General features: G+C 41.0%; 8 protein-coding genes and 1 long non-coding RNA gene across 12 annotated transcripts; 6 read left to right on the top strand and 3 right to left on the bottom strand.

Moving 5' to 3' along the window:
* The first annotated feature begins 5787 nt into the window (after positions 1 to 5787).
* LOC104440726 (flavonoid 3'-monooxygenase CYP75B137) lies at positions 5788 to 9109 on the top strand. Its single transcript, XM_010053676.3, is given in 3 exon segments — positions 5788 to 6950; positions 8203 to 8320; positions 8323 to 9109. Coding segments are annotated over 3 exon segments (1623 nt in total). The 5' UTR covers positions 5788 to 5957; the 3' UTR covers positions 8835 to 9109.
* An 18136-nt stretch (positions 9110 to 27245) lies between these two features.
* On the top strand, positions 27246 to 28285 carry LOC120292452 (flavonoid 3'-monooxygenase-like). Its single transcript, XM_039310636.1, has 3 exons — positions 27246 to 27470; positions 27570 to 28217; positions 28273 to 28285. Exons 1-3 carry the CDS (start codon positions 27289 to 27291, stop codon positions 28283 to 28285), a joined length of 843 nt encoding a protein of 280 aa, XP_039166570.1. The 5' UTR covers positions 27246 to 27288.
* LOC104440727 (flavonoid 3'-monooxygenase CYP75B137) lies at positions 28218 to 30589 on the top strand. The gene is made up of 2 exons (XM_039311706.1): positions 28218 to 28427; positions 29670 to 30589. Exons 1-2 carry the CDS (start codon positions 28359 to 28361, stop codon positions 30174 to 30176), a joined length of 576 nt encoding a protein of 191 aa, XP_039167640.1. The 5' UTR covers positions 28218 to 28358; the 3' UTR covers positions 30177 to 30589.
* A 4973-nt stretch (positions 30590 to 35562) lies between these two features.
* Positions 35563 to 38021, bottom strand: LOC120292747 (flavonoid 3'-monooxygenase CYP75B137-like). The gene is made up of 2 exons (XM_039311132.1): positions 37002 to 38021; positions 35563 to 36469 (listed from the first exon to the last, which is right to left on the bottom strand). Exons 1-2 carry the CDS (start codon positions 37965 to 37967, stop codon positions 35825 to 35827), a joined length of 1611 nt encoding a protein of 536 aa, XP_039167066.1. The 5' UTR covers positions 37968 to 38021; the 3' UTR covers positions 35563 to 35824.
* A 3809-nt stretch (positions 38022 to 41830) lies between these two features.
* Positions 41831 to 44043, top strand: LOC104422773 (transmembrane emp24 domain-containing protein p24beta2). 4 transcript variants are annotated; one of them, XM_039311257.1, is made up of 5 exons: positions 41831 to 41952; positions 42105 to 42152; positions 42562 to 42748; positions 42851 to 42958; positions 43524 to 44043. In XM_039311257.1, exons 3-5 carry the CDS (start codon positions 42562 to 42564, stop codon positions 43655 to 43657), a joined length of 429 nt encoding a protein of 142 aa, XP_039167191.1. In that variant the 5' UTR covers positions 41831 to 41952; positions 42105 to 42152; the 3' UTR covers positions 43658 to 44043. The 4 variants fall into 4 exon arrangements, with proteins under 4 accessions (XP_039167191.1, XP_039167190.1, XP_039167189.1 ...); XM_039311256.1 differs by having other exon boundaries at positions 42105 to 42203; XM_039311255.1 differs by having other exon boundaries at positions 41831 to 41983.
* A 624-nt stretch (positions 44044 to 44667) lies between these two features.
* On the bottom strand, positions 44668 to 46847 carry LOC104422774. Its single transcript, XR_005550444.1, has 3 exons — positions 46680 to 46847; positions 45547 to 45729; positions 44668 to 45074 (listed from the first exon to the last, which is right to left on the bottom strand). It is a non-coding gene; the product is annotated as an uncharacterized LOC104422774 (long non-coding RNA).
* A 4011-nt stretch (positions 46848 to 50858) lies between these two features.
* LOC104440728 (flavonoid 3'-monooxygenase CYP75B137) lies at positions 50859 to 53322 on the top strand. Its single transcript, XM_039311143.1, has 2 exons — positions 50859 to 51881; positions 52416 to 53322. The coding sequence occupies exons 1-2, from the start codon at positions 51756 to 51758 to the stop codon at positions 53058 to 53060; spliced, it is 771 nt and encodes a 256-aa protein (XP_039167077.1). The 5' UTR covers positions 50859 to 51755; the 3' UTR covers positions 53061 to 53322.
* On the top strand, positions 50915 to 51692 carry LOC120292451 (flavonoid 3'-monooxygenase CYP75B137-like). Its single transcript, XM_039310635.1, has 2 exons — positions 50915 to 51592; positions 51651 to 51692. The coding sequence occupies exons 1-2, from the start codon at positions 50915 to 50917 to the stop codon at positions 51690 to 51692; spliced, it is 720 nt and encodes a 239-aa protein (XP_039166569.1).
* A 5481-nt stretch (positions 53323 to 58803) lies between the features above and the next one.
* Positions 58804 to 62076, bottom strand: LOC120292834 (flavonoid 3'-monooxygenase CYP75B137-like). The gene is made up of 2 exons (XM_039311279.1): positions 60948 to 62076; positions 58804 to 59673 (listed from the first exon to the last, which is right to left on the bottom strand). Exons 1-2 carry the CDS (start codon positions 61938 to 61940, stop codon positions 59041 to 59043), a joined length of 1626 nt encoding a protein of 541 aa, XP_039167213.1. The 5' UTR covers positions 61941 to 62076; the 3' UTR covers positions 58804 to 59040.
* Positions 62077 to 62358: the final 282 nt, after the last annotated feature.

Here is a 62358-nt window from a genome sequence, read left to right as displayed (position 1 = left end):
AAAGTGATCACATGGATGCTCAAACATTCAATAAATAAATTGCATCACACAAAGCAAACAATTTTTGGGTTTTCTTGAAATTAGAATTTTTCATAAAAACATGCATTTTAACTACATGACCTAAACTATATGACATGAAGAAATGCAATAATTAAATGCAATCTAAATGACATAATTCTAATGACATACAATGCAATGCAATGACATACAAAATTATTTCAACTAAAATGACATGTAACATGCAATTTAATATGCAAGCTATATGTCACGTGACATTTATTAAATGACCTAGTCTAATGATGAGCAATTCCTAATATAATGAACTTAACAACAATCACTAAATGCGTGCATATGATTTGTTATCCTAAAAATGCAATCTATTCTAAATAATGAAGTGAATTTAAAATGAAACTTGCAATTTTAACCTAGCCATGACATACAAAGAATGCCCTAATTCTACATGATATATGCATGATGATTCTTTTCTGTTTTTATTTTTATAAAATTCGAAATTCACAATTGCCAAATAATTAAACGTGCAATTTAAATTAAAAACTAGCAACCTAAATGAATGCATTTTTCTTGTTTTTATATTTTCCTAAATTCGAACTAAAATCCTATTCTAGATATGCAAGATAACAAGAAATATTCCAAAACAAATTGAATCATAATTCAAGTATTTTTTGGATTTTTTAGTGGTTCTCCAAAACAAGCAATTATCAAATAAACGTTGTATTTAAACTAATCAAGGCATTCAATCAAATAAATAATTAAAATAATCGAAAAAATAACCTGTTATCTCACAAGTTAAATTAACGATTATTATAATCATGAACGTCACGACAAGAAATTCAAAATAATTAAAAATCTGATCCGAAGTCTTACGGATCAAATTCATAATTACATTGATTCAACAATTAAGATACTATCAACAAACCCCCAAGAATTAATACAATTAAAAAAATGACCCGATATCTTACGGGTCAAATTAATAATTACAATAATCTTAAGGATAACTCCTACCGATAATGCCTACAATATCCATAACCTAAAAGTCACTTCACAATATTCAAACTTAAACAATAATAGCAAAACTAACTAAAAATAAAGCAAAATAATAAGAAAAATAAAAATAAAAGAAAAATGAGCAACCTAAGGAAAATGGGTGACAGCAAGTTCGTCGGCGCCGGGCGGACGGTGGAGATCGGCGGCGGGTATGGGCGCAACAACGGTTGCTGATCGGCGCCAAAACTTCGGTAGGGACAACGACGAAGCACGAGTGAAGCGACCAATGCTCGAGACACGAGGCAAAAGGGCGCGAGATCTGAAAATCACGGTGATTGCGAAGGCGGGTCTAGGCTGCGAATGGCGAGAGACTCCGGGCGTGCGTCGCGGGCGAAGGGCTCAGATCCGGTTCGGGTGGTCACTCGGAGGGCGGCGAGGTGATCGATCGGCGGATGTCGGACCGGCGAGTAGAACCCGGACGGCTGCGGGAGTGTGTACACATTGGTATGGACAGCGGAGGTGTCGAGTGAGCTCACGATCAACCGGGCGAGGGCTCGGACTTTGGAGGCTGGGCGACGGGCGACGCACGGGTCTTCGGCTCCGAACAGCAGGTGGATCGCGAGTCTTTGGCTCCGAGCAACAGTGTCGTGATTCGGGCGAGGCCGGGGGCAGCGTTCGGTTGCTGGTGCGGGACCGACTCGGGCGGCGGGGCGTCGGGCTTGGCTGTAGCGGGCTTTGGGTCGCGGCGGCGGCGAAGACGGTCTCCGGCGGCAACGAACAGCAGGATCTTGGGCCGGCGCGGCACGAACGGGAGAGCTCGGGCAGACACCGGCGGGGCTTCGAGCGAGGTGGCCGCGGCTGGCCTCGGCTTCCAGGCGGCGTCGGTGTGGCAAGACTGGAGCGTTCGGCAGGCAACGTCGGTGGCCGATCGGGATGCTGGCGGAGCGGCGGTGGGCGCGGGGTCTTCGCGGATGGAAGTTCTTTGGGGGTGCGAGCAAAGGGGGTCGGTGGTTCACCGAAGAAGAAGCACAGTGTTTTCTCTCTCCTCAAGTCTCCTTCACGCCCCCTCACCTTTCTCTTTCCCTGCGAACTCTCGGGGGGTTGTTTTGGACTGAATTTTCGAAATATTCACGAAAGGGAATGGAGTTTTGTGAGAGAGAAGTCAATAAAGTTTTTTTTTTTTTTTTTCTGAAAAGCGAAGACGAAAGACGAGAAGGGGCGAGAGAGTTCGCGGGGAAAGAGAAGGTGAGGGGGCGTGAAGGAGACTTGAGGAGAGAGAAAACACAGTGCTTCTTCTTCGGTGAACCACCGACCCCCTTTGCTCGCACCCCCGCAACTTCCATCCGCGAAGACCCTGCGCCCACCGCTGCTCCGCCAGCATCCCGATCGGCCACCGACGTTGCCTGCCGAACGCTGCAGTCTTGCTACACCAATGCCGCCTGGAAGCTGAGGCCAATCGCGGCCACCTCGCTCGAAGCCTTGCCGGTGTCTGCCCGAGCTCTCCCGTTCGTGCCGCGTCGACCCACGATTTCGGTGACCCGTTGCCGCCAACGCCTCCCCGTGCCACACCGACCCAAGATCCTGTTGTTCGTTGCCGCCGGAGACCGTCTTCGCGCCGCAACCCAAAGCCCGCTACAGCCAAGCCCAACGCCCCCGCTCGCCTGAGTCGGTCCCATACCAGCAACCGAACGCTGCTCCCCCGCCTCGCCTGAATGGCGACACCAGCTGCTCGGAGCCAAAGACCCGCGATCCACCTGTTGTTCGGAGTCGAAGACCCGTGCGTCGCCCGTCGCCCAGCCTCCAAAGTCCGAGCCCTCGCCTCGCCCCGGTTGATCCCGAGCTCACTCGACACCTCTGCTGTCCATACCGATGTGTACACACTCCTACAGCCGTCTCAGGGTTCTACTCGCCGGTCCGACATCTGCGATCGATCACCTCGCCGCCCTCCGAGTGACCACCCGAACCGGATCCGGGAGCCCTTCGCCCGCGACGCACGCCCGGAGTTCTCGCCATTCCTGCAGCTAGACCCGCCTTCGCAATCACTGTGATTTTCAGATCTCGCGCCCCTTTTGCCTGTGTCTGAGCATTGGTCGCTTCACTCGTGCTTCGTCGTTGTCCCTACTGAAGTTTTGGCGCCGATCAGCAACTGTTGTTGCGCCCATACCCGCCGCTGATCTCCACCGTCCACCCGGCTCCAACGAACTTGCTGTCACCCATTTTCCTTAGGTTGCTCATTTTTCTTTTATTTTTATTTTTCTTATTATTTTACTTTATTTTTAGTTAGTTTTGCTATTATTGTTTAAGTTTGAATATTGTGAAGTGACTTTTAGGTTATGGATATTGTAGGCATTATCGGTAGGAGTTATCCTTAAGATTATTGTAATTATTAATTTGACCCGTAAGATATCGGGTCATTTTTTAATTGTATTAATTCTTGGGGGTTTGTTGATAGTATCTTAATTGTTGAATCAATGTAATTATGAATTTGATCCGTAAGACTTCGGATCAGATTTTTAATTATTTTGAATTTCTTGTCGTGACGTTCATGATTATAATAATCGTTAATTTAACTTGTGAGATAACAGGTTATTTTTTCGATTATTTTAATTATTTATTTGATTGAATGCCTTGATTAGTTTAAATACAATGTTTATTTGATAATTGCTTGTTTTGGAGAACCACTAAAAAATCCAAAAAATACTTGAATTATGATTCAATTTGTTTTGGAATATTTCTTGTTATCTTGCATATCTAGAATAGGGATTTTAGTTCGAATTTAGGAAAATATAAAAACAAGAAAAGTGCATTCATTTAGGTTGCTAGTTTTTAATTTAAATTGCACGTTTAATTATTTGGCAATTGTGAATTTCGAATTTTATAAAAATAAAAACAGAAAAGAATCATCATGCATATATCATGTAGAATTAGGGCATTCTTTGTATGTCATGGCTAGGTTAAAATTGCAAGTTTCATTTTAAATTCACTTCATTATTTAGAATAGATTGCATTTTTAGGATAACAAATCATATGCACGTCATTTAGTGATTGTTGTTAAGTTCATTATATTAGGAATTGCTCATCATTAGACTAGGTCATTTAATAAATGTCACGTGACATATAGCTTGCATATTAAATTGCATGTTACATGTCATTTTTAGTTGAAATAATTTTGTATGTCATTGCATTGCATTGTATGTCATTAGAATTATGTCATTTAGATTGCATTTAATTATTGCATTTCTTCATGTCATATAGTTTAGGTCATGTAGTTAAAATGCATGTTTTTATGAAAAAATTCTAATTTCAAGAAAACCCAAAAATTGTTTGCTTTGTGTGATGCAATTTATTTATTGAATGTTTGAGCATCCATGTGATCACTTTTCGCGTAATAGTAATTTAGGTTAAAATAAATCGGCTGCCTGCAAAAAAAACATTTTTGAAAATAAAATGAATGGTACCGAAAGGACATTAGAGAAATCTAATGTAACCAAGTCTTCGTACCCTTAGTCTCTGGTTCGTAGAAGTAAAGTAATTCTCTCATTATTTTACTTAGGTGTCTAATCGACCTACCATAAATTGATTAGTGGCGACTCCTAGTTATTAATCATTCGTATGTTAGATAATTGAACCTTAAGTCGCGATTTGGTATGGGCTTGGGAGAGCCCGAACTAAGCTTAAAAACTTAGCAATCCATTAGTCAAACTTTAGGTGGTTCATACCCGAAAATTGATCGCGACACTCATGATTTGTCCAAGGAGGATGGGTTGATTTCAAAAGACTATTCATGTAGTATGTAGTGGTTGGCTATCCCATGACCTTGGTAGTTGTAACTTTTTCTCCGTAATGATTATGAACATACAAAAAATGTGCTTAGAATCTTGGATAATGTGAAATAGTAACTATAACTGGAGTTGTAACTGTCGAAATGTAACTATTGCTGGTAAGTACTCAACAAAAGTATTGTAAAAACTCTATTTTTTTCTTCGTTTATAAGACACTTAAGTGAAAGTTTGTTTTGTTCCTTTCATCTTGTTCCATGCAAATTCACTATTCCTGCACTTTAAATTTCAGAATTTGTTCCACTTTCTTTTAAATTTTAAGCCAAACAACTTCCACTCCAAGATGAATATATAAGCCTTTTAATCACAAAAAAAGAAAGCCAAAAATCAACCTTTTTTGTGAAAGATTATTCACTTTCGAGATGAGACAACAGAACATTACAACAATTTAATCTTTCTGATTACTTTGAACGTGAGGAATAGGACATCGTGGTTGACATAACTATTATGACTTCAAAAATGGTGGTCGAGTGGCCATTGCTTGGACCCGGCTTTGCTATTATTGGTTTCACAAAACTGAACGTTTTTTTTTTATTAAACAGGGCCAGTAGTCACGTATTAATTGCAAAACTTAATAATCACTAACCTCATGCAAATTCCTAGTCTTCCATAGTAAGATTTGCATTACAGAAATTATTAGTTATGTTCAAACTTATCATTGTAAGGAAATCAATATAGAGAAATGGAATGACACATGATTAAATTGACATTCATAGGAATGTCGAACATGCGACTAAGAAACAATAAATCCTTCTAGTTAGACAAAAACCAGTTCACCCGGGTCAGTATTGTTTAATTATTCTGGCAATTTTCCTCATTTGCAATAATTGGTCACGTGTCAGTGTGTGTAACTAACTGGGACCGCTTACTTTTCGAACCAAAATATCCTAAAATCTATCAGAGATCCAACCCTATAGTCGAGGACCTTCTGTAGTTTGTGTGGCTAGGAATTTCCTGTGTGATGCCAACTGGGAACCACTCAGTTTTTGAACCAAAATATCCTAAATCATCTGTTCGTGACCAAACCGTATCTACATATACCTTCTATAGTTTGTGTCTAGGAACTTCCTAATTCTAGCTCAAACAGTCATCTTCCCATCATCACAAGCTGAAATGTCGAGCGCAGATTCCGGAGGTGCCTGGCCGTGGTCGTGGCTTGCTAAAGCAGCGAATGATGCAATTCCTAGAGCTACTGCAACACTGCTTGTCATTGTAATAGCAGCTCTTACTTTTTTCTCTTTGTTGAGGAGGCGAAACCACACAACGGCTCCATTGCCTCCAGGGCCCCGAGGCGTGCCATTCTTTGGGTACCTCCCATTCCTAGGGACTGATCTCCACCGGAAATTCGCTGAATTGGCCGAGACATACGGCCCCATCTACAAACTCCGGCTCGGAAGCAAATTATATATTGTGGTCAATTCTCCGTCGCTGGCCAAAGAAATTGTGCGGACCCAAGACATGACGTTTGCCAATCGGGACCCGAACATTGCCAGTGTCATTGGAACATACGGCGCAAGGGACATTGCCTTCTCAAGCCAGGGCCCTTATTGGAGGAATCTCCGCAAACTGTTTGTACGGCAGTTGATGAGCAACACAAGTCTGGACGCCTGTTACGGTTTGAGAAGGCAGGAGGTCAGGAAAGCTCTGAGTGATCTGTATAGAAAACCCGGGGTGCCGGTAGATATTGGCGAATTGGCCCTTCTGATCTTGCTTAACATGGTGATGGCAATGCTGTGGGGAGGAACGCTTCAGGGAGAAAAGGGTGAAGCCATGGCCTCTGAGTTTCGAAAGGTGGTGGCCAAATATATGGTGCTCTTAGGTAGTGCGAATGTTTCGGACTTTTTCCCGGCACTCGCTTGGCTTGACCTGCAAGGAGTGGAAAGGGAGATGAAAAGCGTGCATCAGTGGTTGGATGGTTTTATTCAGCCGATTATCGATTGGGCCACCAAAGAAACAACAAATGAACTATTCAAGCAGAAGGAAGGAGAACCTAAATGCAATGAACAGAAAAAGGACTTTTTGCATATTTTCCTGGATATGGAGATAAATCTTGAAGATGACCAGTCACCAGTGGACAAGAATGTAGCACTCAAAGCCATTCTTCTGGTAAGTTTATCAATCCAGGTTACTAATTCTTATGTGGACATGCACGGCTATTAAATGAGCTAATGCACTAGAAAGTGCAGTTAATCGTCTTTTGCAACTCTATTTTTGGAAACCTAATCTCTGCATCAGCATCCCTCTCTCCCAACCCCCCTCCCCCCAAAAAAAAAAAAAACCCTCCCTCAAAGAGACTTCATTTGTAGGCTCTCAGCTTCAATTTTTGAAATTGAGAGCCTGTTTGGCTCTACTTTTCTTTTCTAGGCCTTGATTTCCTATTTCTTCTCTCCCGATCTAATCGGAGAGGCTTTTTCTGCCTTGTTTGGGGTTTCTTTTGCTCGTCGCGGTGAATAAATCTGCTTGCAAGTTAATTTTGTGAGGTCATCATCACCATTCCAAATAGTACAATGCCCGGGACGTGGTTCTATGACTTCTTTGAAATTAGGCAGAAGCTCTTCTCTCTCGATTTAAGTGTAGACCTAAAATTGGGAGCTTGTTTCTCTTGACCTAAATCTAGATCTAAGAGTTCCGTCGAGGTATTTGATCTAAAATTTGTTGTTATCCCCGTATGGCGATAGCACGTGCTCAAAGCCACAGTTTTTGGAGGGTAAGATCTCTATATATGCCCATCACTAATAGGTTCGGTAATCGGCTGGTAATTGTTTTTCAATGCCGTGACAGATTTGGTCTTTTGGGATGAGAGAGTGCTTATAACTACAAACTGTACTATTCTGTTTTGTTTTGCAGCTCTTTTGGGATTTGCTTTACTTGGAAGGTTTTTATGTTCTCTCATGTATGATTATGATAAATGAGTGAAATTTTATTTCGACCAAAAAAAAATCTGTTCTTGGTAAATGGATTTCAAATCTTAGCCGCCATAATTATGAGTAAATGTCTAGTGATTATTACTATAGTACGTACTCATTTTGAAATCCATATTAGCTCTTGAATACCATAATTTTCAACAAGGGTCTTATATAATGATGAAATAAATATAGCAAGGTTGATATAATGCAAAAGTAATTTAATTATTGTGTGCCATGTATCATGTCAAGATTGAAATATCTTTCCATACCTCTTGTTTCGTATCTTATTGTCTAACTTAGGTTGCGTGCAACCTTGCCCTCTCCATAACTAAAAGCTCCATATTTTGACTAGAACGTCAATTCTTCTCTATTGTAGTGCTTCATTATGTATTTAGCTTTATCAGACATTATAGTAATTGACTCTCTCATGAAACTTGGAATGTGTGGAATAGGACATTGTAATCGCAGGAACCGATACGACTTCAACAATGGTCGAGTGGGTGATGGCAGAGTTGTTGCAGAACCGAAATGTGATGAATAAAGTAATCCACGAATTGACAGAAGTCGTGGGGAGGATGCAATGGTCGAAGAGCATCACTTGCCCAAATTAAAGTACCTCAACGCGGTCATTAAGGAGGCATTTCGTTTGCACCCGGCGGTGCCCTTATTGTTGCCGCGGACCCCAAATGCTTCCTGTGTCGTCGGGGGTTACCTGATACCAAAGGGCAGCAATATATTCTTAAACATGGGTTATATCCACAGGGACCCCAAGATTTGGGACAAACCATCGGAGTTTAGACCCGAGAGGTTCTTGGAAGATCCCAGCAAATATGATTTCTCGGGCAACAACTTTGCATACATGCCGTTCGGTTCTGGCCGGAGGATGTGTGCAGGGCTTGCGCTGGCAGAGAGGATGCTACCGTATGTTTTAGCCTCTCTTTTGCACTCATTCGAGTGGGAATTACCGCCAGGGTTTGAGCTGGATTTATTGGACAAGTTCGGCATTGTGGTCAAGAAAATGAACCCCCTGGTTGCCATTCCAAGACCGAGATTGTCCGCTCCGGAGCTCTACATGTCGGGATAAATCTTTCATTAGTCTCAAGGCTTTTCATTTCAATTCTACGAAATAAACGTATCCTGCCAGTATCAATCATGGTTTAAGCGTCTACTCAATTGGACCTGGGTTTGAAAAAAATTTATGCTGCTTTTGTTTGTAATAGTAGAAAGAATTTCTATTATCTATTGGTTCCTCAGGTCAGTTAGACCAGAAGATTAGGTCATATGATTTAAGAGCAAAACGTTGCGAATCTTGCATATATATTCGACCACGGAGTTCTGGAGGAGGTGGTCTGCTTGCGCCTGGCGTTGCATGATTTCAATCTATTTCAGTAATGAGTATTCTCCAATGCTTTTTTTTTTTTTTTTTTTTTTTTTTGAGCAAATTCTCAAATGCTTTTATCAAAATCGTATAAATAGATTTTGCAGTTTCTATGGATTGCCTTGACTTTTCCTTGTCAATATAGCCCATTTTAATTTTGCCTAATATCAATGACATTTCTTACCACATGGCAAATGATCAAGCAAAACAATTGTCTGTGGAGATTCGAGTGATTATCTCAACTTAAATAAAACTCTCTTAAGAGAGAGAGAGAGAGAGAGAGAGAGAGAGAGAGAGAGAGAGAGAGGCGGTGTTCTTTATTGTCCAATCCACTAGATTAGATCAGTATTCGATTCCCACTACTTAGCAGTAACAGTTCGTTACTCTCTGTCTGCACCTTAATTTTGGCACGTAAATTTATCATACATCTTATAAGAAATGTAAGGGATTGGGTTCGACCTCTAAACAAAGATATTAATATTGCATGATTTGTTGCTTGCATTCTCTGTTGCATTTTTTGCCCGTGGGTACTAGAGGCGTTTAGATTTAGGAATAATGCATTTGCATCAAGCATGGGTCATATTTAATGAGAAAGGGGCTCGGTTATGGACTACATCGGTCCAATGGGCAATCCGGCATCGGAGGTGAGATAGAATCCTTGTTTCCAAACTTTTTTTAGCTTTAAGACAGTTGATTTGGACAGAAGTCCAAAAAGAAGTGGGAGACATGTCATAATTTCAAGAAAGTGGGAGCTGTGTTTTTCATTTCGAAGATGATGGGAGCTTATCTTCAATTTCGTGGGTGTGAGAATTAGTCTTGACTTTTTTTTTTTTTTGGGTCGAAAAGCATATATAAGCATTATATTACTCAGTCTTAGAATGCAACGACAGCTTACAATCCAAACATAAAATATCCACAAGAGATAGAGGGAGAGAGTACATTTAATTCGTAGGCAATTTCCTTTCTCGATGTTGACGTGCCAGCCAGTCGGCTACACGGTTTGCATCTCGAGGGCAGTATCCGACGGTGATATAATTGCACTGGGATAATTCTTGTTGGCAGCGTTTGATTACTTCACGCAGGTTCCAAGGGTCTCGGCCCGGCCCAGCACAAAGTCTACTACCGATGAGCTGTCGCTCTCACATGTCCACCGAACCATTTGACTTTTCGCTTCCCCCACACGCTTTGAACTTATCTCCTTCAAATAGCGTATCCCGTGGAGAAGTGCTTCGGCTTCCGCTTGAGACGCTAAGGAAACCCTAACTTCGGCCGCAAACCCTTCGACTACAGATCCAGATTCATCCCGTGCGATTCCTGCTACAGATCTAAGGAACTCTCCTAGCATCCATGACGCATCTACATTCATTTTCACATCTTGATTTTTCGGGGGGTTCCAACGCACTGGTAAGATCTGATCTTGACTTTTGTTCTTCTGGTTTTTCATCCCTGCGTCATATTAATACTCTGGTTCTGTGCAAGCTCGATGATTTCTGGAGGCTGTGGGTGTTTTCCCCTAAAGATCCATGAGTTCCTGGCCTTCCAGATCTGCCAAAGAACCAGCCCGATGAAAACTCGTACAGGTACCTCCTTTTTTCTTGAAAAACCTCCACCAGCCATTGATCTATTTGCTTTATGTTTCTCTGGAGATTTATGCCATGCAACCTCTGATCCTCCCAGATTTGTTTTGTCCATCGACATAATAAGAAAATATGTTATGTGGTTTCGACCTGTGTGTGACAAATCTGGCATAAAGGATCTGGGATGACTTTTCTTTTGTATAGATTCTCCCTTGTTGGAATTGCATTTTGATAGATACTCCAGAGGAAGGTTCTGATCTTCGACTGTACTGTGAGACTCCAGATCTGTGTCCATAGGTTGCGTGGAGGCAAGTACGAACAAGAGGCCTGATATTGATTTTTCCTTGTAGCTGATAAATACGCCTTATTATATCCGCTTTTTACAGAGAATGATCTTGCTCTGTTTCCTGTCCACATTATGTGATCAGGTTTAGGTTCGTGCTCAGGGGGATGGCTAAAATTTCATTGGCTATATTTTCCTCAAACAGTTGTTTTGTCATAGGTTGATTCTATTCTCGCGTAGTATCGTTGATCAAATCAGCTACCATGGTAGGTTATTGTTGTTCTGGTTGGCCCTCAATAATCCCCTGTAACCATTTATCCTGTCTGATTTTAATGGATTTCCCATCCCCAACTGCCCATCTTATATCGTCTTTGATTGTGTCTCGACCCTTCAGGAGGCTCCGCCAGCCCCATGACGCTCTCTGGTCATTCTGAGCAGTCCAGAATCGCTAGATGGGAAATAGATGCCCTTGAAGACTTTGGCCCACAAAGTGTTTGGGGAGTGGTGTAAGCGCCATGCCTGTTTACCAAGCATTGCATCATTGTAAATATTTAGGTCTTTAAAACCCAACCCTCCTTCATCCTTCCTTCTTTTTAAAGCATCCCAATTTTTCCAGTGCACCCCTCATTTACTATCTCCTTTCTGCCACCAGAATGACGCTATTCTCCTTTCAATTGCTCTGCAGATGGACACTTGTAGTTTAAAAATCGCCATTGCATAGGATGGGATGCACTACACTCTTGATCAACACTTCCTTTCCTGCTTTAGTAAGTAGTTTTTCCTTCCATCTCTCCAATTTTGAATTTACTCGTGTTAATATCCATGTAAATATATCCTTTTTTGATTGCCCCCATTCTGTAGGAATCCCTAAATATTTACCTGTTTTTTCGATAACAGGTACTCGCAGTTCCTGAGCCAAGTTCCTCCGTAAGGTTACAGGACAATGCTTGCTGAAAGACACTCCTGACTTATTTAAGTTTATAGCTTGCCCTGTTGCATGACAATATTGATTCAGTGTAAGTGTTAGGTTCTGACACTCCATTAGAGTACCTTCTAGGAAGAAGATAGCATCATCTGCGAATAACAGGTGAGATAGTCTGGGACATGTTCTAGTCAGATGTATTCCTTGAAGGCTGCCATCTGTTACTGCTTTTTGCATCATTCATTGATAACACATTTGAAATTAGTATGAACAGATAGGGTGACAGAGGATCACCTTGTCTCAGTCCTCTGGAAGGGGTGAAAAAAGGGGTAGGTACACCATTAAACTTCACACTAAATGTCACTATTGTTATGCATTGCATTATAAGAGCAACCCATTTCCTTGAAAAACCCATTTTTAGCATACAATCTCTAACAAAAATGAGATCTTAAAGGCACTTAAACCCCATAATTCAACTCCATGTATATGCATGGGGGACTTCAATGAGATCTTATATGTATGGGAAAAGGTGGGGAAGAGAGAAGCAGATAATACCAGAATTGCAGCTTTTCAACACATGCTGAATGAGACATCCTTGATAGATATGGATAGCCATGGCTGCACATTCACCTGGACAAATAAAAGAGAAGGGGAGGAGTTAGTAAAAAAAAGGCTTGACAGGATGCTTTGTACATTGGAATGGCACATAACTTTTCCTAAAGCAGAAATCCATGCATTACCAGCAATAGGATCAGACCACAGTCCTCTTGTCCTTCGATTATATCAGGAACCTAGGAGAAGAAAGAGGGATTTTAAGATGGAGGCTTACTGGATTGAAAATGAGGAATATCATGACCTTATTTTTCAAATATGGAATTGGCCCTCTACTACTACGCTTACATTTTCGAAGAAACTCTGGGAGACTGCTGTAGAATTAATTAGGTGGAGTAAAGAGAAGTATGTCCATGCACCCAGAAGGCTAAAAGAACTAAATCAGACTCTTACTGAGATTACAAATCAACCATATCAGCATAGTACTTAGAAGAAAGTTCAAAGCATAATACACCAGATTGATACACTGAGGAAACAAGAAGAACAATACTGGGGATTGAGATCTCGAGTGAAATGGCCACAATGGGGAGATAAAAACACTCGCTTCTTTCATGTGACTACAGTCCAGAGGAGATGCGGAAATAATATAACAATGCTGCAACTGGAAGACAACAGATGGTGTCATGATCCAGAAGTACTCAAAACTCACATTCAAGCTTTCTACAGCAATCTATACAAAACAGAAGGGCACAGACATTACCAGCTAGTCCTGAACCAATGTCATTATCCTATTAATGAAAGAATTAATGCAAAGCTGGAGGCAAACCCCATGATGGAGGAGGTGCAAGCAGCAGTGTTTCAGTTGGGTGCTTTGAAAGCCCTAGGCCCGGACGAGTTCAATGGCCTGTTTTACAAGAATTCATGGGAAGTATTAAAATCAGACCTGCTCCAGCTAGTGCAAAATTTCTTCAACACAGGTATTATGGACCCGCTGCTTATTCGAACTCATATAGCATTGATCCCTAAAGTGAAAAATCCAGAATCCATGAGTCAGTTCAGACCAATCAGTTTATGTAACTTCAGCTATAAAATTATTTTCAAAATACTAGCAAACAGATTGAAGAAGTAGCTGTGGCACCCCGAAACACCTAAGGTCGCCACGAGTACTGTTGCTATACTTTACGAACGCTAGTTACATCTCTTAGTAGAAGCATTGCCCTTCATAGGCTTTTTTTTTTTTAAACGGTCCCAGCGCAACTTATTAGCGAAAGCATAATTGAAATATCATCATCTCTCCCTCCAACTATCATGATACAATGCACACCACTAAGCACCATAGGAAAAAATAAAGTCGAGCCACTTTTATTTACATATTTTCATGATGGATTTTCTCGGGTCGGTATAACAAAAGAAGGGCCAAGACTTTTAGCTACACTCAGCCATAACCCCAAAAAGAGACAACTTGACCCTCTATGTTGATCATGCAAAATCCTCCATCCACTAGTGTCGGCTATTGTCCAAAAAGTTGCAGCTCCTACTCCTCACGCACGGGCTTTCACACCCACCCCAGTGCGTCAGGCGGTGGCGGCGGCAACATCCCCCGCATCACTCCATCTCAATGAATGTGAACAGATATGAACTCCTGAATGACGGGGCCCTCAGCCAGACCCACGTCATACATCACTAATGCGCGAACTCGAATGAACGTCAGACCAGGGATGGTGGGACAGTCGATCTCCACACACTCAACCTCCACATCTGAAGGAAGGCCGTAAAAGACGCCCCGAGTGACACAAGGGAGCGGCATCTTTCTAATCTGAAATGTTGGTCCATGAAAGGGTGAGTACAGCCACTCAATAGGTAAAGGACCCAATAAACCACGCATGCATCACACAATACAATCATAACAATCATAGCATAACACATGTCATTCAAGCATCCATGCATAATTTACCTTGATACCATGCATATGTCATCATGCCGCATGTATATACATCCTCATATAATCATTACCATCATGTCATACACTTACCATCATCATGTCACATATACCATCATGTCAAAGATGCACATACATCCATGCACTTACCATCATCATGTCACATAGACCATCATGCCATAGGTGCACATACATCCATGCACTTACTATCATCATGTCACATAGACCATCATGCCATAGGTGCACATACATCCATGCACTCATCATCATCATGTCACATGTACCATCATGCCATAGGTGCACATACATCCATGCACTTACCATCATCATGTCACATATGCCATCATGCCATAGGTGCACATGCATCCATGCACTCATCATCATCATGTACTCATACATACATGTTACCATATCATGCATAATTCAATTTCAACTTCCCAATTTTATTCTTTCATTTTGGGCCGCCACATTTCTCTTTCCCGGGACCAGTATTTGCATCCCACATTTATCGCTCGCACCCCACCTGGCATCGAGAGGAACCTCCGGCACAAACCTCCGGGCATTCGGCACACACCCGCCGGGCATCTCGTACCCCAATTGGCATCACGAGGTATCCCTCGGCTCAAACCTCCGGGCTTCCGGCTCCCCACGCTCCGGGCATCTCGAAACTCTCGAGGACCCTCCGGCATTCAGCCATTTAAGGCCACCGGGCATCCGGCATTTACACTCCCTGGCCAGGCATCCCGACACTTCCGAGGTATCGTCGGCTCACACCTTCGATGGCCTTCTCATTTTTCATAGTTCACATTCCCAATTATAGTTCAATTATCAACATGGCATGTAATATGACGGCAACAAGATCATTTTCAGCATTTGATTCTTATATGCATTTCCAATCATCATCATATATGCAGCAAGATCCAATCACTTGTGACAACACAATCCATGGGGTCCATACAACTTAGAATAATCCATACATCATGTCTTTACCAAATTCCAGCTTGCACAATTTCAGAAAACATATAAATTAAATATTCATATGATCTTAAAAAATTATAAAATCAGAACATGTGATAGGCAATACATAAAGGTAGCAATTCCATGAAGAACACATGCCCAAAAGAGTTTCACACAAGAAGATATAGCTCACACAATACAGCATGCAAAATTCGGATAAAATGAGATTCCGCAATTCTTGAATATTTCGATTAAAATAATCAAATGACCTCCAACAATTATTAAATTTTACCAGGTGATATTTAAGACCCTAAGGTAGATTTTTCATGAAGAAATCTAGGCCAGATTAGCTCTAGATAATTAACTATGGACGGTCGAAGCTCCTGTTCCTAGAACTGAACAATCCAGTTTAGCTGTCTCCGAAAAATCAAGGTTTCACCAACTTATCTTCCATCATTTCCTCTGAAATTTTGATATGTTTTTCCTCAAGAGGTCCACTACAACTTTCTTTAATGGATGTAGGTAAAATTCTCAATGGATAGTCACCTTATAGTTCACGAAGTCGCTGGAGTCTAGTACAATACTTCCAGATCTACCGTCTTCAAAGGAAAAATCGTTTCACTAGGCTAAAATTGTTCGTTTTGTTTCAAATTTGGGTATGTTAGTATTTAGGACGTTCTATACAACTTTTGTGAAGAATTCGAAGTGAAATTCTCAGTAAAAGTGACATGCAACACGCAAAACCACCAAGAGATCGACAAAACAGTTTCAGATCTAGCGTTTTCGTAGAGGAAGGGTTTCACCCCTTAAACCTCAGCCATTTTGTCTCAAATTTTAGTATGTTATACGTTGAGATGTTTTCTACAACTTTTGTGAAGAAGTCGAAGCCAAAATCCGAATCAAAACCCACATGCAAGCCTCTACAACATTCTGGGTCAGGCGATACACTCGAAAACAGAATACATTTCAAGAACACACACTCAAGCTTCGGTTTCTCACATCCTAAACGTCCGAGATTCACCACCATTCAAACACACAAGCAAGATACAACATGCAAGAGCAAAATATAGATCCCAACTTGCCTTTGTACCGAGCAAACAACAGCACATGGACGGCGACATACGAGCGGACGGACGGGCAACGGACGAGCGGACCTCCTCCTTCGCGCAGCTTCTCCCTTTCTCTCTCGGTTCCTCACTCTCTCAGCAACCCTCTCTCTCTCTCTCTCTCTCTCTCTCTCTCTCTCTCTCATTTGGCTTGGGCGACAACCCCCTAAACTGGCCACTCTTCCTTTTATTTCCCCCTCAATACCATCATTTGCAATGATTAAGAGCCACCCAAAGTGGCCAATGGTGTGACTTTCCTTTTTGCCACTTGGCAAAACCCATGCATAATGGGCTTGAAGGTTTGGGCCGGCCTCTCCCCTCTCTCCTTGGTCGACGGCAGCCTTTCATGGCTTCATGGGCCGGCCTTTTGGCCCATCAAAGGTCCACACTCTTGGGCCTAAGGCCCAAGCCTAATTAAATCAAAATTTAACCCCTTTTTAATACTAATTAAATCCTTATTGAACCAAAGTACTAAGGTGTAAATTTTTTTAAATAACTAAACACTTGATATCACGAATCCATAAATTCTAACCCACAATACATATGGCCAAAGATAGATCATCTTTTTCCAAAATTTATCCATTAAATTCGGCCATAGTCCTTAATACAAGACATTAATTTGAGCACCCCTAATGACTGGCGAGGAATTTCAGGAGGCCACAGTGGCTACCAGAGATAATAGAACCAGAGCAAAGTGCATTTGTACAAGATAGACAGATCCAAGATAATATTATCGGGCAAGAAGTTTTACATCAGATGTGCATCACCAAGTGAAGGAGAAAACATCAAGCAGTTTTAAAGCTAGATATGCAGAAGGCATACGACATGGTAGAATTAGTCTTGACTTGGCTAGGGGGATAATGTTTCCAAGATTGGTGCCCATTCTTGACCAAGGTTCACCGAGTTTGACCGAGGTTGGCCAAGTTTGACCGAGGTTGGCCGAGGTTGACTGGGATTGACCGAATTTCAAGATGAGATGATCGATGTTGGCGCAATCTTTATTGGTCTTGGAGAAGTCAGTAGACGGGGTGAGCGATTAAGAAACAGAAAAGTCGGTGAACTTGGGAGATTAAAAGGAACCCACTCGAATTCTTCTGAAGACATCCCTCAATTCACATTTCTTATCTTCATCATCATCAATTAGATACATACGTAATATTTAGTGGGATTGCTGCCAATTGCCAATTGTTTTAAGAGGTTAAGTTTTTAGAGTAGTTAATAGTGGTCCTATAAAATCTCATTCATAGATAACCTTTCAAAATTTTTTGCTTAGAAAATATGTACCTAAGGATCCTGGTGTTGGCAATCCATCGCAATCTCGAGGTTCCTTGTTGAGGTATTCTTCTAAGGTGGGATTTTGCCCCTTTTACATAGAGGTCAAATTCTAGCTAGAGTAGTATACATGATTTTTGGCTTGATTTCTGACGTTGTTTGAAAATCCGTGCTCAGATGTGCATTGGTTGTGATTTATGCACAAGGGATTTAGTTTCCATGTTACTAGAAGATTGCATGAATTTGATCTGATGAAGTTTGCATCTTTATTGCTTGAACTTGTCCTCATATGCGTAAAATCACTCCCGGTCACATTAAATCGATGCCCCTTGCTTATTGGATTGGATCCGTGATTTTTCTTGCATGATAATATTGAGTTACATGTGAACTGCGTGGCCGGCTCCCGTAGCAATCCTTAGTTGTCCCCTCTTTGATGGGTTTGCATGCTTTTGATGATATCTCGCATGTTAGATTGGCCTTGCTTTAATTTATATGCATCTAGATTCGGATTTATGTTGTTTGCAAGAATGTTAACCATCTATTTTGCAGACATTCATGTAAAGTAGGTTAAAGGTTTCACCTTTCGATCGTGGCTTGCATTCGTGTCCAAAGGATCGAATCTTTCCGATAAAGATCGATCCTTTACTACTGGTTTATGCATATTAGTCTTAGTGCACGTAGTTTGATGAGAAAACATAAAGACTGCATCTTTAATTGTTTTAGTTAAAGCATGTCATTCTAGAATTAAATTAGGTGACTTTGCACCTCAGATTATGAGGTTTTCGTTTGATTATTTGTTATTTGATGTAATTATTAATTACGCTACTTAGGATGTTTTCGGCCTCTAGGGAGATTTTTAGGACTTTAATTCGGCATCTTAGGACTATAATTACTAATTATCTTAGAATTGCATTTAAATTGCATCTACGAATTTGTTGCATTATAGGATTAATTAACTCATAATTAATTCTATCTCCTATATGTTAGCATTTATTTTATCACTTAAATTATGCAATTCATGTTTATTAGCTGAGTCTAGTGCACAATTAATTTTGATTTAGAGCTCACAGTAACCCTGTCCCGAGGCTTAATAACAAGGCTTTATTTAATTTTCGCCCGATTCAACTCAGGCTCTCTATTTTCCTCGCTGTATATTGAATTCATATGTTTGCTATTTTTTATTGCAGGCATGTTTATTTTTACTGGTTGAGAGTTTTAGAGTAAATAAAATTGATGATTATTGCATATAAATCATTTTTATAAAAGATGAGACTTACCGAATAATTGGTGTTATATTTATCTAGCATAACTAAGTCGCGTGACTAGAATATTTGGTTCACAGGAGTAAGATGGACTTATGCATCCTACTTAGGTTTCTAATTGACGCATTATATGTTAGTGGTGGCTCCAAAGAAAATTTAATTTATTGAATGCAAAAACTAAGCTGCAATTAATGGGGTTTGGGATGACTCATGCTAGGCGTAGGCACCACCTTGCGAGAGGAACCATTCGCGCTTCCTTAGTAATCCATCAAGTTCATTTGGGACATCTCAATTCACCTCTGGAGGGTTGCAACATACTCCAAATCCCTCATGAATTTCCTCGTAAGTGGATTCAACATGGAGACATCGATCCTTATTTTGGAGCAATTCGCCATGCCCTTAGTCTGCATGTTGGAAAAGGGTTCACTGTCATGGCAAGAATGGCTCTTCTTGACACTCGTTTTCTTGATTATCAATGTTTGTGACATATTTCTAAATTACGTGGTTCTTTCAAATCCAAGGCTTGTATGATAGTGATGGTCCAGTTGTAGATTACTAGCACCACTCAAACTCCAAATTTCACCACAGCAACTGTTCATTACCAAATGGCATTAAAAAAAAAAAATCAAAATCGTTCCATCAACCTTACTATGCCTGGAGCTAAAGATGCTCTCCTCATTTCAATCGATAACTATCAGATGCCATTGTGTGTCCTTATGGCCAAACAAATTCTCACGACTGAATTAGTCAAACTCCTTCTTGATCTAAGGTGACAAATTATGAAAAGCTTCATCATAATGTCTGATTGATCCTCTCATTCATTTCTTAAGAAAATTAGGGATCAAATTTGTTGATGGCAACATCCACAAAATTGGACCCCTAAACAGAAACATTGATTTTGTATGGTCTTCCATTCGCATTTCTTACTGCATTTTTCCACATAAAGATATTAGAGACATCTACATTCGCACCGAATGAAAGTTATGCCCGGCTATTAATTTCATTTGAATTGGCTTGATAGACAACCCGACATGTGAAATGAGCCTTAAATTCATTTAAGCTTTTAAGGCCAAGCCCACACGAGCCCGGCCCCCTTTGATGAACTCGGCCACTTCCCTTAGGCCTTAGCCTCCACATGATTAGCATGTGTCATTCCCAATTAGGAAACAAAGCTATAAAAGGCAAGTGACCGAAAGGGGCTTTGGCCGGCCAAACAAGGAAGAAGAGGGGGTTGGCCAAGTTTGGAAAATGTAGAAAAAAAAATATGGGTGAGAAATAAGGGGAAGGACATCCTGGCCAACGAAAGGATCATCAGGTAATTTGTGGTGATTGAAATTGGGAAGCAAAGAGGAAAGCTCATCTCGTTGAAATGACTCTGACTCCAAGCAATAAGCCAAGTCAAAAATCGACTAATTTATATGATCATGTGCGAATTCGCTGCATATTTGATCTATTGCAATTATGTTTCCATTCGTTAATTTGTTGTCTAAATTAAATTCATTGCTGCATTTACGTTGATTGTTGCTAATCGTCATCGATTTCATCAAGTTAGATGTAAGGTCTATTTTCAAGAGGTTCAAGATCGGATTTAGGATAGTGTCCTCAACCACCAAGAGCAGGGTGAATTGTTGATTTTGATAACTGAGCCTGCTTGAAGGTATTTCTTGAATTTGGATCATGTACTTTCCCATCTGCACTATTTACCTGCTACATGGAAGTTTATTTGTGCATCTCAAAGGGCGGACGATAGGACTGTAAAGTACAGTGCTTGGTTTGCTGATAGAACTGGAGAGTACGGTGCATTTCACAAGGACACTTACGGGAATCATTGACTTCACCGAGCGGACAAATTTTGAAAAATAAATAAAAAGAGATGAGCCAAGATGACTATAGCAATATTCTTAAAATGGTCCCTAATTTTAGAGCTCCACGTATTCTTTCGACCTTATATTTTATTTTGTTCCTTGATATAACGGTTAAGGAATGTTGGAATTATTTTGGCTTAGAAAAAAACTGTGGAAAGAGAAATTAATTTAAGAAAATAAAAAGGTGCATAATTCCAGGAAGGTATGTTTTGCATTTCCTTTTTGCTAGCTGATTTTTTTTATTTTTTTGGTAAATGTAAGAATATATTGAGTTTTAACCAACTATACAAAAGATCCGGCGCCAAAAACTTTCACTCATAGTGACAACAAGTCAGAACGAGTGGAAGAGAGCCGAAGTAAAAGAAAGCCATCCACAAACAATGCAGTAGACAAAACAATGAACAACCTAACCCATAGGCACAAAGTACAGCAAAAGAAACGCCACTAAGGCAGGACGGAAGAAGCAAGGAACGGCAGCCTTCAAAGTAAGGAGATCCGCCGTAGCTCTGCACAACAAACGAAAGCCAGCTAGCCACCGAGCGGACAAATCCAAAGAGTGGCATAGACCAGCCCTCCGAATTCACCAACCTCGCAGACAGAAGCTTCCAGCAGCAGAACACTAGGAAGGTAGCAAACCCAATCATCCAACGTAGGTCGAAGCTCGGAAGAAGCACCAGCGAAGCAACACACCAGGAACAGCAATCAAGGCAACAAAGGCATCCAAACTAATTAGGAAGGACTAGGTCCGTAGAAGAGAACACGCAGGGGTCGATATCCCAACTACGTTGGAGCCTCCTATTTTTTTAAGAAGTATCGACACTCTCTGGAAGCCTTCATGTCGTGTCCAATACTCCGACACGTGTCCGACACGCTCCAACACGCTTCGACACATTCCGACTTGCGATCAACGAGTGTCGGGAAATCCGACACGTGGTCAACTTTTCCCGACACGCTTCGACACACGAGTCCGAAATTCCGACACGCGATTCCAACACGCACGGGTCAATTTTAATAATTTTCAATAATTGAGGAGTCAAAATATCAATATATGAAAAAATAATGAAAATAACAAAAATAAAGAGGAAAGAAGAAAATTCTTACTCTCAAGTTTCTCACTTATAAGTTTTGATATTCTCGTGAGTGATGATGGAATGCCCCCTCTTCTCGCCACCGTCACTCCGACTTGAAGATGTATCACCAAATTCGATTCGACTCCATCAAAATCATGCTAAATATCAAACATAGGAGCACTAGGAATCTCCAACATGCAAACAAGATTTTGAAACATACTTGTTCATAATCCAAAATGAGTAATGAATCGAAGCAAGATATCTTTGACTTTCAAACATTACTCATTCCTTAGAGCAAGGAAATAGGGCCGCATAGACCTACCTTTTAATCAAAGACGACTGATGGAAATCAAGGAAGTTCTCGCTGGAAATTCTATTGGGAATTTAATTCAAATGAGAATAGTATGGGAGTAAATAGAGCTGGCTGGTCTTTTCCTAAAATGGGCGTGAGTGTCTAGAGGGGGGCCTGCTGATTTTTTTCTTTTCTTTTTTTAAAGGGAAATTGAAAGAGTTTTCCTCTAGAGAGGAAAATGGACGTGAGCTTCAAGACTGTGGAGAGGGAATGAGAAGTGGGCCTGTAATTGGAGCTTCTCTACTGAGAAGTGGCCGCCCCAAGCCTTCTTGGAGGGAAAGAGAGAGATGTTTTGGTGCTCTAATTGTCAAGCATTAGTAGCGATAATGATCCAAGGGTTAAGATTGGTGGACCCATGCTTGGTTCCCGATTGGCTAGCCAATAATTGAAAAGCACAAGGATGAATGAGTTGGTGATTTTGATGGTGAAGGTTACTAACTAATGAGTGGCTTGGATTAATTAACTTGATGAGCAAGGGAGTTGACCAAGGAGGGTCAATGGAGCTTCCATGGGCCTCATGGGCACCGGCCTAGGGAGTTAATGGGCCGAACGAATTGGGCCTGAAGCGGAATTGAGCTTATTGGGTTGTGATCTTGATTGGCTGACCGGTCCTAATCTGGTCGGGTCAGACCAAGCCTAGGTCCTTGTGTTTGTTCTCCGTTTTCAATAAATGCCTTGATTGCTTGACATGTCATGAAATTATAAATATTGAACCCGGTTTGACACAAAAATCTTGAGTTTCTTTCTTTTTTGGTGGAAAAAAAGTTTGAGTTGATTTTATTGTAAAAATCAACCAATGGTTTTTTGGATTCTCTATTAAGGTTGACCGGCTCTTGAGGCTCCGTGGATTGAAATTTTTGTAATCAGGCTTGAGGTCTCTAAATCTTATTAACCTTGGATCAAATGTGTAGAGGAAGCCAGATTGGAAAAATAATCACAATTCAATGAAATTGTGATGCTTTCGATGGAAGGTCCAATTTTTCGGTTTAACCAAAAAAGCCAAAAGTCAACTTTCTATCTATGCTTGGAAATTTAAAGTTTAAAACCCTAAATCTATATGAAGAGATAAAAAGGGACGTCTATATGCAATGCTATGATATACATACATACATACATACATACATACATACATACATACATACGTACGTACGTACGTACAAACATACATAATTTTTTTATTAGGGGTTGACTTTCTTGGTTTGAAATAACATGTCATTTGCTTACATTTGAATGAATAATTTTGTGTCCCATTCACAGGTTATTAGCATTTGCATATCATGGTAGAAAGCTAATGCATCTACTCATATTTATTTTGTATATGCGAATATTTTTTTCTTTTCTTGAATTTTATGTTGTTAAGTTTGATATTGGGTCGAGTGGTAAGATTATCTTTTGCTTTAAACTTATACATTATATATACTGACTCTAGAGATTATATGTACTGACTCTCGCTCCCCTATTTATTTTACAAATCTGCCGTGATAGATCCACTTCCCACGTTAAGCTTTGTGATACCACTATCTATGGTGTGTGATTATCATATGTCCTTGTACCTGGTTTTGCGGCAGAGTATATTAGGTGCAGCTCTATAGCTTGTGTTGATACTGGGGTACCTTAGTTTACCCAATTCCGCTCGTTGTAGTTTGCTCATATTAATGGTGAATTGGTGGGGCCTCTAAGAGGGTCGATGGTCCGCTCGGCTTTGATGATGGTGGTAAAATAAATGCTCCCTGAGTTTATATATTGATGAGTTTTTATCGATATAACGATGGTTATTTGTGTTGTAAAGTTGCATGTGCATATATATATAAATACAAAGATTAATGTTTTTGCATGTTCTTAAAAATAAAATAATAAATATAGATATATAGGAAATGACATGTTGCACGCCATGTCTTGAGGCGTGTCAACTGGCATCGTCAAACCAGTCACGGTCACTCGTCTCTCATAATGCTTGGGTGGTGGCAACTTGTGTTTGCAGTGGGTTCATCTTCCGAGAAGATTTAAGACCATAATCTTCTAGGGAAATGCCTGATTGCTTTTCAATTTTTCTGCATCCCTTTCTTTCTGGCATGTGGGCGACTTTTTTAATATACCTTTTGATTGCAAATGAAGTTTCTACCGGATTTCTTCTAGTCACGATATTTATTTTTCTTGAGGTACTTTATTTTGCCTTTCTTCTTTGGGATCTTGAAACAAGTGAATTAGAGATGAAGGGCGGAGATCAGTGAGATTAGGAATGGATGGCGAGGAATAAAGGGGGATAAGGGAAGCATGTGCAATGTATATGAATGGCCGGCCCCAGAAAGTGCATAATCCTATACGCGTATGTCCATAGAAGAGAGATGTGAAGGGCATGTGGTCAAGGCTTGTGGGCGTGAAATTAAGGGGGGGGGGTGTGATTTTCACTCATGATGGACGGCCAAGATTGATCCTAGTGCTGCCTTATATAGCTTGTCCAATCTAAGACCTTTTTTCACATCCTCGGCTTAAGACAAATCTCCAACATGATAGGTACAAAAATGTTAGATCGGGACAATAGATGTTATAATTAGGACATGATCCAAGGATGTAGGAATTAGGACAACATGTGTTACAATTAAGACATAGTCCTGGGATATTGGAAATGAAACAAGATTCCGAGAATGTTGGAAAACTGGTTCCCATCATCTTGGAATTGAGATGAAGCTCCAACAAGTTTGGAATTCACTTCTTTAAGCTTATCAAGCTACCTTTGAGCTCCAAAAATGGAGGAAACTTGCATTCAAGTCTCCCACGAATTGGCGACACACTCCCAACATTTCATCAGGTCTATCTCCTCGTTGTCCTCCGTGATGCAGCTTATGCCATCGACCAAGACGGCCTTGGCCTTGAGTGAGGCAACATAGCAAGAATCGTTGTTGTAGAACCGAAGGCGAGGACGGCACACCAAAAGTAGAGCTTGCCATGGGGAGAGGCAATGGCAGAGCAAAGGATTGGCAAAGGGGGAGGCTAGGGAGGAGGAGGCGAGCTTGCTAATAAGCTGGGCGATGCCGCAAGACTTGGAGTAGGGAGGGACACAATAGGAGAAGCCGGGGTGGAAGAGGAGCCGGTCAGGCTTGGATCGATGGACAAAGAGGTGGTGGATGACGTCCCTAAGCTTGTGGAGGAGGGGGTCGGAGGAGTTGCCATCGCCAACGTTGGGGAGGAGTGGCTGGAGTGGGTGCGGAGCGCGAGGAGGCGAGAGGAGATCTTGGGGAGGGCGAGGGAAGGGGAGAGAGATCAAGCTATTGTCAACATCGTCAGACAAATAAAGAGAGAGAAGAGAGTTTTTCTTGTTCCTTATTATATTTAAAAAAGAAGAAGAGAGAGTGGGGGAGTTTGGATTGGATTAGGTATAGGTCTTTTAAACTGTTTAGCAATTCAACCCACCTATTTGCCACCTCTACCTCAACCACTAAGAGCACTGTGAATCACATTCTCTGGAAAATGCACAAGCTAAGAGAATGACTGCTATTTTCCTGTCATGAAGGTTACATTTGACTTGATAATTAAGCCTGCTTCAGAGCATTCTTGAATTTGGATCATTTACTTTGTCATCTGCACTATTTACTTGCTAGATTAAAGTTTAGACGTGCAATCACTGGATAGACAATAGGATAGTAAAGTATAGTGATCGGATAGTACGGTGCCCTTCACAAGAATGATTTTGTTCATCCTTAAACCTAGTGGCCCCTCAATAGGTGATGGGAGGCCCTTGTCGGCCCTTAACAATAAAAAACGGAAAGAAAAGAATTACAAGTTTAAAATTTTTTTCACATAAGTGTTGACATCGTACATGATAGGGTTGATGCTGACACATAGTTATTTTTGAACTTTTTAATTATTTTTAGTCTTGCGTTGCTTGTTATTCAAAAGGTTACCTTTTTCTCATGATTAGTTTAGTAATGCTTTATCACATTTGTCCTAAATCACTACAAATTTTACTAAGTGTCGGAATTAGAAGGTGAGGAGGATGTGTTGATTTCAAAAGATTATTCATGTAGTACGTGATGGTTGGCTATCCCGATGACCTCAGTAGTTGTAACTTTTTCTTAATAATGATTATCAACATAAAAAAAAAAAAATGTGCTCAGAATCTTGGAGAACGTGAAAGAGTGACTATAATTAGAGTTGTAACTGTCTAAATGTAACTGTTGCTAGTAGGTACTCATAGTAAGTATTGTAAAAACTCTATTTTTTTCTTTTTTTCTAAGACACTTAAGTGAAAGTTTGTTTTGTTCCTTTCATCTTGTTCCATGGAAACCTACTATTCCTGCACCTTAAATTCCAGATTTTGTTCGTCACTTTCTTTTAAATTTTAAGCCAAACAACTTCCACTCCAAGATGAATATATAAGCCTTTTTATCACAAAAAATGAAAACCAAAAATCAACCTTTTTGGTGAAAGATTATTCACTTTCTAGTTGAGACAACGAAACATTATAACGATTTAATCTTTCTGATTACTTTGAACGTAAGGAATATGACATTGTGGTTGACATAACCATTATTAATTCAAAAATGGTGGTCGAGTAGCCATTGCTTGCACCCGGCTCTGCCACTATTGATTTCACAATACTATTAAACAGGGCCAGTAGTTACGTGTTAATTGCGAAAACTTACTAATCACTAACCTCATGCAAATTCCTAGTCTTCCATAGTAAGATTTACGTTACAGAAATTATTAGTTATGTTCAAGCGTGTCGTTGTAAGAAAATCAATATAGAGGAATGGAATGACGCATGATTAAATTGGCATTGATAGGAAAGTCGAACATGCAACTAAGAAACACTAAATCCTTCTAGTTAGCATTATTGTTTAATTATTCTGGCAATTTTCCTCATTTACAATAATTGGTCGCGTGTCAGTGTGTGTAGATAACTGGGGCCACTTTTCGAACCAAAATAGCCTAAAATCTATCAGAGATCCAACCGTATCTTCGAAGACCTTCTATAGTTTGTGCGGCTAGGAATTTCCTGTGTGATGCTCACTGAGACCACTCAGTTTTTGAACCAAAATATCCTAAATCATCTGTCGGAAACCAAACCGTATCTACAAAGACCTTCTGTAGTGTCTAGGAACTTCCTAATTCTAGCTCAAACAGTCCTCTTCCCATCATCACAAGCTGAAATGTCGAACGCAGATCCCGGAAGTGCCTGGCCGTGGTTGGGAAATGCTAAAGAAGAGAATGATGCAATTCCTAGAGCTACTGCAACAGTGCTTGTCATTGCTATAGCAGCTCTTAGTTTCTTCTCTTTGTGCAGGAGGCGAAACCACACCACGGCTCCATTGCCTCCAGGGCCCCGAGGTGTGCCATTCTTTGGGTACCTCCCGTTTCTAGGGACCAATCTCCACCGGAAATTCGCTGAATTGGCTGAGACCTACGGCCCCATCTACAAACTCCGGCTTGGAAGCAAATTATATGTTGTGGTTAACTCCCCGTCACTGGCCAAAGAAATCGTGCGGGACCAAGACATGACTTTTGCCAATCGAGACCCAAACATTGCTGCTGCTATAGCGTCATATGGCGTAAGGGACATTGCCTTCTCAAGCCAAGGCCTTTATTGGAGGAATCTCCGCAAACTGTTTGTGCGGCAGTTGATGAGCAACATGAGTCTCGATGCCTGTTATGGTTTGAGAAGGCAGGAGGTCAGAAAAGCTCTGAGCGATCTGTATAGAAAACCTGGGGTGCCAGTAGATATCGGTGAATTGGCCCTTCTGATCTTAGTTAACATGGTGATGGGAATGCTGTGGGGAGGAACGCTTCAGGGAGAAAAGGGTGAAGCCGTGGCCTCTGAGTTTCGAGAGGTGGTGGCCAAATTGATGGTGCTCTTAGGTAGTCCGAATGTTTCGGACTTTTTCCCAGCACTTGCTTGGCTTGACCTGCAAGGAGTGGAAAGGGACATAAAAGGGTGCATCAGTGGCTGGATGGTTTTATTCAGCCGATTATCGATTGCGCCACCAAAGGAACAACAAGTGAACTGTTCAAGCAGAAGGAAGGAGAACCTAAATGCAATGAACAGAAAAAGGACTTTTTGCAGATTTTCGTGGATATGGAGATAAATCTTGAAGATAACCAGTCACCAGTGGACAAGAATGTAGCACTCAAAGCCATTCTTATGGTAAGTTTATTAATCTAGGTGACTAATTCTTATATGGACATGCACGGCTATTTACTGACCTGATGCACTAGAAAGTGCAGTTAATCGTCTTTTGCTACTCTATTTTTGGAAACATAATCTGTGGAGGCAACCTCCCCCCCCCGGGTTCAAAGAAACTTCATTTGTAGGCTCTCAGCTTAAATTTCTGAAACCAAGAGCTTGTTTTGCTCTGCTTTTCTTTTCTAGGCCTTGATTTCTTGTTTCATCTCTCCCGATCTCTTTTGGGGTTTTCTTTTGCTCATTGTGGTGAATAAATCTGTTTGCAGCTGAAAATTTTATGAGGTCATCATCACTGTTCAAGCTTGTACCATGCTCGAAACGTGGTTTTATGACTTCTTTGAAATTCAACGAAAGCTCTCATCTCTCGATTTTAGTGTAGATCTAAATTTGGGAGTTTGTCTCTCTTGACCTAAATCTATATTTGAGAGTTTCTTAAAGATATTTGATCTAAAATGTGTTGTTGTCCTTGTATGGCAATAGTGTTGATGACGTTGAACCTAGGCATGCAGTGCAAACCATAGTTTTTGGATGGTAAGATCTCAACATGTGCCCATCATTAACACGTTCGGTAATCGACTGTTGATTGTTTTTCAATGCTATGATAAATCCGGTCTTTTGGAATGAGATAATGCTTATAACGACAAGCTGTACTATTTTGTTTTGTTGTGCAGCTCTTTTGAGAATTGCTTTACTTGGAAAGTTTTAATGTTCTCTCATGTGTGATTATGACAAATGAATGTAATTTTATTTTGACCAAAAAAAATTCTGTTTGTCGTACATTCATTTCAAATCTTAGCTGCCATAATTATGAGTAAATGTGAAGTGATTATTACTATAGTATGTACTCGTTTTGAAATCCATATTAGCTCTAGAATACCATTATTTTCAACAAGGGTCTTATATAATAGTGAAATAAATATAGCACAATTGATATGATATAAAGGTAATTCAATTATTGTGTGCCAATTTTTGTATGAAGTTGGTCGCATCATGTCAAGATTGAAATCTCTTTCCATACCTTTTGTTTCGTATCCTATTGTCTAACTTAGGTTGCGTGCAACCTTGCCTTCTCCATAACTAGAAGCTCCATATTTTGACTAGAACGTCAATTCTTCTCTATTATAGTGCTTCATTGTGTATTTAGCTTTACCAGACATTACAGCAATTGACTCTTTTTGATGAAACTTGGAATGTGTGGGATAGGACATTTTAATCGGCGGAACTGATACGACTTCAACAATGGTTGAATGGGTGATGGCAGAGTTGCTGCAGAACCGAAATGTGATGAACAAAGTAATCCATGAATTGACTGAAGTCGTGGGGGAGGATGAGATGGTTGAAGAGCATCACTTGCCCAAATTAAAGTACCTCGACGCGGTCATCAAGGAGGCACTTCGCTTGCACCCGGCGTTGCCCTTATTGGTGCCGCGGACCCCAAATGCTTCCTGTGTCGTTGGGGGTTACGTGATACCGAAGGGCAGCAACGTATTCTTAAACATGGGTTCTATCCACAGGGATCCCAAGATTTGGGACAAACCGTTGGAGTTTAGACCCGAGAGGTTCTTGGAAGGTCCTAGCAAGTATGATTTCTCAGGTAACAACTTCGCATACATGCCATTCGGTTCTGGTTGGAGGATGTGTGCAGGGCTTGCGCTGGCAGAGAGGATGCTACCATATGTTTTGGCCTCTCTTTTGCACTCATTCAAGTAGGAAATACCACCAGGGTCTGAGCTGGATTTACTGGACAAGTTCGGCCTTGTGGTCAAGAAAATGAAGCCCCTTGTCGCCATTCCAAGACCAAGATTGTCCACTCCGGAGCTCTACATGTCGAGATAGATATTTCATTAGAGTCCCAAAGCTCTTCATTTCAATTCTAAGAAATAAACGTATCCTGCCAGTATCAATCATGGTTTGAGCATCTACTCAATTAGACCTGGGGTTTCGGCTACGAAGTTCTGGAGGAGGTGGTTTGCTCGTGTCGGGCGTTTCATAATTTCAATCTGTTTTATTAATGAGTATTCTGAAATGCTTTTTAAGCAAATCATATAAGTAGATTTTGCAGTTTCTATGGATTGACACACTTTTTCTCGTTAATATAGTCCATTTTAATTTTTTTGCCTAAATATTAATGACATTTATTACGACATGGCAAATGATCAAGTGAAACCATTCTCTGGGGAGAATCAAGTGAATATCTGAATGATAGGACTTTCTTATTATTATTTCAAGAACACTCAATTCGCACCACTCACCACTCACATCCAAGACACTCTTACGCCAGACGCTACACACGCCACTGTTACACCACACACGCACAAAGGGCAAGAGCCCCATATCTCACTCTTTCTCTCAACCACAGTATATTTTTATGTTTGCTAATGGCTCTCTCAACACGTATTTCATTCAAAAACAGATTTTCTTTCCTAGTGCTTTCCTCCCCGCGTTGAATTTTTTGGATCATGGATGGCCTTAAAGGTGCTAGGGTGATGAGTTTTTGCTCTTTTAGGAAAGAGTAAGTGTTTTCCCTTGAATCATGCGTGACCTTCCTATCAAATTGCCAAGGCACTCTCAATAACAAGTGACATGCATCGGTGGAACTTATATCATATAGGACATGATCTTGGTAGTTTTTCCCAATTGAAAACAAAATCAAGACTCGTTTAGTTACTTGGAGATCGTTCCCTTTGTTTAGCTAGGGCAACTTCTATGGTTGGAAGTGTTTGGAAATGGGAAGAATCAACTTGTCGAATAGAGTTGTCAATACCACATTGGTGCAACTTCTACCCTCGATAATCAAATTACGCACCTTCCCGTTAGTGGTGCAACGGGTTTGGAAAATATTCTCCCTTTGCTTGTCCACTTTTGGAGTAATTGTAGAGTGCAAAAACCTCCTAATAACAAGCAATTCTCATCTTCCTCCTTTGGTTTGGTGTCGATTTGATCAGCATCTTGCGTAGCTTCTTGAGGTCCCATATCAATTTTCTCAATCTCTTGAAGAGTCATAACTCTTCGATTATGATGTTTGGATTGAAAGTGTTTATAACCTTGGCACTTAAAGCACTGTTGCGCATTACCACCATCGGTCTTCTTGTGAAGTTCTTTGACAGACCCCATGGCATTCTTTTTGCCTTTATCTTTTATTGATGTATTCTCGGTCTTGCTAGAAGAAGCACCCTTAAAAAAGGATGTCCCCCTTGTTGATAATTTGGTTGACAAACCCTTGCCATGCTTCAATTGTCTTTCCACCTCGATGGTCAGTTTGCAAACATCTTCAAAAGAACAATATCATTGAAATTCAAATAAATCAGCAATCTCCCAATTTAAACCACCATGTGAACAAGCGTATTTTGCTCCAACAATCTTGGGATATCATAGTTGTTCAAACTCTCTAATGTATTCTTCAATGCTCATTCCTCGTTGCTTGAGGGAATTCATTTTGAGGAAAAAAAAAAGGTATTGATTATAATTATTGGGCAAGAACCTCTTCTTCATAAGTTTCTTGAGTTTTTCCCAAGATTTGATTCGGAAGCATTTGGGGTCCGCGGCACCAATAAGGGCCCTGCCAGGTGCAAGCGAAATGCCTCCTTGATGACTGCGTTGAGGTACTTTAATTTGGGCAAGTGATGCTCACTCCATTTGTTGTTGAAGCTCCGTTATGACATAGTTACGCCTTTCATTGTGTGCTTGTTCCAAGATCATGCCTTTTGAAACTGGATCATTTTTTTTTTATAAGAATGAAATGAAATGGAATATAGGTAATAGAAAGAATCCCTCAAAACAAGTTGAACCTTGAGATTGATACCAATCTGATGCGGTTACAGGGGTGGCCAAGTGTGTTTTGAATGACGTAGAAGGAAGTACAGATATATCAAAGTGTGTAGTGATAGATATTGATGGATAAACATAAATACAAAATAGAATACAATCATCACCAAGTGCTAAAGGACACACCACCAGCCAAGGAAGAAAATTGAGATTGACGAAATTCACTACGGATGTTTAAAGGACAAATAGATAAAGGACTTCGGGGCGGAGAAATTCACTATTAGGGCCTAAAGGATGAACCACCAACTAAAAATAAATGGCTTGTTGGCTCACCCCTAAGAAGTAATCCATTCTCCAAGAATAAAAAAATTGGGATAGGAATTATTTATCCTCCTAAAATATACGCTCACATTGAGGAAACTCTCATATATTTATATATTCAAATCATTATTTGCTTTCAATAATATCACACCTCTATTTATAGAGTTGCTAAATAAAAGAAATGACTCTTTGAATTATTGGAATCTTAATAGACTCTTGGGGGAAATTAATCTAATTATGACTCTTAAAAGCAACACCTTAATAAAGACTCGTAAAAAGATGTGAATCAAGAAACCTAAATGCATGTGACTAATTATTAGATGCATCAAAACTTGATGAGACTCTTAATTCGTGCACTAGTCTTAAAAGCCGAAACATCTTTTTGCGCATGGGTCGGTTTAATTGACAAAACATGAGTTGAGTTTGTAATCTAAGCATTAGGACCTGATGCTCTCGCATCAACTTCAAATAATTGGCAGTGGAGTGGGTGGTGGCCCCATTTGCTGCATAATTGAAATGTGAAGAACAAAGTGGCCCACGAATTGACAGAAGTCACGGGATGGGATAAGATCTTGCAGGGCACCACTTGCCCAAATTGATCAACGGTGTCATCAAGTGGGCATTTCACTTGCAACCGACTTTGCCATTATTGGTTTCACGGACCCCACGTGCTTTTCGTGTGGCCAGGGTTACACGGTACCAAAGAGCGGTGACGTATTCTCGAACGTGGTTTATATGTCCACAGGAACTAGGAGCTTTGGGACAAACGATGGGGGTTTAGAAAGCAATTTTTTTTTTTTTCAAATTTCCATAGGCTAACTCTTTAATAAAGTCCATGTTATTATTGCCTAAATATCTCCCACGCTTGTTACGCTAATAATTTATGGCGAATGATCGGAAATCGAAACATTAGACAGCATAAGAACGCATCAAATGAAATCAAAATTAACAAGATGGCCTAATTTCTCGTGAATCATTGTGACCACCTAAAAAGCACGGACACTCTCCAAGCCTCCGTGTTGGTGTTGGACACTCCGACACAGGTTCGACATGCTCGGACATGCTTGAACATGCTTCAACATACGGTTAATATATGTTTTGGAAAATTCGACACGTGGTCAATTCTCCCGACACACTCTAACACGTGAGTCTGGAATTCTAACTTGCAATTTCAACATGCATGGGTTAATTTTTTATAAATTTTCAATAAATGAGGGGTCAAATTGTAAGTAAAAGAGAATATGGAGGGAAACTTCCACTTAGGAGAGACTACATTTTTAAGAAGAAAACCAAACGACGCGGCATGAGGTTCAAAGAGAAGGGGAGGTAATGCAAGCAGAGCCTAGCATAAGCGATGACTGCGAGAGACGAAAAAAGAGGAGGGAGAGATGGACGAGGGAGTCAGGGCGGGCATTCTAGCAGAGGCGAGCCTCGAGCTGGTGAGCTACATGATACAGTAGCCGACAACGCCGGGGATGACGCTGGGGACGGTGGCGAAGGTCAGGAAGAAGGGTTTAGAGTCGCAGGTCTTCCGCAGGATCCATTTCCAAGTCCCGCTCTTTCCCCACGGGATCGACATCTCTGGAAGTCGACCCACCCTGATGAGGAGATCGAGTTTTTAAAGTTGTGGTTTTGGGGAGAAGTGGGCCAGTCAAATGCCCATTCGATGAGTCCGCGGATGTATGGGCCCTTTCCGACAAGAAGTCTACATTAGGCTACTCCACCTTCGGAGGGGGCAATCTTGTCACGTAGAGGAGTAAGAAGCAGAAGGTAGTAGCATTATCCGGTGTTGAAACCGAGTTAAGAGGAATGGCCAAAGGACTTTGTTAACTTCTTTTGCTTAAGAGAATACTGACTGAGATTGGTTTTGGTCCCAATTCCTGCATGAGCTTATTTTGTGACAGTAAGACAGCCATCAATATTTCTCATAATCTAGTCCAACATGATCACGCTAAATACATTGAGGTAGACCGACATTTCATCAAACAAAACCTTGACGACAAGATAGTTCAATTCCCATTTATTAAATCTGAAGACCAACTGGCAGATATACTCACAGAGGTTGTCTCTAGCAAGATCTTCTCCAATTCACATGACAACTTAGGCCTTAGTGATATCTATGTACCGAGTTGAGAGGAAGTGTTGGCGTCAGTTGTCAATTAAGACTAATTGGGGAAATGGTAGGGCTGATTAGTTGCTAAATTTGTACAATGTCCTCATTTTAAGGATCAACCAAATTCTTGACCTAAGATAGTGCATAGCCTAGAATAGTTTTTTTTTGGTAGTTTTTTTTTCCTCAGTACAATAACATAAGTTTTATATTTATTCTGAAATGATAATGAAGTGAATCTCTGTTCATTAGATGCCATGATTTTGAATTTCATATGCCTTCTGGGTTAGTGCTATGATATCTTGAATATGAGGAATGCTAGTAATCTGCAGTTGGACCTTCAATGCCTTATGAGCCTTAGATCCGAGAGAGCCATGTTGAAGTTTGGGACCAAAGTCCCCAACACATTTCCATTATTATAGTTGTCTCTATTGTAGCAATACAACCGTAGTTGTAAGAAAATGAGTGTCGAGTAGTCTTGCCATAACAAGCAATTCTTCTGCCAAGCAAATAAAGAGTAAGGCGAATGCAAATAAAGATGGGTGAATCAATGCTGTATCCATTGACGAGGAAATTTACGAGGGATATGGAATGTAACAAACTGTTGTTATTGAGTAGCGGGAACTGGGTGCTGATAAAATCTAGTGGACGGGATATGTTCTTTTACTTGATCAATTGCCAAAATTTAATGTCGTTATATAAATGTCAGATATTTAGGCAAAATAAAATGGACCATACTAACGATAAAAAAAAGTCAGTCAATCCATGGAAAACTGCAAAGTCTCCCTCTTTGATTGCTTAGAAAAAGCATTTCAGAGTACTCATTAATAAAATCAATGGAAATTATGCAGTGCCCGGTGCAAGCGGACCTCCTCCTCGAGAACTTCATTGTCGAATATATGTGCAAAAGCGAAACGTTTTACTCTTAAATCACATGACTTTATCTTCTGGTCTAACTGACCTGAAGAACCAATATAGATAACAAATATTCTACCTCATATCACAAACAATAGCAGCACAAATTATTTTCAAAGCCGGGTCTCGTACATGAAACCTCACATGCTGGTACTTGGCTGTTTGTCTATTAGAGTAGATGCTTAAAACATTATTGATACTGGCAGGGTATATTTATTTCATAGAACTGAAACAGAGTCTCGAAACTCTATTGAAAGATCCATGCTGGCTTGTAGAGCTCCGGAGTGGACAATCTCGGTCTAGGAATGACCACCAGGGGCTTCAATTTCTTGACCACAATCCCGAACTTGTCCGAAAAGTCCATCTCCGTCCCTGGCGGTAATTCCCACTCGAACGAATGCATAAGAGATGCCAATACAAATGTTAACATCCTCTCTGCCAGTGCAAGCCCCGCACATCTCCTCCGACCAGAACCGAACGGCATGTACATGAAGTTGTTGCCCGAGAAATCATACCTGCTGGGATCTCCCAAGAACCTCTCGGGTCTAAACTCCGTTGGATTGTCCCAAATCTTGGGGTCCCTGTGGATGTAACCCACGTTCAAGAATATGTTACTGCCCTTCGGTATCGTGTAACCCCCAACGACACACGAAGCCCGTGGCATCCGAGGAGCCAATAATGGCAGAGCCGGGTGCAAGCGCAATGCTTCCTTGATGACCGCGTCGAGGTACTTCAATTTTGGCAAGTGATGCTCTTCGACCATCTCATCCTTCGCCACGACTTCTGTCAATTCCTGGACTACTTTGTTCATCACATCTCGGTTCTGCATCAACTTTGCCATCACCCATTCTACCATTGTTGAAGTCGTATCAATTCCACCAATCACGATGTCCTATTTCCGCACATTCAAAATTTCATCAAAAAGAGTAAATTGCTGTAATGCTTGATAAAGCTGAATACTTGATGAAGCACTGTAATATAGAACAATCGAGTTCTAGTCAAAATGTGGAGCTTTTTGTAATATAGGGGAAAGGTTGTACCCAGCCTAAGTTAGACAATAGGATACGAAACAAGAGCCATGGAAAGAGACTTCAGGCTTGACATGATACGATCAACATCGTACGAAAATTGGCCCAGTATAATGTAAACACCTGTGCATTGCATCAACTTTGCTATATTTGTTTCAATATTGTATAGGGGCTGGAAAAGATTATGGCAATCTGGGGTTTATATAGATTTGAATGCGTTACGCCCCAGTAATAATCGCTCGACATTAACTCATGATCATGGTGGCCAGAATATGAAATTAATTCTACCGACATCGGAGTCGCAGAAGAGGATTAACTATAATTTCTGGTGCGTCAGGTCACTAAATAGTCAGGTATATTCGTATAATAACCAGTCACCTGGCTCAATAAACTTACCGTGAGAATGGCTTTTAGTGCTCCATTCTTGTCCGTTGGTGACTGGTTATCTTCAAGATCCATCTCCATGTCCAGGACAATCTGCAAAAAGTCCTTTTTTTTATCGTTGCGTTTAGATTCTCCATCCTCCTGGGTGGCACAATCGACAACAGACTGAATAAAAGTATCAAGCCACTGATGCACCCTTTTCATGTCCCTTTCCACTCCTTGCAGGTCAAGCCAAGCAACTGCTGGAAAAAGGTCCGAAACATTCGGACTACCTAAGAGCACCATAAATTTTGCCAACACCTTTCGAAACTCAGCGCCAATGGCTTCGCACTTCTCTCCAGTAAGCGTCCCTCCCCACAGCATCGCCATCACCGCATTGATCAAGATCAGAACGGCCCACTCGCCAATATCCACTGGCACCCCAGATTTTCTGTAAAGATCGCTCAACCCTTTCCTGACCTCCTGCCTTCTCATGTCATGACAGGCATCAAGGCTCGCGTTGCTCATTATCTGCCGTACGAACAGTTTGCGGAGATTCCTCCAATAAGGCCCCTGGCTTGAGAAGGCAATATCCCTTGCGCTGTATGTTGCGATGGTAGCGGCGATGCTTGGGTCCCGATTGGCGAACGTCGAGTCCTGGTCCCGCAAGATTTCTCTGGCCAGCGACGGGGAGTTAACCACCACATATAACTTGCTTCCAAGCTGGAGTTTGTAGATAAGGCCGTAGGTCTCAGCCAACTTAGCAAATTTCTGGGGGAGGTCAGTCCCCAGGAATGGGAGGTACCCGAGGAACGGCAAGCCTCGGGGCCCCGGCGGCATCAGAGCGGTCACGTTTTTCTGCCTCCTGAACAAAAAGAAAGAACTAAGAGCTGCAATTGCTATGACAAGCAGTGCTGTAGTAGCTCTAGAAATTTCATCATTCGCTTCTTGAGCATGCCACCACCACGTCCAGGCACCTCCAGAGTCTCCCTTCGACATTTCGGCTTGTGACGAGGAATGGTGGAGCAAGATGAGGAAATTGCTAGCCACACTAAACGTAGAAGGTCTTTCTAGGGACGGTTTGGTCTTGATGGTTCTAGCTGCAGACACTGACCCAAAGGCAATTATTGTGCTTAACAAATATTTTTATTTTGATTAGTAACTTTATACAAAAAAAGTCGGACAATATTATTAACTAATTCATTTGATTAGTAGTTTTTGCATTATTAACATACGTAACAGAGACTCTGATTACTTGTTGATGGTAATCAATAGTTAATCCTCCACGTTTTCTGAAAGGTATCAATTATTGTTTCTTTTTCTCAGCAGATGCAGACAAAAAAATGAATTAGATAGGGTAAGAGGAATCTTCAAGCAAAGCGTGATGCAAATAATCAACTTTAGTTAGTAGACAACGTTGAGCATATTGATCCTGGGCTTCGAACCCCAGTCTCGTACAAGAACCCTCACTCTCGGCCACATGGCTGCTGTCTAAGGGCATGCATGGTAATGTTTTTGTTATTTTGTTTTACTATTCTTTTGCTTCCCGGAATAGAAAAAAAAAAAAAAAAAAAAAAAAAATCCGTTTGATAATGTTAATTAATTTTTTTTTTCCTTGGAATACAAAAGTGGCTGGGGAATAGATTTGATATAGAAACAAGAAGTAGAAAAAAATAGTTTTTATTCTCATAAACAATTTTTAGAAATAAGTCTTTTCTTTTTTTCTTTTCTTCTTCTTCCTCTTCTAATCAGCCGATGGAAACTCACCGTCGGCCATCAGTTATTGTCGCTAGTCACTGGTAGTTGGTTGATAGCCACCGCAGCCTTCGACCACAATCGCTGGCTATCGCTACTACCAGCGACTAGAGGAGGAGAAAAAATAGAGGAAATAGAGAAAAAAAGAAAATTCTAAAAAAATTATTTAAAACTAAATCCGGGAATTTTCACAAGAACTTAATACTTTTAGGTAGTTTTAAATTCACCTAAGGGTCCGTTCGTTTGCGAGAAACACCTTCGAGAAAACATTTTCCGGAATTTCCGGTGTTAGGATGGCGGAAAATAGATGGTCAAAGAAAATGTTTTCCAGTCAATAAAAAATCTCCGTGTAAGATTGTGGAAAATAATTTCCTCTTTTGAGAAGAGGAAAACATTTTCCACAACTTCTTCCACCTTGTTTCTTTTCACCAACACATTTATGCTTTCTTTTTCATTTTTGTTTTTTCTTTTAAAATCGAGTTTTAATTTTTTTTCCTTTTCTTTTTTTTTTTTTCTTTTTTTTCCATTTCATCTTCTTCCTTGGTGGCTGGTCACTAGCCATGGCAGCAGCCGGCGACCGGCCGCGAGCCAGCTCGAGCCTCGCCCCAAGCCAGCGAGGCTCCGCCTAGCTCGATCCGGGCGGCCGAGCTCGCCCGAGCCCGGTGAGCTTGGGCCTCGCCAAATTGGGCGAGGCAAAGCCCCGCCAGCTGGGGTGGAGCTCGCAGCTCGCTAGATTTGGCAGCGGAGCTTGAGCTCCCGATCCGAGGCAAGCCCGAGCTCCGCCGCCAAATTCGGGAGCTCACGGCTTGCCGAGCCCGGTGAAACTCGCGAGCTCGGGCGAGATCGACCGAGCCTCGAGATTGCCGGATTTGGCGACCGAGTCTTGGTCGGCCGCGGGCGGCCGGCCATCGTTAAGCATGCGGTGGCGTAGGAAGGAGGAGGAAGAAGGAGGAGGAAGGAGGAGCCGAGAGGAAGAAGGAGGAAGGAGGAAGGAAAAGAAAAAGGAAAAAGAAAAGAAAAAGAAAGAAGTAATAAAAATTTCAATTTTTTTAAAATACAAATAATTAAAAAATCATTTAAAAAATATAAAAATAAAACTAATTTTTGGTCGGTTAAGATAATTAAAATTTAATTTTTGATAATTTTTCCCAAACAATTAAATTAGCTAACAAATGGTGGAAAATATTTTACATTCGAAGTTTAGGTTTCGGCCGAATACCGAAAAATAGAATAATTTTCCTGTAAAATGACTTCTAGAAAAATGTTTTCCGAAAAATATGATATTTTCCATGAAACGAACCGACCCTAAGATTAGTGTGGGTTAAAATACCTAATTAGGGATTATTAGACCATGGTTGGCTTGTAATCTAACTTAGGGAAATTTCACCATCACAATTGGGAATTAACTTGTTGTATGACAAGTTAAGAGAATCGATTATGAGTGGTTAAGTGAAGTTGGGTGCTCTAACGCTTAGTGATCTCGGTTAAAATCTTGAAATTTTCCTTGTTAATTTTTTGTTTACTTTAGATTATGTTTATCTTGCAATTTTAATTAGCTTTTGAATCCTTTCAGTTTTGACTATTTTATATTTTAGTCTTATAATTGGTTTAGTTCATATTTTACTTGTCTTTTCGACTTGGTTAGCTAAATTTATGGATGGATCACCTTTGGTAAGTAATTGGATAATTAGAGACAATCCTGATGGGAACGATACTCCCTAATCACTTTATTATTTATCGATGTTGTGCACTTGCAATTCACCTAACATATGAAAAATGCACAAGCTAAGAGAATGACTGCTATCCATCTTGTCATGAAGGTTACATTTGATTTTGATAACTAAGCCTACTTCAGAGCATTCTTGAATTTGGATCATTTACTTTGTCATCTGTATAATTTACTTGCTAGATGAAAGTTTATACGTGCAATCATTGGGTAGACAATAGGAGTGTAAAGTATATTGTTTGGTTCCTAGTAGGAATGTATGGCATGGTGCCTTTCACAAGGACAATTTTGTTTATTTATCATTAAACCTAGTGGCCCCTCAATAGGTAATGGGAGGCCCCTATCGGCCCTCAAAAATTAAAAATTAAAAAATAAAAGAAAAGAATTAAAAGTTTCAAAAAAAATTTACATAAGTGTTGACATCTTACGTAGCATGATTGATGTTAATATGTAATTATTTTTGCACATTTTAGTTTTTTTTCTTTTTTTAGTCTTGTATTGCTTGTTATTCAAAAGGTCATCTTTTTCTCATTGTTGACACATAATATTTTAGAAAATAATAAATAAAATAAAACATTTGGTTTTGAAAATCTTTGTTGTCGAAAATATATCCTCATTTCAAAATTCAAAAAAATAGTTGTTGTGTGATTTTGGAGCCATTTCTTTGAGTGGTTGAGTGAAAATCTCTACCTTCAAAAACAAACTTGGTTTTTCCTATATAAATAGAGAAAGCGAGGCCTCAGTTGAGGGGGTTGTTTTGGACTGAGTTTTCGAAATATTCACGAAAAGCGAATGGAGTTTTGTGAGAGAGAAGTCAACAAAGTTTTTTTCTGAAAAGCAGAAGACAGAAGACAGAGAAGGGGCAGAGACTTCGCGAGAAAATATTGGGTACGTCTTATGCTTCAGCGTGTCAAACAAGAAGGCGCTCGGAGGACGACACGTGTCCTCGTGTCAGGCGCCATTTTGAAAAAATTTCGGACGGGAGACTGAGGGTTTTTTCTTTCTTCGCGCCTCTCTCGCCTCTGCAGATCGTCTCTCTCCCCGTTCTCCTCTCTCTCCTCTCTGTCTCTCTCCCCTCCGCCTCCACTGGTTGCTTCCATCGCCCCCCACGCCGACGCCGACGGCCCTCCACCTCCGCCTCCGCTGGTTGCCTCCGTCGCCCTCGACTCCAACACCGACGCAGCCTCCGCCTCCTCCCCTGAACCCTACTCTGACGCCGACGCCCCTCCGCCGGTTACCTCCGTCGGCGTCGGAGTCCGTCGCCCCCGACTCCTCCGCCTCCGCCTACGCGCCCGACGCCAACGCGTCGAACCACGACGGCGAAAATGGAGGAGAGAGAAACGACGAGCTCGACGGCGCCGGCGACGGCGACGATAGTAGATGGAGACGAAGAAGCAGAAGCGCGCGCGCTCGGGGTTCTGGACATGGCTCGTCGCGTCGGTCGCGTTCCGGCTCGCCCTCGTCTACCTCCCCAGGAACCTCCGCCTGTCCACCCGCCCCGAGGTCGCCACCCCTCTCACCAGCATTCGCCGCCGTAACGCCGCCTCTCTTCGCTCCGTCGATCGATTCCCGATCCCCTCCCCCTCCTCCCTTGAAATCTTGGAGGTTCATTTTCTGATACGATTTCTGGTTTTTCTTGTTTGTGCCGCCTGCAGTTGGCAAAGGCTACTGGTTGAAGCAGCAGGCGATGTCTCCCTACGCAGGTTCGGCTCCGTTCGATCTCTGTAGGAAGGAAGCTGCTTGTTTGCTTACTGGTGTGTCGCTGTTCCATGCTTTGATCCCTTCCACATATTCCATGTATCACGAAATCTCGTTAACCTAAAGGAATTACTGTACTCACATGCATTTCTTTTTGTAAAGGATGCTGATTATCTTCCTAAAGGAAATTATTCATTGAATTTTGTTAACCTTTGGCAGCCTAGATGGCTCGACTAGATCTCACATATGCATATTTGGTTTTCCTTTTTTATGTTTGTCGGGACATGATTAAGATTGATATCATATATTGATTATTACATTCTTCGATTCTGCCAATAGTTCTCTTATTGATCTTTAATCCCATGATAATGACCTAGATAACTGTATGTATTTTGCAACTTTTGAAATTGTCAGATGAAAGGACCTTCTGGTGAACAGATTCAAGATTTTCACGACAAGATCAGTGAGAAATTTGAGTTTGTGGCTCACCATAAGGGTGTTCATCGGTTCTGCTTTACTAACAAGTCTCATTATCATGAAACCATCGACTTTGATGTACACGTTGGCCATTTTACATTCTATGATCAGCATGCAAAGGACGGTAGGACTCTGCCTTTTTTCTGTTTTCTTGTCTCTTGAACTGACGAACTTTACAGAATATACTGCTGTGTCTCTTTTTTATCTGCTGTGAATGTATCTGCAGAGCATTTCAACCCCTTGTTGGAACAGATAGGGAAGCTGGAGGAGGCTCTCTACAACATTCAGTTTGAGCAGCATTGGCTGGAGGCTGAGACTGAACGTCAAGCAATTGGTAAGATATTTTATGTCAAGTCCTCTTGCTAATTATCGTGGTGGATTCCAACCCTGTTTCATCTCTGATGGGAATAACTTTCCTATTTAATGCTGAGTGGACCACTATAGCTTCTTTGACTCCTGTTATCTCCTAAATCTCAAAGGTTCTCACAACCTCTGTTCTTAAAAGACCTTCAGAAGTAGATGTCTTACAAGACAAGTTAAAAGCTATTTCTAGAGCCTTTGACAAGCTCCTTTTATCCATCTGATTGACGTAACTAATCGGTTATATTGTTTATGATCCTGAAAATAGTAAAACCTTCCTAACTCGGCAGCAGCTGAAAAGGCGGACTTAGAAAACAAAGCAGGCAACAAAAAAGAAGATGCGTGCTTGGTGTACTGGGTTTCAAATGGTCATGGGTTTTGTTTACTTGTGTTATCTGCTAGATGTTTTGAAGTGTGTCTGATCGCCACACGAAATGGAATGAGGATGACCTTGCTAATTAAATATTGTGTTCACTAACAGACGATACATAGATATTGGGTTCAATGAATACTCTTTCTATGATGATTTGTGATCGCAGTGAACGACGCAATGAGCAGAAGGGCAGTCCATAAGGCTTTCTTCGAGTCAGCAGCACTTATTGGGGCGAGTGTTCTCCAAGTTTACCTGCTCCGCCACCTTTTTGAGAGGAAGCTTGGTTTCTCTCGAGTTTAACATTGATACTGTCAGATGACGCTAAAATAATTAGAGATTTTTGTTACCAACGCCAGTCTTCGGTTCTTTCTTTAAATATCCATAGAGACATGTGTAGACAAGGAAACTGTTTACTTTGTGAAAAGGTCATATGATAGATGACCTTGAGGTGAAAAAACAGAATGCGTCAGGCCATGAAGAAAAATTGGGCATTCTACTAGGTTCCATCGTTAAGTTCATGGCAATTACAACTTCCTAACTAGAGTGAAGCTCGAATCAAATTGAAGCAAAGAGAAGGAAAAGATGTGAGGAAGAGAGCTTTGTTTTATTTTGTTGTTTGGTAAGCAGGACAGCCATAGCTCCACAGTTTTGGAATTGCATTTACTGGGATTGGAACCTTGGTCTCATTCTTGAGGTCTTTGGCAGTGATTGTGTAACAGAAGTAGCTTCCGCACCATTAGTAGGGGGGATATTAGAGCCATGTCATCCACATCAGTCGTGGGAAAAAAGGAAGAGGAAAAAGCGGAATGTCGATTGATCTTACCAATTTGTGGAATTTTATGGACTACATCAATGATGTATGAATGTGTGGAGTTAATCGACTACATCAATGATCTATGGGAAAAGAGGCCATAGATAAAGCTGGTTCATGACTGCAATCGTCGTTTCACATGCACGAAATTTTGCAAACTCATGTTCTTTGAGGAACGCATGACATCAGAGACATTTTTGTTACTTCCATTGTTGATATAAGACTAACCTTTCCTAAAACAAAGAAGAAGGGCAAGGATTGTGCCTTTCTCCTTATGAGATCAGGATTACCAATATTCGAAATTGCCATTTGAACAATCCCTACGCAGAAGATTCGTGGAGATGACCTTTCCCATGTCTAGGGAGTTGACACCTTAATTCCTATAAAAGAGAAATGACAAACGCATATGGCTATGACTCACGCTGTTCCCCCAACCAGAAACATCCGTTAGCGTGATTGATGACAGAGGAAAGGGTCACAAGCTCGTATCTATAATGTCTTCAACAACGATGGATAACAATAAATTAAACCAGATTGAAAGTAGGCGTAGACATTTCAGACAGATCCAATTCACAACTACAGAAAGCAGACAATTAATAAATTAACAATAGAACTAAGCAGAGGAAGAGAGAGAGAGAGAGACATAGGCAGAGACAGAGAGAAGCATACTGCTGATAGATTATAGTAAGCATGACGCGTCATTATTTTACTCATCTCCACAAACCCCACATTTACACCACGAGCTATTCCTGCAACAATAACAATGGCTCTAAACTGTTTGTATCTTCTTCAAGTGAACATTCTGGGGCTGCTTTAGCCTAACAATGTGCGTCTCTTTTGGAAGCTCCTCGCCAGAGAACCTAGTCAAGATTCTGCTAGGCTCTGAATGCAGTAAAACCATTTCTTCTGCGTGCAACAAAGAATTCACGGTAAGAGAGCGAAGTAGCAAAGGTTGGGAGAATGAAAACAAAATAAATAAATAAATTAAATCTACAGCAGCTGACTTGTTCACAGACAATTGCGTCCAACTCAAATTCAATTCCTGCTCGCACTATAAAGGATAATAGCATCTTTCGGATGGTCATTTTGAATGATTCAAATACTAACGAGCAAGTAGTGCCCAACCTGCTTAGTTTTTATGACACTGTCAAATCAATTTCTTTTACCCTATCTGCAAGTTTGAGAGTTCTATTTTCCATTTCTACATTTTCATCAAGACTAGCATAGCATATAAGAAAGTTTAAATTTAATTATTAGACAGGTTAACTACTACATAACTGGAACCTTAATAGATTATCGTAGAACAAATGACTGCAATAATTAATGCATCCTACATAAATAAAACAGTTTGTTCCCAGGCTCCTAAGAAACAACTTACCGTTGGAGGTTTGCTCGGATCAACAGAGTGTTTGACTTAAGGGTTGGCCTTTGCCGGAGATTTGGGCTTGCCACCCGTCTTTTTTTCATACCTTGCCTTGTTAAAGATGACAGTAAACCCCTCCGCTGAAGCTGGTTCATTCACACCCCATTCACCAAACTTTGGCAATGGCTGACCCCTTTCCTGTTGGAACAAGAAACAGATTGTTGAATGCACAAAATCTCCACCTCACTTCAGTCTCCACACGAAACATAAATATGGGACTATGGACTAAATAAGGTGCACAATGAAACTTGCCAAGATAACAATTATAAGCAGAACAACTTCTTATTTTCTTAGACCACACGGTGTATATGTTAAAACATCATCTAGAATACAGAGGAGCTCTTTCTTGAATTAGACAAATGAAGAAATAGCTATATTGAATAAGCTGCACAGTGCGACGATAAGAATGTTCACAATCAACAATGAAACCAACAGCACCTTAACCTGGATCTGAAAGAAGTTAAGATGCCCTTAAGCAGTAGCAATTCTGATTCCAAGAAAAAGCAATATGAGTACCTCTCTCTATAATTAAGAAAAACAATAATGATCATTCGATCGAATAATCTCCAGGGTCCATTCACTGCTTCAACGATTCACATACATGGCAGGTTGCTTTAATCCCTTAGAGAAACTGGATAGCATGCAAGTATAAAGTTTCCTTTTTTAGAAAGCTATAATCAGATATGATCCTCAGTCCTATCACATAAATAGGTAGAGGAGTTCGTTCATTTCACCATTCAGGCTTGCCGTGAATGGCGACCCAGATTCAGAATAGACCAGATCATCCTAATTTCTCGGAGGAAAAAAGGTTGAAGCAGTCAAAAAACCATAACTCAAGTGCTTCCTCCGTTCAAAGTAATCACACTACCAGACCCCATTACGCATGATAATCTTCTCCCAAACAGGCTCACCTCAGTCAAAAAAATTTCAAAACCCGGAAAACATGCCAAACTAATCAATCATCTCCCAAAAAATCTACTTCCTCACCCAGATTTTTCCAATGTGAAAATGCTGAAAAAACGAGATTTCGAGGGAGGGGGGAAGAAAATTGAAGATGGGAGGGATCAAAGCATGGAACAGCGACACACCAGTAAGCAAACAAGCAGCTTCCTTCCTACAGAGATCGAACGGAGCCGAACCTGCGTAGGGAGACATCGCCTGCTGCTTCAACCAGTAGCCTTTGCCAACTGCAGGCGGCACAAACAAGAAAAACCAGAAATCGTATCAGAAAATGAACCTCCAAGATTTCAAGGGAGGAGGGGAGGATCGGGAATCGATCGACGGAGCGAAGAGAGGCGGCGTTACGGTGGCGAATGCTGGTGAGAGGGGTGGCGACCTTGGGGCAGGTGGACAGGCGGAGGTTCCTGGGGAGGTAGACGAGGGCGAGCCGGAACGCGACCGACGCGACGAGCCATGTCCAGAACCCCGAGCGCGCGCGCTTCTGCTTCTTCGTCTCCATCTACTACTTCATCGCCGTCGCCGGCGCCGTCGAGCTCGTCGTTTCTCTCTCCTCCATTTTCGCCGTCGTGGTTCGACGCGTTGGCGTCGGGCGCGTAGGCGGAGGCGGAGGAGTCGGGGCGACGGACTCCGACGCCGACGGAGGTAACCGGCGGAGGGGCGTCGGCGTCAGAGTAGGGTTCAGGGGAGGAGGCGGAGGCTGCGTCGGTGTTGGAGTCGAGGGCGACGGAGGCAACCAGCGGAGGCGGAGGTGGAGGGCCGTCGGCGTCGGCGTGGGGGGCGATGGAAGCAACCAGCGGAGGCGGAGGGGAGAGACAGAGAGGAGAGAGAGGAGAACGGGGAGAGAGACGATCTGCAGAGGCGAGAGAGGCGCGAAGAAAGAAAAACCCTCAGTCTCCCGTCCGAAATTTTTCAAAATGGCGCCTGACACGAGGACACGTGTCGTCCTCCGAGCGCCTTCTTGTTTGACACGCTGAAGCATAAGACGTACCCAATATTTTCTCGCGAAGTCTCTGCCCCTTCTCTGTCTTCTGTCTTCTGCTTTTCAGAAAAAAACTTTGTTGACTTCTCTCTCACAAAACTCCATTCGCTTTTCGTGAATATTTCGAAAACTCAGTCCAAAACAACCCCCCCTCAACTGAGGCCTCGCTTTCTCTATTTATATAGGAAAAACTCGAGTTTATTTTTGCAAGTGGAGATTTTCATTCAACCACTTAATAAAGAAATGGCTCCAAAATCACACAATTATTTTTTTTTTTGAATTTTGAAATGAAGATATATTTTCGACAACAAAGATTTTCAAAACCAAATGTTTTATTTTATTTATTATTTTCTAAAATATTATGTGTCAACAATGAGAAAAAGATGACCTTTTGAATAACAAGCAATACAAGACTAAAAAAAAAAAAAAAACTAAAATGTGCAAAAATAATTACATATTAACATCAATCATGCTACGTAAGATGTCAACACTTATGTAAATTTTTTTTGAAACTTTTAATTCTTTTCTTTTATTTTTTAATTTTTAATTTTTGAGGGCCGATAGGGGCCTCCCATTACCTATTGAGGGGCCACTAGGTTTAATGATAAATAAACAAAATTGTCCTTGTGAAAGGCACCATGCCATACATTCCTACTAGGAACCAAACAATATACTTTACACTCCTATTGTCTACCCAATGATTGCACGTATAAACTTTCATCTAGCAAGTAAATTATACAGATGACAAAGTAAATGATCCAAATTCAAGAATGCTCTGAAGTAGGCTTAGTTATCAAAATCAAATGTAACCTTCATGACAAGATGGATAGCAGTCATTCTCTTAGCTTGTGCATTTTTCATATGTTAGGTGAATTGCAAGTGCACAATATCGATAAATAATAAAGTGATTAGCGAGTATCGTTCCCATCAGGATTGTCTCTAATTATCCAATTACTTACCAAAGGTGATCCATCCATAAATTTAGCTAACCAAGTCCAAAAGACAAGTAAAATATGAACTAAACCAATTATAAGACTGAAATATAAAATAGCCAAAACTGAAAGGATTCAAAAGCTAATTAAAATTGCAAAATAAACATAATCTAAAGTAAACAAAAAATTAACAAGGAAAATTTCAAGATTTTAACCGAGATCACTAAGCATTAGAGCATCCAACTTCACTTAACCACTCATAATCGATTCTCTTAATTTGTCATACAACAAGTTAATTCCCAATTGTGATGGTGAAATTTCTCTAAGTTAGATTACAAGCCAACCATGGTCTAATAATCCCTAATTAGGTATTTTAACCCACACTAATCTTAGGTCCGTTCGTTTCATGGAAAATATCATATTTTTCGAAAAACATTTTTCTAGAAGTCATTTTACAGGAAAATGATTCTATTTTTCAGTTCGGCCAAAACCTAAACTTCAAATGTAAAATATTTTCCACCATTCATTAGCTAATTTAATTGCTTGGGAAAAATTATCAAAAATTAAATTTAAATTATTTTAACTGACCAAAAAATTAGTTTTATTTTTATATTTTTTTAAAAATGAATTTTTAATTATTTGTATTTTTAAAAAATTGAAATTTTTATTACTTCTTTCTTTTTCTTTTCTTTTTCCTTTTTCTTTTCCTTCCTCCTTCCTCCTTCCTCCGCCGCCGCCTCCTTCCTCCTCCTTCTTCCTCCTCCTTCCTACGCCACCACACGCTTAACGATGGCCGGCTGCCTGGCGACTGACCAAGACTCGATTGCCAAATCCGGCGAGCTCGAGGCTTGGTTGATCTCACCCGAGCTCGCTAGAGTTTCACTAGGCTCTGGCAAGCTGTGAGCTCCCGAATTTGGCGGCGGAGCTCGAGCTTGCCTGGATCGGGAGCCCAAGCTCCGCCGCCAAATCCGGCAAGCCACGAGCTCCGCCCCAGGCTGGTAGGGCTTTGCCTCGCCCAATTTGGAGAGGCCCAAGCTCACTAGGCTCGGGCGAGCTCGGCCGCCCGGATCCGGCTAGGCGGAGCCTCACCGGCTTGGGGCGAGGCTCGAGCCGGCTCGCGGCGGTCGCCGCCACTCTTTGCCATGGCTAGTGACCACCACCAAGGAAGAAGATGAAATGGAAAAAAAAAAAAAAAAAAGAAAAGGAAAAAAAATTAAAAACTCGATTTTAAAAGAAAAAACAAAAATGAAAAAGAAAGCATAAATGTGTTGGTGAAAAGAAACAAGGTGGAAGAAGTTGTGGAAAATGTTTTCCTCTTCTCAAAAGAGGAAATTATTTTCCACAATCTTACACGGAGATTTTTTATTGACTGGAAAACATTTTCTTTGACCATCTATTTTCCGCCATCCTAACACCGGAAATTCCGGAAAATGTTTTCTCAGAAGGTGTTTCTCGCAAAACGAACGGACCCTTAGGTGAATTTAAAACTACCTAAAAGTATTAAGTTCTTGTGAAAATTCCCGGATTTAGTTTTAAATAATTTTTTTAGAATTTTCTTTTTTCTCTATTTCCTCTATTTTTCTCCTCCTCTAGTCGCTGGTAGTAGCGATAGCCGATTGTGGTCGAAGGCTGCGGTGGCTATCAACCAACTACCAAAGACTAGCGACAATAACGATGGCCGACGGTGAGTTTCCATCGGGCGATTAGAAGAGGAAGAAGAAGAAAAGAAAAAAAGAAAAGACTTATTTCTAAAAATTGTTTATGAGAATAAAAACTATTTTTTTCTACTTCTTGTTTCTATATCAAATCTATTCCCCAGCCACTTTTGTATTCCAAGGAAAAAAAAATTAATTAACATTATCAAACGGTTTCTGTTTTTTTTTTTTTTTTTTTTTTCTATTCCGGGAAGCAAAAGAATAGTAAAACAAAATAACAAAAACATTACCATGCATGCCCTTAGACAGCAGCCATGTGGCCGAGAGTGAGGGTTCTTGTACGAGACTGGGGTTCGAAGCCCAGGATCAATATGCTCAACGTTGTCTACTAACTAAAGTTGATTATTTGCATCACGCTTTGCTTGAAGATTCCTCTTACCCTATCTAATTCATTTTTTTGTCTGCATCTGCTGAGAAAAAGAAACAATAATTGATACCTTTCAGAAAACGTGGAGGATTAACTATTGATTACCATCAACAAGTAATCAGAGTCTCTGTTACGTATGTTAATAATGCAAAAAACTACTAATCAAATGAATTAGTTAATAATATTGTCCGACTTTTTTGTATAAAGTTACTAATCAAAATAAAAATATTTGTTAAGCACAATAATTGCCTTTGGGTCAGTGTCTGCAGCTAGAACCATCAAGACCAAACCGTCCCTAGAAAGACCTTCTACGTTTAGTGTGGCTAGCAATTTCCTCATCTTGCTCCACCATTCCTCGTCACAAGCCGAAATGTCGAAGGGAGACTCTGGAGGTGCCTGGACGTGGTGGTGGCATGCTCAAGAAGCGAATGATGAAATTTCTAGAGCTACTACAGCACTGCTTGTCATAGCAATTGCAGCTCTTAGTTCTTTCTTTTTGTTCAGGAGGCAGAAAAACGTGACCGCTCTGATGCCGCCGGGGCCCCGAGGCTTGCCGTTCCTCGGGTACCTCCCATTCCTGGGGACTGACCTCCCCCAGAAATTTGCTAAGTTGGCTGAGACCTACGGCCTTATCTACAAACTCCAGCTTGGAAGCAAGTTATATGTGGTGGTTAACTCCCCGTCGCTGGCCAGAGAAATCTTGCGGGACCAGGACTCGACGTTCGCCAATCGGGACCCAAGCATCGCCGCTACCATCGCAACATACAGCGCAAGGGATATTGCCTTCTCAAGCCAGGGGCCTTATTGGAGGAATCTCCGCAAACTGTTCGTACGGCAGATAATGAGCAACGCGAGCCTTGATGCCTGTCATGACATGAGAAGGCAGGAGGTCAGGAAAGGGTTGAGCGATCTTTACAGAAAATCTGGGGTGCCAGTGGATATTGGCGAGTGGGCCGTTCTGATCTTGATCAATGCGGTGATGGCGATGCTGTGGGGAGGGACGCTTACTGGAGAGAAGTGCGAAGCCATTGGCGCTGAGTTTCGAAAGGTGTTGGCAAAATTTATGGTGCTCTTAGGTAGTCCGAATGTTTCGGACCTTTTTCCAGCAGTTGCTTGGCTTGACCTGCAAGGAGTGGAAAGGGACATGAAAAGGGTGCATCAGTGGCTTGATACTTTTATTCAGTCTGTTGTCGATTGTGCCACCCAGGAGGATGGAGAATCTAAACGCAACGATAAAAAAAAAGGACTTTTTGCAGATTGTCCTGGACATGGAGATGGATCTTGAAGATAACCAGTCACCAACGGACAAGAATGGAGCACTAAAAGCCATTCTCACGGTAAGTTTATTGAGCCAGGTGACTGGTTATTATACGAATATACCTGACTATTTAGTGACCTGACGCACCAGAAATTATAGTTAATCCTCTTCTGCGACTCCGATGTCGGTAGAATTAATTTCATATTCTGGCCACCATGATCATGAGTTAATGTCGAGCGATTATTACTGGGGCGTAACGCATTCAAATCTATATAAACCCCAGATTGCCATAATCTTTTCCAGCCCCCTATACAATATTGAAACAAATATAGCAAAGTTGATGCAATGCACAGGTGTTTACATTATACTGGGCCAATTTTCGTACGATGTTGATCGTATCATGTCAAGCCTGAAGTCTCTTTCCATGGCTCTTGTTTCGTATCCTATTGTCTAACTTAGGCTGGGTACAACCTTTCCCCCTATATTACAAAAAGCTCCACATTTTGACTAGAACTCGATTGTTCTATATTACAGTGCTTCATCAAGTATTCAGCTTTATCAAGCATTACAGCAATTTACTCTTTTTGATGAAATTTTGAATGTGCGGAAATAGGACATCGTGATTGGTGGAATTGATACGACTTCAACAATGGTAGAATGGGTGATGGCAAAGTTGATGCAGAACCGAGATGTGATGAACAAAGTAGTCCAGGAATTGACAGAAGTCGTGGCGAAGGATGAGATGGTCGAAGAGCATCACTTGCCAAAATTGAAGTACCTCGACGCGGTCATCAAGGAAGCATTGCGCTTGCACCCGGCTCTGCCATTATTGGCTCCTCGGATGCCACGGGCTTCGTGTGTCGTTGGGGGTTACACGATACCGAAGGGCAGTAACATATTCTTGAACGTGGGTTACATCCACAGGGACCCCAAGATTTGGGACAATCCAACGGAGTTTAGACCCGAGAGGTTCTTGGGAGATCCCAGCAGGTATGATTTCTCGGGCAACAACTTCATGTACATGCCGTTCGGTTCTGGTCGGAGGAGATGTGCGGGGCTTGCACTGGCAGAGAGGATGTTAACATTTGTATTGGCATCTCTTATGCATTCGTTCGAGTGGGAATTACCGCCAGGGACGGAGATGGACTTTTCGGACAAGTTCGGGATTGTGGTCAAGAAATTGAAGCCCCTGGTGGTCATTCCTAGACCGAGATTGTCCACTCCGGAGCTCTACAAGCCAGCATGGATCTTTCAATAGAGTTTCGAGACTCTGTTTCAGTTCTATGAAATAAATATACCCTGCCAGTATCAATAATGTTTTAAGCATCTACTCTAATAGACAAACAGCCAAGTACCAGCATGTGAGGTTTCATGTACGAGACCCGGCTTTGAAAATAATTTGTGCTGCTATTGTTTGTGATATGAGGTAGAATATTTGTTATCTATATTGGTTCTTCAGGTCAGTTAGACCAGAAGATAAAGTCATGTGATTTAAGAGTAAAACGTTTCGCTTTTGCACATATATTCGACAATGAAGTTCTCGAGGAGGAGGTCCGCTTGCACCGGGCACTGCATAATTTCCATTGATTTTATTAATGAGTACTCTGAAATGCTTTTTCTAAGCAATCAAAGAGGGAGACTTTGCAGTTTTCCATGGATTGACTGACTTTTTTATCGTTAGTATGGTCCATTTTATTTTGCCTAAATATCTGACATTTATATAACGACATTAAATTTTGGCAATTGATCAAGTAAAAGAACATATCCCGTCCACTAGATTTTATCAGCACCCAGTTCCCGCTACTCAATAACAACAGTTTGTTACATTCCATATCCCTCGTAAATTTCCTCGTCAATGGATACAGCATTGATTCACCCATCTTTATTTGCATTCGCCTTACTCTTTATTTGCTTGGCAGAAGAATTGCTTGTTATGGCAAGACTACTCGACACTCATTTTCTTACAACTACGGTTGTATTGCTACAATAGAGACAACTATAATAATGGAAATGTGTTGGGGACTTTGGTCCCAAACTTCAACATGGCTCTCTCGGATCTAAGGCTCATAAGGCATTGAAGGTCCAACTGCAGATTACTAGCATTCCTCATATTCAAGATATCATAGCACTAACCCAGAAGGCATATGAAATTCAAAATCATGGCATCTAATGAACAGAGATTCACTTCATTATCATTTCAGAATAAATATAAAACTTATGTTATTGTACTGAGGAAAAAAAAACTACCAAAAAAAAACTATTCTAGGCTATGCACTATCTTAGGTCAAGAATTTGGTTGATCCTTAAAATGAGGACATTGTACAAATTTAGCAACTAATCAGCCCTACCATTTCCCCAATTAGTCTTAATTGACAACGACGCCAACACTTCCTCTCAACTCGGTACATAGATATCACTAAGGCCTAAGTTGTCATGTGAATTGGAGAAGATCTTGCTAGAGACAACCTCTGTGAGTATATCTGCCAGTTGGTCTTCAGATTTAATAAATGGGAATTGAACTATCTTGTCGTCAAGGTTTTGTTTGATGAAATGTCGGTCTACCTCAATGTATTTAGCGTGATCATGTTGGACTAGATTATGAGAAATATTGATGGCTGTCTTACTGTCACAAAATAAGCTCATGCAGGAATTGGGACCAAAACCAATCTCAGTCAGTATTCTCTTAAGCAAAAGAAGTTAACAAAGTCCTTTGGCCATTCCTCTTAACTCGGTTTCAACACCGGATAATGCTACTACCTTCTGCTTCTTACTCCTCTACGTGACAAGATTGCCCCCTCCGAAGGTGGAGTAGCCTAATGTAGACTTCTTGTCGGAAAGGGCCCATACATCCGCGGACTCATCGAATGGGCATTTGACTGGCCCACTTCTCCCCAAAACCACAACTTTAAAAACTCGATCTCCTCATCAGGGTGGGTCGACTTCCAGAGATGTCGATCCCGTGGGGAAAGAGCGGGACTTGGAAATGGATCCTGCGGAAGACCTGCGACTCTAAACCCTTCTTCCTGACCTTCGCCACCGTCCCCAGCGTCATCCCCGGCGTTGTCGGCTACTGTATCATGTAGCTCACCAGCTCGAGGCTCGCCTCTGCTAGAATGCCCGCCCTGACTCCCTCGTCCATCTCTCCCTCCTCTTTTTTCGTCTCTCGCAGTCATCGCTTATGCTAGGCTCTGCTTGCATTACCTCCCCTTCTCTTTGAACCTCATGCCGCGTCGTTTGGTTTTCTTCTTAAAAATGTAGTCTCTCCTAAGTGGAAGTTTCCCTCCATATTCTCTTTTACTTACAATTTGACCCCTCATTTATTGAAAATTTATAAAAAAATTAACCCATGCATGTTGAAATTGCAAGTTAGAATTCCAGACTCACGTGTTAGAGTGTGTCGGGAGAATTGACCACGTGTCGAATTTTCCAAAACATATATTAACCGTATGTTGAAGCATGTTCAAGCATGTCCGAGCATGTCGAACCTGTGTCGGAGTGTCCAACACCAACACGGAGGCTTGGAGAGTGTCCGTGCTTTTAGGTGGTCACAATGATTCACGAAATTAGGCCATCTTGTTAATTTTGATTTCATTTGATGCGTTCTTATGCTGTCTAATGTTTCGATTTCCGATCATTCGCCATAAATTATTAGCGTAACAAGCGTGGGAGATATTTAGGCAATAATAACATGGACTTTATTAAAGAGTTAGCCTATGGAAATTTGAAAAAAAAAATTGCTTTCTAAACCCCCATCGTTTGTCCCAAAGCTCCTAGTTCCTGTGGACATATAAACCACGTTCGAGAATACGTCACCGCTCTTTGGTACCGTGTAACCCTGGCCACACGAAAAGCACGTGGGGTCCGTGAAACCAATAATGGCAAAGTCGGTTGCAAGTGAAATGCCCACTTGATGACACCGTTCATCAATTCGGGCAAGGGGTGCCCTGCAAGCATCTTATCCCATCCCTTGACTTCTGTCAATTCGTGGGCCACTTTGTTCTTCACATTTCAGTTATGCAGCAAACTGGGCCACCACCGACTCCACTGCCAATTATTTGAAGTTGATAAATAAAAGAAATGACTCTTCAAATGATTGGAATCAGACTCTTGGGGGAAATTAATCTAATTATGACTCTTAAAAGCAACACCTTAATAAAAACTCGTAAAAAGATGTGAATCAAGAAACCTAAATGCATGTGACTAATTATAAGATGCATCAAAACTTGATGAGACTCTTAATTCGTGCACTAGTCTTAAAAAGCCGTATAGTCATTGTAGAAAGTCATCAAATAAGGATAAAAATTGACCAAAACAACCTCCTATCATTAGATTGTCGATGAGAGTCAGAATCAATAACAATCTTTTGAATTAGCAACCGTGTCTCATCATTGGCAAGCTTCATCTTTGGACCCAGATGATTAAATTGCAGCATAAATTGATTTTTGCTTTCATGAATAAGCGCATGGTTCGGTTTAATTGACAAAACATGAGTTGAGTTTGTGATCTAATCGTTAGGACCTGATGCTCTCGCATATATCTCTATCAATAGAGGTGTGATCTTATTGAAAGCAAATATTGATTTGAATATATAAATATATGAGAGTTTCCTCAATGTGAGCATATATTTTAGGAGGATAAATGACTCCTATCCCAATTTTTTTATTCTTGGAGAATGGATTACTTCTTAGGGTTGAGCCAATAAGCCATTTATTTTTAGTTGGTGATTCATCCTTTAGGCCCCGGTAGTGAATTTCTCCACCCCGAAGTCATTTATCTAGTTCGTCCTTTAAACATTCGTAGTGAATTTCATCAATCTCGATTTCCTTCCTTAGCTGGTGGTGCGTCCTTTAGCACTTGGTGATGATTGTATTCTATTTTATATTTACATTTATCCATCGATATCTATCACTACACGCTTTGATATATTTGTACTTCCTTCTACGTCATTCAATCACACTCAGCCACCCTAGTAACCGCATCAGATTGGTATCAATCTCAAGGTTCAACTTGTTTTGAGGGATTCTTTCTATTACCTATATTCCATTCCATTTCATTCTTATATAATAAAGAAAATAATCCATTTTAAAAGGCATTATCTTGGAACAAAAGACAATGAAAGGCGTAACTATGTCATAACGGAGCTTCAACAACAAATGGAGTAAGTCCTCAACCTCCTAGAGAATCAAGCGAAGTAGGATCTACTGTCGATAAGCCCTATTAATTGACCACACCATAACGATCCAAATCCTCATCAAAACTCTTGTGATGAATCCGGCAACACTGAAACAACTCTAGTGATTTGGATTACCAAGTCTGAAGGAGAAGAAGAGGACGTGAGGAGAATGATCTTGAAGTAAAAGTGATGGTGCCAGAATTTGAGGGAAACCTTAGCCCAAATGAATTTATTGGTTAGCTTCATGATATTGAATGAGTAGTCAACTTCCACTCATACTCTAACGAAAAGCGATGCAAAGTTGTTATTCTCAATTTGAAGAAATAGGCTTTAGTTTGATGGGAAAATTTGAAGAACCAGAGAGTTCATGCTGGAAAAGACCGAATCAAATCTCACTCAAGAAACTTAGAAAGAAGAGGTTCTTGCCCAATAATTATAATCAAGACATTTTTCTTCCTCAAATGAATTCCCTCAAGCAATGCGGAATGAGCATTAAAGAATACATTAGAGAGTTTGAACAACTACAATATCCCAAGATTGTTGGAGCAAAATTCGCTTGTTCACCTGGTGGTTTAAATTGGGAGATTGCCAATTTAGTTGAATTTCAATGATATTGGTCTTTTGAAGATGTTTACAAACTGACCATCAAGGTGGAAAGATATTTGAAGCATGGCAAGGGTTTGTCAACCAAATTATCGACAAGGGGACATTCTTTTTTAAGGGTGCTTCTTCTAGCAAGACCGAGAATACATCAATAAAAGATAAAGGCAAAAAGAATGCCATGAGGTCTGTCAAAGAACTTCACAAGAAGACCGATGATGGTAGTGCGCGACAGTGCTTTAAGTGCCAAGGTTATAGACACTTTCAATCCAAACATCCTAATCGAAGAGTTATGACACTTCAAGAGATTGAGAAAATTGACATGGGACCTCAAAAAGCTACACAAGATGCCGATCAAATTGAAACCAAACCAAAGGAGGAAGATGAGATTATAGAGCAGCCCAATTAAGGAGAATTGCTCGTTATTAGGAGGGCTTTGCACTCTACAATTACTCCAAAAGTGGACAAGCAAAGGGAGAATATTTTCCTAATCCATTGCACCACTAATGGGAAGGTGCGTAATATGATTATCGAGGGTAGAAGTTGCACCAATGTGGTATTGACAACTCTATTCGACAAGTTGATTCTTCCCATTTCCAAAACTCCCAACCATAGAAGTTGCCCTGGCTGAACAAAGGGAACGATCTCCAAGTAACTAAACGAGTCTTGATTTTATTTTCAATTGGGAAAAACTACCAAGATCATGTCCTATATGATATAAGTTCCATCGATGCATGTCACTTGTTATTGAGAGTGCCTTGGCAATTTGATAGGAAGGTCATGCATGATTCAAGGGAAAACACTTGCTCTTTCCTAAAAGAGCAAAAACTCATCACCCTAGCACCTTTAAGCCCATCCATGATCCCAAAAATTCAACTCGGGGAGGAAAGCACTAGGAAAGAAAATCTGTTTTTGAATGAAATACGTGTTGAGAGAGCCATTAACAAACATAAAATTATATTATCTTTGCTTATGGCTCTTGCCCTTTGTGCATGTGTGGGGTAACAGTGGCGTGTGTAGCGTCTTGCGTAGGTGTCTTGTATGTGAGTGGTGAGTGGTGCGAATTGAGTGTTCTTGAAATAATAATAAGAAAGTTCTATTATTGAGATATTCACTTGATTCTCCCCAGACAATGGTTTCACATGATCATTTGCCATGTCGTAATAAATGTCATTAATATTTAGGCAAAAATTAAAATGGACTAAATTAACGAGAAAAAGTTGTGTCAATCCATAGAAACTGCAAAATCTACTTATATGATTTGCGTAAAGAGCATTTCAGAATACTCATTTCATAAAACAGATTGAAATTATGAAACGCCCGACACAAGCAAACCACCTCCTCCAGAACTCCGTAGCCGAAACCCCAGGTCTAATTGAGTAGATCTCGAGCCATGATTGATACTGGCAGGATACATTTATTTCTTAGAATTGAAATGAAGAGCTTTGGGACTCTAATGAAATATCTATCTCGACATGTAGAGCTCCGGAGTGGACAATCTTGGTCTTGGAATGGCGACAAGGGGCTTCATTTTCTTGACCACAATGCCGAACTTGTCCAGTAAATCCAGCTCAGACCCTGGTGGTATTTCCCACTTGAATGAGTGCAAAAGAGAGGCCAAAACGTATGGTAGCATCCTTTCTGCTAGCGCAAGCCCTGCACATATCCTCCGACCAGAACCGAATGGCATGTATGCAAAGTTGTTACCTGAGAAATCATACTTGCTGGGACCTTCCAAGAACCTCTCGGGTCTAAACTCCAACGGTTCGTCCCAAATCTTGGGATCCCTGTGGATAGAACCCATGTTTAAGAATACGTTGCTGCCCTTTGGTATCATGTAACCCCCAACGACACAGGAAGCATTTGGGGTCCGCGGCACCAATAAGGGCAACGCCGGGTGCAAGCGAAATGCTTCCTTGATGACCGCGTCGAGGTACTTTAATTTGGGCAAGTGATGCTCTTCGACCATCTCATCCTCCCCCACGACTTCTGTCAATTCATGGATTACTTTGTTCATCACATTTCGGTTCTGCAGCAACTCTGCCATCACCCATTCAACCATTGTTGAAGTCGTATCAGTTCCGCCGATTACAACGTCCTATCCCACGCATTCCAAGTTTCATCAGAAAGAGTCAATTGCTGTAATGTCTGGTAAAGCTAAATACATAATGAAGTACTATAATAGAGAAGAATTGACGTTCTAGTCAAAATATGGAGCTTCTAGTTATGGAAAAGGCAAGGTTGCACGCAACCTAAGTTAGACAATAGGATACGAAACAAAAGGTATGGAAAGAGATTTCAATCTTGACATGATGCGACCAACTTCATACGAAAATTGGCACACAATAATTGAATTACCTTTATATTATATCAACTGTGCTATATTTATTTCACTATTATATAAGACCCTTGTTGAAAATAATGGTATTCTAGAGCTAATATGGATTTCAAAACGAGTACATACTATAGTAATAATCGCTTGACATTTACTCATAATTATGGCAGCTAAGATTTGAAATGAATTTACGAAGAACATAATGTTTTTGGTCAAAATAAAATTACATTCGTTTGTCATAATCATACATGAGAGAACATAAAAAATTTCCGAGTAAAGCAAATCCCAAAAGAGCTACACAACAAAACGAAATAGTACAGCTTGTCGTTATAAGCATTATCTCATCCCAAAAGACCAGATCTGTCATAGCATTGAAAAACAATCAGCAGTTGATTACCGAATGTGTCAATGATGGGTACATGTTGAGATCTTACCATTCAAAAACTATGGTTTGTACTACGTGCTTAGGTTCAACATCATCAACACTATTGCCATATGAAGACAACAACAAATTTTAGACCAAATACCTTTAAGAAACTCTCAAATATAGATTTAGGTCAAGAGAGACAAGCTCCCAAATTTAGATCTACACTAAAATCGAGAGATGAGAGCTTACGTTTAATTTCAAAGAAGTCATAAAACCACGTTTCGAGCATTGTACTAGCTTGAACAGTGATGATGACCTCACAAAATTTTTAGCTGCAACCAGATTTATTCACCACAAGGAGCAAAAGAAAACCCCAAAAGAGGTCAGGAGAGAAGAAACAAGAAATCAAGGCCTAGAAAAGAAAAGCAGAGCAAAACAAGCTCTTGGTTTCAGAAATTTAAGCTGAGAGCCTACAAATGAAGTTTCTTTGAGGGAAGGGTTTTCTGGGGGAGGGAGAGAAGGGCGGAGGGGGGGAGGGGCTTGCCGACACAGATTAGGTTTCCAAAAATAGAGTAGCAAAAGACGATTAACTGCACTTTCTAGTGCATCAGGTCATTAAATAGCCGTGCATGTCCATATAAGAATTAGTCACCTAGATTAATAAACTTACCATAAGAATGGCTTTGAGTGCTACATTCTTGTCCACTGGCGACTGGTTATCTTCAAGATTTATCTCCATATCCAGGAAAATCTGCAAAAAGTCCTTTTTCTGTTCAATGCATTTAGGTTCTCCTTCCTTCTGCTTTAACGGTCCACTTGTTGTTCCTTTGGTGGCGCAATCGATAATCGGCTGAATAAAACCATCCAGCCACTGATGCACCCTTTTCATGTCCCTTTCCACTCCTTGCAGGTCAAGCCAAGCGAGTGCCGGGAAAAAGTCCGAAACATTCGGACTACCTAAGAGCACCATCAATTTGGCCACCACCTCTCGAAACTCAGAGGCCACGGCTTCACCCTTTTCTCCCTGAAGCGTTCCTCCCCACAGCATTCCCATCACCATGTTAACTAAGATCAGAAGGGCCAATTCGCCGATATCTACTGGCAACCCACGTTTTCTATACAGATCGCTCAGAGCTTTTCTGACCTCCTGCCTTCTCAAACCATAACAGGCATCGAGACTCATGTTGCTCATCAACTGCTGCACAAACAGTTTGCGGAGATTCCTCCAATAAGGGCCTTGGCTTGAGAAGGCAATGTCCCTTGCGCCATATGACGCTATAGCACCGGCAATGTTTGGGTCTCGATTGGCAAAAGTCATGTCTTGGTCCCGCACGATTTCTTTGGCCAGTGACGGGGAGTTAACCACAACATATAATTTGCTTCCAAGCCGGAGTTTGTAGATGGGACCGTAGGTCTCAGCCAATTCAGCGAATTTCCGGTGGAGATTGGTCCCTAGGAATGGGAGGTACCCGAAGAATGGCACACCTCGGGGCCCTGGAGGCAATGGAGCCGTCGCGTGGTTTCGCCATCTGCACAAAGAGAAGAAACTAAGAGCTGCTATAGCAATGACAAGTACTGTTGCAGTAGCTCTAGGAATTGCATCATTCTCTTCTTTAGCATTCCCCAACCACGGCCAGGCACTTCCGGAATCTGCGTTCGACATTTCAGCTTGTGATGATGGGAAGAGGACTCTTTGAGCTAGAATTAGGAGGTTCCTAGACCTAAACTATAGAAGGACTTTGGATATACAGTTTGTTCACGGACAGAAAATTTAGGATATTTTGGTTCAAAAACTTAGTGATCCCAGTTAGCATTACACAGGAAATTCCCAGCCACACAAACTATAGAAGGTCTTCGAAGATACCTTTTGATCTCTGACAGATTTTAGGATAATATTTTGGTTCGAAAAGTAAGTGGTCCCACTTGGTCACACGCACTGACGCGACCAATTATTGTAAATGAGGCTAATTGCCAGAATAATTAAACAAAAATGACTAGGGTGAACCAATTTTTGTCTAACTAGAAGGATTTATTGTTTCTTAGTTCCATGTTCGACATTCCTATGAATGCCAATGTAATTA

The sequence above is a fragment of the Eucalyptus grandis genome, chromosome 4, assembly GCF_016545825.1.
Source record: "Eucalyptus grandis isolate ANBG69807.140 chromosome 4, ASM1654582v1, whole genome shotgun sequence".
In the NCBI taxonomy this organism is placed as follows: Eukaryota; Viridiplantae; Streptophyta; class Magnoliopsida; order Myrtales; family Myrtaceae; genus Eucalyptus; species Eucalyptus grandis.
This window is presented reverse-complemented; position numbering and strand designations above follow the sequence as displayed.

Bases quoted from the DNA above. Each gene is read 5' to 3' on its own strand.
- LOC104422773 (XM_039311257.1), top strand. From the start codon at position 42,562: ATGAAAGGACCTTCTGGTGAACAGATTCAAGATTTTCACGACAAGATC. The intron at 42,749-42,850 runs GTAGGACTCTGC...ATGTATCTGCAG, and splicing joins TGATCAGCATGCAAAGGACG to AGCATTTCAACCCCTTGTTG. The intron at 42,959-43,523 runs GTAAGATATTTT...TTGTGATCGCAG, and splicing joins GACTGAACGTCAAGCAATTG to TGAACGACGCAATGAGCAGA.
- LOC120292452 (XM_039310636.1), top strand. From the start codon at position 27,289: ATGCTCACTGAGACCACTCAGTTTTTGAACCAAAATATCCTAAATCAT. The intron at 27,471-27,569 runs GTTGGGAAATGC...CTCTTTGTGCAG, and splicing joins CCCGGAAGTGCCTGGCCGTG to GAGGCGAAACCACACCACGG.
- LOC120292451 (XM_039310635.1), top strand. From the start codon at position 50,915: ATGTCGAAGGGAGACTCTGGAGGTGCCTGGACGTGGTGGTGGCATGCT. The intron at 51,593-51,650 runs GTGTTGGCAAAA...ACCTTTTTCCAG, and splicing joins TTGGCGCTGAGTTTCGAAAG to CAGTTGCTTGGCTTGACCTG.
- LOC120292834 (XM_039311279.1), bottom strand. From the start codon at position 61,940: ATGTCGAACGCAGATTCCGGAAGTGCCTGGCCGTGGTTGGGGAATGCT. The intron at 59,674-60,947 runs GTAAGTTTATTA...TGCGTGGGATAG, and splicing joins CACTCAAAGCCATTCTTATG to GACGTTGTAATCGGCGGAAC.
- LOC104440728 (XM_039311143.1), top strand. From the start codon at position 51,756: ATGGAGAATCTAAACGCAACGATAAAAAAAAAGGACTTTTTGCAGATT. The intron at 51,882-52,415 runs GTAAGTTTATTG...GTGCGGAAATAG, and splicing joins CACTAAAAGCCATTCTCACG to GACATCGTGATTGGTGGAAT.
- LOC120292747 (XM_039311132.1), bottom strand. From the start codon at position 37,967: ATGTCGAAGGGAGACTCTGGAGGTGCCTGGACGTGGTGGTGGCATGCT. The intron at 36,470-37,001 runs GTAAGTTTATTG...GTGCGGAAATAG, and splicing joins CACTAAAAGCCATTCTCACG to GACATCGTGATTGGTGGAAT.
- LOC104440727 (XM_039311706.1), top strand. From the start codon at position 28,359: ATGGAGATAAATCTTGAAGATAACCAGTCACCAGTGGACAAGAATGTA. The intron at 28,428-29,669 runs GTAAGTTTATTA...TGTGTGGGATAG, and splicing joins CACTCAAAGCCATTCTTATG to GACATTTTAATCGGCGGAAC.